The sequence below is a fragment of the Ambystoma mexicanum genome, chromosome 7p (genome assembly GCF_040938575.1).
Source record: "Ambystoma mexicanum isolate Mex_15411 chromosome 7p, UKY_AmexF1_1, whole genome shotgun sequence".
NCBI classification, from domain to species: Eukaryota; Metazoa; Chordata; class Amphibia; order Caudata; family Ambystomatidae; genus Ambystoma; species Ambystoma mexicanum.
The window spans coordinates 956,783,252-956,855,340 of record NC_090939.1 but is presented as its reverse complement, the minus strand read 5'-3'; positions in this window follow the sequence as shown (position 1 = coordinate 956,855,340).

The window sequence follows — 72,089 nt, the reverse complement described above, 5'->3', positions numbered from 1 at the left end:
ATAGATTTTGGACAAGTTAGGCTCAAAATGAAGCATGAGCAAAATGGCACTCCAGCAATTTAAAAGGGAGGGAAAGACAAAGTTAGACAAAAATTGAGCAGCACCAACAGATAAGTAAGCAGGGCAATCTAGAAAGAGGAACTACAGTGATGGAATCAAATCAAAAAGTCTTAGGCCCAAAGTCAATAGGACAAAAGTCTTTTTCTCAAGATCACACAGTTCAGGGTGGTTCACAGTTAAGTCTTTGCCAAGAGTTCTGGACGGGGTTGGTTGGCAGAAAAGTTAGTTTAAAGAGTAGAGAAGGACAAGCCCTTGGATTGGCGAAAGGTTTTACACACCTTCACCGCGGCTGGACGAAACGAACAACCGGATTCGAACAGTATTTTAAAATCGAGAAGCAGCTGTAGCTGAGGGTGACGTTCCTGGCAGGTCCTGCAGGCTCACGGTTCCTTAAGTGACTGTCGGACTGACACGAAGCAGGAAGACTGGAGGGTCCTGCACTGCCCAGGGAAGAAACCAGCAGCAGAGCAAAGCAACAAAGAAATAGGTGCGCTCCTTAAAACCCAGGCAGGGTCCGACCTTCCTGGCTATCTGGTTCACTGTAGCTCTGTACACCAAATTCGACCAGAGGAGGGAAGCCTGGCTTGAAGTTTGGGTGAACTGGTTGGTCCCACCAGCTCAGGGGAAGAAGATTCCTGGTAGATCTTCTCTGTCATTGGAGTCTGAAGATTCAGACCTGCAGCAGAGCTTCACCGGGCGGTTCAATCGTTGTAGGGTTCCTCTTCTGTCAGCCCCTCTTCGGTCCTTTCGTTCCAGTGGCGACTCTACCTTTCCAGCCGCAGAGACCTGCTATTTATACAGTTTTCCCCCATTCACACAGCCTGGCTGTCAATCACACAGCAGGGTTGTTGTCCCCCCGGACAGTCACCACAACCAATCAGATCAGAGTGCGACATGGGTCTCCAAGGAGACCCTGTTCAGGGAGTCCTAAACCCCTCCCTCACATCCTTTCCCACCAGACAGACAGGCGCCTAAGGAAGGCTTCTGTGTAGAAGCCAGCAAAAGGACGTTGAGCAAAGGAACCAAACCTGGTTTGGTGCGCAGAGTAAAACACAAGAAAGACATTTTTAAAAAGAAATGGTGAATAAACCCAGCCGGAACCGTATAAAAACTTATATTGTCTAGCGGGTTTAAGTTTGAAGTTACCAAGATAGCCTAAAACAATACCAAGGGTTTTTTTTTAAAACATTTTTTATTAGTTTATTCAAACAAACAATACAAACCAAACTTGCAGTATATTTAATAACATGTCCATAATATTTCGCTTAATTATGTTCACTGCTCCCCTTATCCCTCCCCCCGTTCCGAGCCTACTACTTCTCACATTCTGTTCCTGCATCTTATGGTAGGGTCTCCCCTTCTACGGGTTCCGTTGGGTCTTGTATTGACCCAAACAACTCTGCTATTAATAATTTCCAGGCATCAGGGTCTCTGTCTCCTTCTCCCCCCCAGCACTGCTCCCTTTTAGCCATACCATGGTTTCCGCCTCTGCCCATTTCTGCAAATCTTTCCACCACACCTCTAATCGTGGCCTGTGGCATGTCTTCCACCCCATAGCAATTCTCCTCTTTGCGAGCGCATATGCCAGGTCCTTTAGTTTGCTCAGATGCTTAAATTCCTGTGGTCTAGGGAACCCCCCAACAAACAGGCCCACACTGTATCCACCACAATCTTGACCCCTCTTTCCGCTAGCTTTTGTGCCACTTCGCTCCAGAAGCGCTCAATAACCGGGCATGACTAAAACATATGCACCATGCCCGCATTCTCTTCATCACACTTAGGGCATGCTTGCCATCCTGCATTTTTAAACCTCGATATCCTCTGGGATGTCATATACGCCCTATGAGTGATATACAATTGTATCTGCTTTAATCTCGCATACCTCAACACCATCTTGTGATACCCTTGGGCTCGTTCCCACAATCCATCATCTATCGGGGCTCCCACTTCCGCTTCTCAGTCTAGTCTCAATTGTACTACTTCCTTACCAACTTTAGACATCATCATCTCGTATATTCTGGATATCTCATGTCCCCCCTCCGCTATATCATATATCATGTCTATGGTAGCATCTGGTTCTTCCTCCAGTACCACTTCAGGCCATGTTCTCTTAATTCTCTGCACCATTCTGTGATATGTGATATACTGGCCCAGGTGTGACCCGTTTTCCTCACTCAGCACCTCAAAATCTATGGTAGTCCCTCTTGCCAAATATCTCCCATTGTTGCTAACCCAACCGGTTCCCAGTGGTTTCTGATTATCATCCTTAGTTGCTTTTCTCCCTCTGCCAGTGCAACTGGTGGTACTTGCGGGGAACATGGGGATGGGTTCTCCATCATCTGGCATGCCCTACGCCACATCTTCCAACCACCTTTCATCAACTTGGGACGCCCTTCCATTTCTGTCTTGGGCAACCACATCATCTCTTTCAAGTAAAATGGGGCACAATCCTGTCCAAACAACCTGGATTCAGAGGTCACTTCATCTGAGAGCCATTTAGCAACATATTGCAGTTGGCTTGCTACATAATAGACTTCATAATTGGGCAGTTTTATACCCCCTTTCTCATGGAAATTCTGTAGCTTCCAGAGGGCCACTCTGTTCTGCGTGCCATTCCACGGGAAATCCCTGCACATACTGTCCAGTCTAGTGAAGAATTTCTTTGGTATCCAGTGAGGGATGTTCCCAAAGTAATGCAGGAGCCTAGGCAGAACCACCAGCTTCAGCATCGCCCCACGCCCCATCATTGCTAAAGGCAGCTTTACCCAGAATCTCATGGAGTTTTCGATTTTCTTGATAGCTACCTCTGTGTTGAACCTATGTTCCTCTTCCACCGTGTGGTATATGTCTATCCCTAGATAGCAAAACATGCCTACCACCCAGGGTATCTGTATATCCACCTAATGGAAACATGCTGGACTTCTGAGGGTTCACCGCTATCCTAGACATCTCTGCATATCTTTCCATTACTTCCAGAATATATTGGAGGGTTTTCCTCCGGGTGTCGTAGATACAACAGCACATCATCTGCATATAAGGATATCAGATGTCGTTCGCCCCCCTACAGCGATGCCTATCGTATCGTATTATTGCCTCAAGTAGATCGCTAAGGGTTCTAGAGCCAATATATCAAGCATAGGGGACCATGGGCAACCTTGTCTGGTGCCCCTACGGAGTTGCCACCTTTCCGATATCACTGCTCCAGTTTTAACTCTAGCCAGCGGTTCGCTATATAACATCTTGGCCCACTGCAAATATCCGGGACCCATCCCATAGCTGGCCAGGGCCGCCAGCAGCCATGGCCCTTTCACCGAATCAAAGGCCTTTATTGCGTCCAATGATACAATTGCTAGTTCACCTTCATTCTCGTTTCCATATTCAATGACTCTGTGGAGCCTTCTAAGGTTATTGGTTATATTTCTATTGGGGACATAGCCTGTCTGACCAGGATGTATTAATTTACCAATGACCCTCCTCAATTTGTTTGCCAAGACCGCCGTCAGTATTTTACTGTCTTGGTTCAACATTGATAGGGGTCTGTATGAACCGTAGCTATGCCCAGGCTTATTTGTTTGGGTAGCAGTATTATAACTGCTTCTCTAAGTGACTCAGGCAGTCTGCCCCGCTCATATGCCTCATTCAGCATATCCAGCAGCGTGGGAAGCACCTCTCCCTTGAATGTTTTGTAGAATTCACTTGGGAGTCCATCAGCCCCCAGAGTCCTACTAGTGGGCAACTGTCTCACCACCTCCTCTAGCTCCTCCAAAGTGATCGGTTCATCTAGCTCCTCTCTCTCCTCGGCACTAATCTGTGGCAATCCTATGTCCTCCAATGTTTCTACTATCGTCGCGCGATTATCCTCCCAATCGTCTCCATATAGCTGCCCGTAATAATCTACGAACTCCTAGTTGACTCCCTCCTGGGTATCAACCACCCTCCCGTCTTTTCTTATTATCGTCCTGATCATGGGTCTAGGGGTTTCACTCTTATATAGCCATGCCAAGATTCTCCCAGGTTTGTCCCCTCCCGCATGCTGTCTCTCTATATATTTTTTGTAGTTGAGTTTACACAGTCTCTCCCAGTGCCCAGCACACTTCTGCTGCAGCCTGAGTATCACTTCGGCATCTTCTTTGATATTATTTCCTCCCTTCAGTGCCCTTTCCAATTCACTCTCCGCTACCCGCAGGTCACCCAGGATCCCTCCTTGCAGTCCTTTGGATTTTGATATTGCTACTCCCCTCATCACTACCATGAAGGCCTCCCACAGTGTGCCCGCTGAGTCCACACTGCCAGTATTTTTCTCAAAATAATTAACAATCTCCTCCCTCATAACCTCCCTAAAAAGGGGGTCCCTCAGCGCCTCCGCTCTGAGACGCCATGTCGGTATCCTCGCCCTCAGGGGACGATATTGCCATCCGAGGATCAAAGGCGAGTGGTCCGAGGGGACCCTCGCTATGTATTCAACGTACGTGGTCTCTGCCAATATATCTGGTGTGACAAAGACATAATCTAGCCTCGTATGTAATTGCTGTGGGGCAGAATAATGCAAATAATGCCTCTCTAGGGGGTGTCGCGCCCTCCATGCATCTTCAAACCCAAAGTCATTTAGCAGTGTCTGCAGCGCTTTAGCAGGTGGGGCAGGTCTATCTATTTTCCCGACTCATCAATCCACTTTAGGGTTTAGTACACAGTTGAAGTCCCCCCCCCAAGATCACTGCACTCCCCGCACATATGCTGAGGTTATTACACAATGTTTTAAAGTATGCCGCTGTATTCTGGGGCGTACGTATTCACAACACTTATCTCCCTATTGTCCACCAACCCCCTCATTATAACCATCCTCCCATCCGTCTCAACCAGCGTCTGTAGCAGCTGAAATGGGACGTGTGGCGCCACCCAGATAATCACTCCCCTGGCATACGCTGAATATGACGAACCCACCACAGTCCCCTTGCATTTCTTCCCAACCATCTCCAACTTGTCTCGCGTCAGATGCGTCTCTTGCAGTAGAGCAATATCTATCTTCTGCCTACGTAGGTATAGCATGACCTTATTCCTCTTCAAGTAACTATTGAGCACCCTGACGTTCCAGGTAACTACTTCAAGATCCCCGAGGGCATGGCAGAATCCCTCTCCTCCCTTCCCCTGTCTGGTCCAAATCCATTTGCTTGACTTGTCTGTATAGGCTCGTATCCCAACTTAAACTCCCCACCAAAAACACAACAAACCCCTCAACCTCCCAACCCCCACGTCCCTGTCCCATCCCAACAACACCCTCCCCAACTGTTGCCCAGCTCCATCCCTGGTTTTCAGGCACCCCCGCATCTAGCCCTTTCTGGCAATAGCCCGTACTTGCAGCTCAGCAGGGTCAAGCTGCCCTAGTGGCTGTCTTACTACTAACTCCTGGGGGATAGGTTGCCTCCATTCGGCTGCTCCTGTTTACTACATCTAGTACTTCCCGGTCAATTTATGCTTTTTGTTATCTATATTCCAGTCCAACAGGATGGATAAGTCTGAAAGTGACATAATACAATTCAAATGTTCCAACATTTCTCAATGGGGCTCCCCCCCCACTGAATACCCCAGTGACCCTACTGCATGTCGTTTTCTCATCAGGGCCTGATGTGCTCATTTGACAGTAAACCCTTATGAGAGCTTGTCTGCCCTTATCTCTTGCAGGATCATATTCTCCACATAGTCCGTGGTGTCCTGGCTCTGCTCCCCCTTCGGCAAGCCAACCACACAGATGTTATTCCGTCTCGCCCTCCCTTCTGCTTCCTCTGCTCGGTTCTCAAGGTTAGCCACCTGCTGCTTTAATATGTGGACCTCCTTTGCATTATTTGTACTGGTTTCTGTATTGGTTTTCACTGCACTCTCCAGTCCACTTGTTCTTTCTGCCAGCGCTCTGACGTCTTGTCGCAGCAGGGTAACTTCTATTCCCACTGCATCAATTTTGTTCTCTAGGGCCGTTCGTAGGTCCGCCAATCCTGTCCCCCATGTGTTCCTCAGCTCCGTTATTGCTGCAAGGACCTGGTGATTTTCTCCCCCTGGAGTACCGTCCACGGAGACTGTCGCTGAGCCTAGACCGGGGCAGTGGGAGTTCGTGGGGTCTTGGCAAAGGCCTCCATTGTGGGTTGTTTACTTTTAGCCCTAAGTCCTTTAACCAACATGATGCAACCCTGTCTACGTGTCCAGTTCTGGTCCCCTTGTGTCGTACAAGTTCTGTACCCCTGCAGCTCTGCGGCGACACCAGAAAAATCCAGGCCCGGGAGTGTCCCCCTCAGAGAGCCGCAGTATATGGCAGCATGCACTGCACTCCGATTTCAGGTGGGTTGTGTTCTCCCATGTATCTTCCCTATCTGTCGCAGACTATACTCTTTCAGGTCTCCTGCTATGTCGCCACCTGCATCTCAGCTTACCCGGACATACAGTTCACTCTGATGCATATTTATTACATCCTCACACGCTCTGATGTCCGCAGCACCGCTGCAGGGATGTCGGATTCCGCCTCTTCGCTGTGTGTCACTTCCCAGGGGGGCTATTTGTGATCTTGTCCCCCTCTTCGGGAGAGCCTGATTCTGCCCAATTCCAGAGGAGGAGTGGGGGCTTGTGACCCTCTGCTCACTCCCCCTATCATTGGTGTTCAGCCACTTCCTCAACTGGCTTATCTTAGGTCTCTGCAGGAGTGCAGGCCACCCTCCGCAGTAATAGCAGTGCAGAGTCTCCCTAAGCACAGTACTGGGGTCTGGTTGCCTTCACTTAATGGCCTGTGATGAGCAGGGTCCCCCCATCTTACATCACTAATGTTGCGCAACCAGCTCGCAACGAAGCGGAACAGGAAGAACCAGTAAAGGAAAACGCAACACGGCTCTCTGCGTTTACCGTGTTGCACTTAAGGGCATATCCCTCGGGTTACATATCCTCCGTCCTGTGTTTACCAGTGAGGCGCATGCCTCAATAGGCAGCTTGCTTTTGGTGCCCAGCACTCAGCCTGCGGTCGCAGACCGGAAGCCCTCTCCACACCACTAGCCCTGCAGGCGTTTCTGCCGTCAGCCGCAAGCGCTGCATGCGTGTGCGCGCTGCCAGTTCTGCTCCTGGGGTGCACCCGGCAGCTCCTTACAATCACAGGGGGCGGGGTCCACGGTTTTATTTCCTTAAGCAGCAGCTGGCCATAATGCGCTCCTCTTGCAGCGCTGCCTCGTCTCACACGCCCTGCACTCTCTCCTGGGTGCCGCTCACTTCATCTTTCTGTGCCTGCGGTCAGCTTGGTTATAACCTAACCTCCGCACGTCCTCTTGCTGCAATGATCGTATCGTACCTCCAGCAGCCCATTCCTCATACACGCCTGCTGCTTTCACGGGTCCCTTTGTTCTATTGCGGCCACCATCTTGTTATTATACAGCCGCACTCGGTCCGTGATACAAAGTATCAGATCTAACGTTCTCTTGGGCCAATTCTTTAGCGGGTGGGTGTTTCCTTTTCCTGTCACCTTTGTGCATCCATAATGTCGTTTTCATGCAGCAGTCTGTTGTCTGGCAGCACACGCTGCTGAGGATCAATCGCCGGATCACAGAGCCCGATGGAGTTACAGCCTACTCCATGGCTGCCAAGCCACGGCCAACAATACCAAGGTATTTAAGATAACCGCGGTAGGAAAAATAGGGTGGTTACCACTGCCACCAGCCAAGTCTTAATGAAAAGGGAGTGAAACAATGCTCCAAGAGAAACAGACAAAAAGGGATAAGTATTAACCCTTTCCAGTACTCTATGTAAGATCGTTTGTACTGGGTCTGTGGATTTAAAGAGACTAATAAAGTCAATGGCAACTTTACATGTTCTGGGAGACAGTAGTCAGTCCCAGAAAATGGAGTCTGAGTTGGGAAGTCTAAAAGACAACCCTGTGTCACTGCACTGAAGTTGCTGTGTAACACATAGTGAAAAGATGATACCTGTGGAGTAGGTGAGGCTCCACAGTCTATGAACACAAGAAAATGTTAAACACACACAGCAAAACACATTTAAGAGTGGGAAAAAAAGGCTCACACTCTTGGCAGGTGAGAAAAATGAATCCTAGAAATCCAGCAAAGCTTCTGAGGGACTCAGTAGGTAAGGGAAATTAGCAATTCTGGAGAATTCTCCCTAACACATGTCTTAAAATCGTGGCATAAATGACTAATGGGGTACATCTTTACCGGGTCAAACTACAGCATTTTTGCCGTGATTTTTTTAACTGGCAACATTTTTGCTGCAATTTTATTACCTGATACCTACATTATTAATGAAACACTTGCACACAATAAGGAATGTCCTAACATTGCTTTAAGTGAATAATTATTTAATGTGTAAATGCAAAAACCCTCCCCAAAACCCCTTCCTAAACACCATCCCCAAAACACCCTTGCAATGTCTGACAGTTAGTTCCAGTACCTCTTGGGCAAAGAAGCCTGCCCCAACAGCTTGGGATCCAGGTGGTGCTGTGAGCATTGCCTTGGTGTGCTGGGTTGTGAGCCCTCTGTGGTGGTAATAGAGGTAGAGGGCTCTGACCCGTGGGCCTGGATATACTGCAGGGTGAGCTGCATGCACTGATTGATGGTCTCAGCAGAGGCTGACTTCGCCTCTGTGTGCTCCTGCATTCTCTGAAAAACTGTGATCATGGCAGTGGTGGCCTGGCCGAAGGAACTGAACATCTGGTGGCTACAAACCTGCAGACAGGGCTGCATGGCCTCCAAAGGTGTTTGGCTGTGTGACGGGTGTGGTCTGAAGCATACGGAGTAGAAGCCCATGTCCTGCTCCTCCTCACCCCCTGCTCCTCCTCAGTGGCATGGACGATGCTTGTACCATGATGGTATGGTGGCTGCACTGCCCGTGATGGAGAGGTGGCTGTGCTGGCACCCTGATGTGTTGCAGCCAGATTAGGGTCAGCACCAGTGAGTTCTGCCACAGGTGCTGGCTGTGGAGTGGCAGCTTCAGTTGCAGCCGCGCCATCTGCTGGCTGGTGGAGGGCCACAGTGCGCCACTTTGGGGATGGTGATATCCACCAGTCCTGCTGGGGTTTACTGTGGTGGTATGTGGTGCTGGTGGTGGCCTTGGTGACTTGCTCTGCCACTTGCTCCCACTGCCAATAAGTCTGGCCTGTGCAGAGGTGGAGGCGGATGCTGTGGCGGCAGTGGAGGGTCCGTCCTCCTCACTGTCCATGGACTGTGTACCTGTTGGGAGTACAATGACATGCTGTCAGTCATCTTGCATACATGTCAGCTGGCTTGCAAGACACACATGCAACATTTTGTGTCTTCTAAATATGCACATTAGTCTGATTGGCATGGGTGGTATTGGGCCAATGAGTGCTGCTACAACTGGGTGGAAGTAGTGCCTACTGAGGGTGAACACAGTGCATGCATGTGCCCGTTGCCTGTGCAATGACAAGGTGGCTTGTTGTTATGGATGCGGTGGGGCTTCACTTGCCAGCGGGGTCAATCATGGCACACATAGGGGATCACATTTCACCAACTGTGCATGTGCATTTCTACATGTCCCCGCCTCTGCTGACACATGTATGTACTCACTGTGCATTTGATGTGTTTGCCCATTCCCTTTCCCATTGTGCTCATATATGCTGGGGCACGCATGCTGTTGGCCACTGCATTCACATGTACGTGGGGTCTGATAGACTTACCACCATCACCCTGGTTTCCTGTTCAGGCCTCTGCACTCCCAATACCCTTTATGCCCTCCATGTGGAGGATGGAGCTGGCCTTCTCCTCCACGGCATGAGGGTGAGGGTTTGCACAGTGCTACATCCTGTGGCAGCACTCTCCCTCCGGTGGCACACGATGAGGCTCCGGACCTTAACCTTTAAATAATTCCACTGCTTGCGGCAGTCCTGCGCAATGCATGGAACAGTGCCCACCGCTGTCACCTTATCCTTGATGGTCTCCCATATCGCTGCCTTCCTCTGTGCAGAAGTCTTCATCTGCCTACTTCTAAATGGCTCCTCAGCATGCTGCACCACCTCATCTGTCAGTGCATTTATCTCTGATTCTGTGAATTTGGGCTTCTTTAGCCTCAGGTCTGGGAGGCATGCCTTTCTTTTTGACATGTTTGATCTGGATTTTTGCTGTCCAGATAGCAACTGGAAATGGGAGATTCTGAGTGAATCGAGTTGTTAAACATGGCCACCACTGTGCTTCCCATTCAGGCAGTGATGTTATTTCTGCTGGCGGTATGCATGAATATGGCAGCAGTAATGGCAATAGCATTGTATTTGGGTGGTATTAATGCCCTGTGACCATTGTCGGTGGTAAAACTGCTGGACAATATTACTATAACCCCCGGAGGCATGTGCAGGCCTGTTAGTTCATGATGAGGCTTTAGTGCCACTGGTCATCTCGGCAGTAAGGGTAATACCACTGGGTGGAATTACTGACATATTACCGCAAAACTCGTGATGAGCCTTTTAGAGTGCAAAGTTTGATGGTAAAGCTTTTTTAATGCTAGCTCAAAGAGTTCCCATGAGGGTGGGGGGGGGTCAGGAACTGGGTGGGTATTGCCATAGGGATTAGGATGGCCATGGGCAGTCAATGAATGGGAAAATAACCAAACAACACCTACAAGCTTTGCGTCCTTCCTCATATGCCATGTCACCCTATCTGTACTCAGTGCCGTCACTGGGTGTTAGGTACAATTTCACTTACTGTTATTTTACCTCTATATTTGTGAACCCCACAACATTTTGCTTTTGTTTCAGCCTCGTGTCCTAATTTTCTGCCAGTAAAGCACAGCCTCCAACTGCACTCCACTGGGCTTTCGCTCATCGTTATGGGGATACTGACTTGTCCTTCAGGCAGTCAGTAGTGATAAACTGTGTTTCTCTTAGTCTTATGACTTTGTTGCCACTTTTGGCAACTGTATTTCAGTGCGCAAAGTACATTCACGTACCAGGCACTGTGGTGCTTGCATTTTTGAACCCCTATATGTCCCTTAAGGATTTTAAGAATGTTTTGGTAACGGCACAAGGTGCCTAGGAGTAGACTGGTGGCAGCAGAAGCTTTTTCATGTATTTTTACATTTCTTGACTGAGCCATACCAGGTTAAACCAAGGTCTGGTAGGTGTCTCAGGCTAGTACGACTGGAGCTGGACCATGCAGTCCGGAGCCCCAGGTCTCCACAGAGAGCATAGCTCATAGTTGTCTCAAACAGAGCAGCAGGCGTCCATGGGTGCTAACCCAGTCGTTGTGCACCAACCTCTGAGGCAGGTCGCCAGCCACCTAACTCAGTGGCAATCCTCGTAGGAGCCCCAGACTGGTCTGGAGGGCAAAGCTCTAAGGCATTGAGGGCAGGGACCTGGACGGGCGGGGTGCCACCCTGCCATTGGGTGCTGCTGGGTAGACCATGGAAATGAAGTTTCCATGTACCATGCCAGACACCTCAAGGTAGTCTGTTTTTTTTTTGTTTTTATTTCACGTACTGCATGTTTATGCGAGCAGACAAGGTGATTTTCCAAGTACTAAAGAAGATGGCAGTCAGGTGAGACCTTTGTTGAAGTTGCGCATGTTGTGGTGACATTGTGCCTGGGGATGTCTTCACTGTGTATTGAGATGTGCACGGTGTTGGGTGGAGGTGAGCACGTCCAGCGGTAATAGTGCGGTGGGAGATGTCATGAAGACGGCAGTTAGATGAGGCCTTTGTTGAAGTTGGTGCATGCCACTCAGAGGAGCACATGGTGTGGTGGCATTGTGCCTTCCAATGTCTTCCCAGTGTTTATAACTTTGTGCTTGTAAGAAGGATAATGTTATTTCCACGTGCTATGTCTGTGTAGGTGGTTTGTGCACTTGATGTGATGAATGTGTATGGGTTGGCGTTTTAGTTTTTGTATTATGGGGCACACAAAGTTTGCCCCTCACAGACGCACATTCTCATGGTGTTGTTATGGGCAGGCTGAATTAGCCCTATTTCATCATTGAAGGGGATCAGGGATGTGGCTTAACTGTGTGTGCTCCACAGGGCATGCAATTCATGTGAAGTATGTGTGTGCCCTGTCCCTGTGCCCTTTGGCCTACTAAGGGAATGGGTGGTGCCTGTGGATACATACGGTATCCCAGCTGCAGTTTACTTCTATGCCACGACGTGTGACGATATTGCGCAGGACACAACATGCCACGATGATCTTGCATACTACAAGTGGGGCAAATAGCAACACAGCACTTGATTGGTCAAGGCAGCGGACGCGTGACTTGAGCACCCCAAATGTGCATGCCCCTAGTGTCTAGGTGTGCTGTGTTGTAGCTTACCTCACCTGGGGTGACTGGATTCCTGAAGGGTGTTAGCAGGAATGGTGAGAGTGGGTAGGCACTGTCCCCTGCAATGGTGGAAATGGTTGTTGTTAGCATTGTCATTGCTTGTTTTCGTGTGTATCATCGTATTGCTTATATGCACAAGATAGATGATGCTCACCCAGCAGCAAGAGATTCCAAAGGTTCCCCATTCAAGGGCCTGGTATATGGGGGAATGAAATAAGATCTAGCTCTCATGCGTGCATCATGGGAAATTTGCATTGACATGCAGTATGTGTCCTATGGCCTCACTGATCACTTGTGCATTAATGGAATGCCAATGTTTCCTGTTGCGAAAGATGTGATTAGTCACTTGGGGCAGGGGGCTGGAGCGCTACAGGGTGCTGTCGATGGCTTACTGGACCTTTGGAAAGTGTGCGATTGCATAGAATTCGAGACATACTCTCTGCCTTGCCTGCTGTGTGTGTGGCATGTATATCTGCCTATGCACACGTGCCAGGATGCAGCACAAAACTGTTGGCGGCACCTGCAATGTTTGGGCTGTCATGTGCCGTGACAATGGCTGTGGTGTGCTGGAATGATCCAGTTTCCAGGAAGTGTAGGGCTGATAGCACTTTCTCCAGGGGTGCCAGTACGTGCTAGAGCATGGTGGGTGATGCCAGGTCATCCTCCCACTCCCGGTTTAGGTCTAGGATGACATGTGGAGGCAATCAGTATCATGCATGCACCTCCTAATCTTACATCCCAGATAGTGTGCTTCTCCTCAACCTCCTCTTCCTTCTTCCATGAAGTAGGATTGGTGCTAGTAAAGCAGGCTCCGCCATTGTGGAAGTCCAATGTTCAATAGGGTTAAATTGCGCTTTTATACCTGTTGTTTAATTGCACTTTGTACTTTGTGGCGTGTATTAGGTGGTGGTAAGATTTCGAGATGTGTGTTCTCCATTGGATTCCAGGCAATTGCGTGATGGATTCTATGGCTAGGGTTTCCTTGGTGCTTTACAGGGCGTGTTTGTTATTTACAAGGTGCATCCCTCCCAGACACGCCCATGTTATTCCTTGTTCTTCCTCATTTTGTGCGTGGAATGGGGATTTTGCATGTTACGCCGCCAAATTATTACTTTGTGCTGGCCCTTCCCACTCTTTGCGCTTTGTGTCATGCAAAGTCGGAAGGACCAGCGCAAAGTCCAATCCATGAATCGGAAAGTAGTTTGTAGCGCAGTGCAAAGTGTACCCTTTCCAGGAAAAGTGACTTTACCCTGTGCTAATTATTTTGTCAATTAGGCCCTATGTGTTTTCGAATGTGTATATTAATTGATTAAATTCATCAGTCTTAAAGAAGGATACCTATTAATAATGTTCAAACAGCGTGCATAAATAGCATCCACACGCTGTAGGAGTGTTGCCTGCTGCAAGGTGAGATGCTTGAGTGCCTATGCAAATTCTGTTACCCTTCAGTAAATGTACTACATAATGTATTACCTATAAGCCATCCTGACACCTTTGCCACTCTTCGTGGACATAACGCCACGATTGATTTGTTTCTATTGACTTAGAGAAGACCTTTTTATTCATTCAATACTCGTTATTTGTCGTTTTACCTATGTCTTGTTCCTCTTTTGGATGCATTATTCTGGTTAATTATTGTGTAGCCCTTATTTCCGATTTTTGTATGCCTAATGTTTCTTTCTACCTTACGTATTTTTTCTTGTATTATTTTTCCTTGATTTTCACAGATGTGGGAGGGTAACTTATTTGCTCTCTTACTTTCCACTTCCTTTTCCAACCCTTCTTTTTTTCTTGCGCACCCTTTCCTGGCTAAATGATAAATCAAGGAAAACGTTTCTCCTATTTTGTTACCATTTCTCCTTTTCTCGTTGCCTACGTTTTCCTTGATTTCCCATTTAGTCAGGTAAAATACATTTCCCAGAGTCTAGTTTCCTCAAATCACCAAGCAATGGAGTATGGATTTTCGACTAATTATTTCCTAAAGTCCTTCATACATTGAAGAAAACGCATTAATTCAACCGTGAAGCAGCGTTTGTCCGCAAATGTGTAAATGTATACCATCAATTAAACAAAATGGTTACAATAAGAAAGAAGCATGCTTGTATGCTACAAAACGAAGTAAAACACATTTTTTTAATGTAAAACAGGCCTACAAACGTTCTTTTAATTAATAAATGGGATGTATGCTACCCTTAAACATGAATCATAAATAAATACATCCATCCATGTTTATTTCTGAGAGAAGAACATTTCCATAAAAACAATGATATAAAAACAATACAGTACTGTAAAGCAATCTCTGGTGGGGGGCGTCTGTACTCCTGCTCTCTATACGGCAGAGGAGAGGCACAGAGGACCCCAGCCAAAATTCTCTATTGGTGGTAGCAATGGACGAGCAATCAAGGCCTAGCTTCTCAGGAGGTGATGCAGGCCCGGTTATTAAGTACAGTATAGCCCCCAAGCATCCACAAAGGAATGTCCACACACTATGTTAGTTAAAACACAGTCTTTATATAAATAAGGTTCAAGGTTATATGCACAATCACGATAATACACTTCGTGCTCCAACAATTCTAAAATGGTAAATATATACAGTTCTAGGTGGTACCACGATTACTCTGATTCCATTAAAATGCATCAACTGTACTTAGTTAAAATAACATCCAAATCAACACAGCAAAACCATATCAACCATAGACTTAGGAGGAAGACAAGTGGGTTAGACAATTGGCAGAATACTGGGCCAGTACCCCTAGGCACAGTTCTGTATGAGGATCCCCCCACCTGGGCAACCTGTAAATGAACATGCACTACAAGCCCAGTCCATATATTGTCCATGAGAGCCTTATCTTCTCATATAGCTCTGCAACCCAAATGTATCTTGTGTTGTAGAGTTCTTTGTCTGGAAATCGACAGGCCCTTCTTGTGGGCACCCCCTTTCAAGCAGGAGTCACAGGTCGTCGAACTTCTGAGATGAAGAAAGGGTGAACGTTGTCGTTGAGGCAGCAGCTTTGGTTCTTGCGTAGCTCGTAGATGAGTGATCGAAAACGTCCAGCGACAGGTGAGGCGTGCGGTGCACCTCAATGACGATGGTTCATTGCCGCAAAGAGTTAGTGAAGAACTTTGGCCCAGCAAGGGCGTCGGGTCGTCGGCGTCTGGCGTGGCAAGCGGGATGTGACCACAGCTGGCTTCAGTAGCTTCGTCGGCGTCTCTGAGGTATTCAGGTGGCGGGAAACCCGCAAGCGGATTATCCTAGGCCGTCGGTGGCTTTGACTTTCTCCGGCAGGACGAAAGCGGTCGACGATAATGAACAAGGGAATCCTTGGGTCAAATGTTCTTAGGCAAAGGGAGCACGGCGGCTCCAGTCAGCGGTGGCTCCAGTCGGCAACGGCAGTCAGCGATGGTGGATGGCTGTCCAATGCTTCTCTTTGATCTCCTCAGCGGTTCCCTTCTCCGGTCGGCAGCCTTTCGTAGGTCTGTCTACTGGAGAGCTTTGGCAAAGATCAGCTGGTGCACGATGGTCCCTCGTAGCTCGGGGAGAGGTCTCCTTACCAGGTCCTCTCTAGGATCAGTTCTTGAAAGCACAGCAGCTTTCAGATTGCATAGAAGGGAACAGCGGTTCACCTTCTTCCGACTCGGCTTCGAGAGTAAGCATCAAGTAACAACTTCAGCTTCTGAATGATTTCTAGCAGTGAGAGGTCTCCAGATATACTGTTCATCTCCTATTCACTCTGCTGGGTCACACTCAGGCAACCAATCACTCAGAAGGGCATTCAGGCAGTCAGACAGCCAATCAGGTACACAGTGCATTCAGGCCATTCTTCTCCATCCAGACAATCACAACACAGAATGTGGATTCAGACAAGCACTCTGCCATTCAGCACTACACACTGCATTCATAACAGTTTCGGGCAGGGCTGCCTCAGTCATTGCGTCAACCACTAGACGCCCATAACACAGAATGCGTAGTCGTCACACACTCCATTCACTCAGGTCCCACCCCATGGGCGTACCCACAACATACAGTCATTGGGAAGGCTCCAGCCAGTCAGGCCTGGACTTCCCCACACTACCATATATGGAACTTCCACCCAACAGCCAGTCAGGGGGAAGGGACAGAGTCAGGGCTTCCCGGGACTTCGGGAAACAAGGCAACAGGTGATGGAAAGCAAGAGGCCATGGGGGCCATCTTGTCTCCATCAGGAATCCACTGATTCCAATGACAGGGCCTCGGCATCCCAAAAACATACACTAGGAGTACAGGGTTGTACTCCCACCCATGGGTGCCATAAGGGCATCCCAAGGGTCTGTTCACCAAATCAAATACAGGAAGAGCCGCACCGCCAGGAGTCCCACATGAACTCCTGTGTGTAAAACAAGTCAGAACACATGATAAAAAGCAATAAAGGACAAGGATTCAGAGGCCCTGTCCCTCTGATGCATTTCCAGCATCACAAGTGCAAAGATTTCATAGCAAACACACCAGCAGATCATTACATTACAATATTCATAATTATAAAAACCTCATCATAAAACAAATAAAAGAAGACCATGTAAAAACACTAAGCATCCTCAATTTGATCCAGGAAATGTTTTCGTTTGTGCAAAATTAGTACACAGATGAAAAACATTTCTTTCAATATTGAGTCCCTAAAAGATCTATCCAACTCGAAAGGCTAAACTAGCCCTGTGAGTAAATGTATATCGCTAGTGAAGAGGTAGTTCTAAAAAAAGTGGATAGAATTTTCCCTGAGTTTATAACAATCTGCTAGTCCAACAAGAAACCTAACTATATTCTTCCTTCCTATTTATCTGTGACCCAGGAATGTTTAAAATGTAATAGAATGTAACATTCATTCCTTTGTATTCTATTCAAAAGAGTACATTTAAATTAGGTGTCTCTTAACCTAATGGGATGTCCCTTCCAAACAATGTTGACCAGTTTCAGCGATGTATGTTAGTTGAATCGGCTTCCTCAATGTTAGGAAAGATTTCCCTTGGGTGCAATTTTTCCTCCATTTATAGACCCCCCAAACCTCTTGAGTTTGTTTGGCTTACCTAACCTGACTTTTGCCAGTGTATCACAACCTTCAGCGGCACTCCTCTGGGCTTTTGCTCATCTGTTATGTGGAAACTAACACGTCCGACCTTCAGGCTGTCCTTACTGGACAACTAAGTTTCCCTTAGTCTTTGACTATGTTACCATTTCTTGGTAACTTATCCATGTGCCAACTACCTTACTGTACCGCGCATAGTAGTTCTTCTGTTTTATGGCCCTATCCACCCTCTAAGGATTCGTGAGTGATTGTACAAGTGTGCCTAGGACGAACTGGTGGCAGCAGTTTACTTTTAAAGTATTTATACTTCTTTTTAGTGAACCAAAACGTGTTTACTGCGTTTGACTCTAGACTGTGGCCATTGCTGAAAATGGCCATGCCACAAAGTCTTTTGTTCTGTCCTTTGGCAATCTTGGCCCTTTTCCTTCCCCCAGGTCGAGTGACCCGGTTATTCCTTATTTTGGCATGCAACCTTCCAGAAAACCGCATCTTTCGTAGGCTCCTGCATGTCACCTGTGCTAGTGCCCAGGAAGAGAGTTGGCACTGTCTGGTCCCAATCCACACTACTGGGCTCAGTATGTCTGGTGTGCCTGAATGACTGGAACCATGTGGGCCATGATTGGCCCACGCCTTGCGTGAATGCAAGAGAGCAGATCTTCTTTTGGCTATCCCAGAATTGAGCATGAAACAAATTTTGGATAAGAGAAGGTGATCTGCATCCATTCCAGGTCAATCGACTGAAGTTCAAACCGAACTACATACGGAGCCAAGTATCCCGAAATGAAAGAGCAGACCTGTGGAACTGCCGTAGATGTGCTGGAAGGTTTGGCACCCTGGCCCGCTGTTGCCCCATCAGGCCCCTGCTTTTGTATCAATCACAGAAGGCCTGCAAGGGCGCTTCGACCCTTTGGAGTATTCCGATTAACTACTGTCGGCACCTCCTGCTGACCCTCGAAAAGAGCCTCTTTGAAAGTGTTCATGGCCCAACCAGTGAACTGACAAGCTCGAACATGGGGTATCATGTAGGAGCCCTGCTGTCCCGAGTTGACACTCAAGACTTTGGGAATCGATAACTTGTGGTCATGGGCTCTATCCCACCAAGCTGTCCTAGCACAACTGGGATGCGATTTATGAGAGTGCACCAGGCCGAAAGCATTTGCGGTCCCTGTGTCACCCTGCAGTCTTTGGAAGACTCCCAAACATCAAGACCAGAGTTTGCTTCAATTTCGCAAAGTCTTTTCTGTCAGCCTTTGACATTTCCATAATGGCACTGCAGCCAGAATAGGTTAGTCAACTGAGCAACCATGCAATCTTGTCAGCATCCACAACTGCTTGCACTTCACATGCATACTCAAATGCAGTTAACCAATCCGTGATGCCATTCTTGTCACCACACATGCTAAGCAGTTCTTTTGGAAACCTTGGATGAGAGGAGGAGCCGGCCATTACCAGACCCTCTAGAGGAGGCATTGGCAGCTTGTAACTTGGCAAGCTCCAACTGATGATCCCTGTCCTTCTGTTTCTCTGCTTTCTCCAGTTTTAGCTTAGCCATGTGGAATTCAAGCTCCTTCTGTTTACACAGAAGCTCTTATCTTTTTCATTCCAGCATGTCTCACCCTCAGAGCCAGCAAACTGAAAATGGCACTCTGCTTCATCCCTATCATCCTCATTCTCCTCTATGATGGCAGCAACGGTCCTTTCAGCACTGTTACTGGAAGCAGCCCCATCACGTCTGCACTGTCATAAGAGGGAAAAGGTGATTTGGCTATCCTGCCATTCCATGATCTTCTGCATCATTTCAGCTTTTATGCCAGAAGCTGACGAGCCTCTTTCTGCACAGATCTTCCTTAGCATTTCAGATTTGGAAGCACTTAAAGTAATATTTGCAATTGCTTCGATGCTATAAGTGAGGCAGGTAGTTTACAGTTAAATTTAAACTAAGGTCACTGTGTTTCTTGTTTAGGCGTAATGTGGGTATTTCACCAGTGCGCAACACTGGGTACCTCCAATCATATCCCACCACTATACACCAATGTATTAAGTTGGATTTCTAAACTCTGACCTGTGATCAAGTCTAAGTCTCAGCTGGGCGAAGAGTGATCGGAAGCCCAAGGTAAGCACACAGAGTAAAACTCCACAGAATACTCTTAGACAAGAGTATATCAAAAATACATGTATTATAGACCTTATAAATAAACACAAATAAACCACACTAATATTAAACAGTTATCACACTCACCTTACACTGTTTACCAAATATATAAATGCGTTTCACCAATGCAGATAAGGGGGAGAACACAAGCACAACCTGCAAAAAAAGAGGTAAGTCAACACAAATATCTCACAAGGCAGTTCTTCAGAGCAAGAAAGCAAACGTTAAGGACAGTGTGCTAATCAATGGAGTTAACACCCCTGTCCTTAGGGATAGTGGGGCCGGCAGAACTGTGGTCGATTCCACTTTGGTAAAGCAAGAAGAGCTTACCAGAGCTCCCTTGATGCCCACCAAGTTAGCTGATGCCCCCCCCCCCCTCTGAAGTTCCCAGTAATGCCTGTAAGTCTAACCAATAATGATACAGTAGTAAGAATACCTTTGAGTGTACAAGGCAAGTTCCTGGAAAGGTTCTGATGGGAGATAATCCCAGTGACTTAGGTCTTGTGGGGTACACAGCAGAAAGACCATGCACAAGATCACAAAGGCTGCCTGGCCAGGTCCATGATGGAGCCAAAGCCAAAGGGTAAACCCAAGACTAAGGGAGTCGAAAAACGGAGAAAATGGAAAGATAATATTCCCCCTAACTCACCTACCATTGAGGTGGAGGTAGTTGGCCAAGCACCTGAACCTGACAAGGAAGAGGTACTGTCTGAAATTATCAACCCACATGATCATCCTGAACGCCAAAGTTAATTGGTTGAAGGTGGTCCTGATAGGGAAAAGTTTAGTAAGGGCCAACATGAGTGCCCATCTTTGGAAGTCCTAAGGAGACAGGCCTGTCCGCAGCTTGAGGGTGAATCTCCTGGGAAACATAGGATTTATTGGGAAAGTGGGCTCCTGTACATTGAGCCTATAGAGTCTACTGAAGGTGACCATAGGGTGTTGGTGGTCCCCCTTCAAGTAAGACCCATCCTCCTACCACTGGCACATGAAGTTCCTATAGATGGTCACCTTGGGATCAAAGAACCAAGCAGAGGCTATCCATGCATCTCTACTGGCCCAAGATGGAGGTCCAGATAGAAGGCCATTGTAGGGATTGTGCCACTTGTCAGATGTCTGGTAAGAGTGGCTCAAAAATCCAGGCTCCATTGGTGCCACTTCCAATGGTGGGGGTGTCTTTGAAAGTATAGGGATTAACATTGTTGGTACCCTTGACCATCAGACATCCTCTGGCAATAGGTTTATCTTGATGCTGGTTGACCATGCCACCAGCTATCCGGAGGCCATTCCATTGACGACTGTCACTTCCAAGTCAGTTGCAAAAGCATTACTTGGAATTTTTACTAGAGTTGGCTTCCCTAAAGGAGTGTCTGACATAGGCAGCAACTTCATGTCTAAGTACATGCAAGCCATGTGGAAGGAGTGTGTGGTCACTTCTAAGTTTTCATGGGCTAAGTTGAGAGGTTTAATAGAACTCTCAAAAGCATGATTTGGGCTCTGGAAGAACCCCAAAGGAGAAAGAGGGAGCTCTTGTTACCATGCTTACTCTTTGCCTACAGAGAGGTACCCCAAGAGGGTGTTGGTTTCAGCCCCTTTGAGCTTCTTGTTGGTCACCCTGTAAGGGGACCATTGGCCATAGTAAATGAAGGGGGGAGCTAATCCTTCTATCACTACCAATGTTGTAGACTATGTGCTAGGATTAAGGAAGAGAATGGTCCTCCTGATGGCTCAGGCCAGCAATACGTTGAAGGCTTGTCAAGCCCTGGTAAAACATTGGTATGACCAGAAGGCTTCACATATTCACCTCTTCACTTCAACCCAGGCCAGGAAGTCCTGATTATGAACCCCATAAGGCCTAGAGCCCTACTGGATACATGGTCAGGCCCTTACGCAGTTGTGGAGCAGCTGGGTGAGGTAAAATATTCAATGGACCTTAGGAGACCGGGTCAGCCCCCAAAGTGTTCCACATAAATAGGCTGAAGGCTTTCATCCATAGGGTTGAAATAGCTGCACTGTTTTTGGCATCTGACATAGAAGAAGAGGAATTAGAACCTCCTAACTTATTCCAAAGTAGCCCTTCAGATGGCTCCATTGAGGGTGTCAAAGTGGCCACTCACCTGACTCCTACCCAACAAATGGGAGTAAGAACTTTGCTGAGGCAGTTCTCCCCCTTGTTCTCACTGACTCCTGGTTTGAAACCGTGGTGCAAAGATTACATTGATACAGAGGACAGTGTACCTACCAGAAGTAGGGCGTATAGGATGTTAATGTTAATGTTCAGAAAAGGTGAGATCCTACATCAAAACAGAGGTCAACAAGATGTTGGATCTTGGGTTGATTGAACCCTCTAGTAGTCCATAGTCCAGTCCTGTGGTTCTGGTGCCAAAGGCAGGTAACTCTGAACTGAGGTTTTGTGTGGACTACGGAGCTCTAAGTGCTGTCACCAGGACAGATGCTCACCCTTAACCTAGAACTGATGAGCTGGTGGATACCGTGGGTGCTTCCAAGTACTTCAGCACATTTAACCTCACTACAGAGCATTGACAAATAACCCTAGCAGAGCATAACAAGGAGACAACGGCATGTTCAACCCCAGAGGACCCTTACCAGTTCAGGGTAATGCCCTTTGGATTAAAAAACGCACCTGTCACTTTTCAAAGGCTTGTGAATCATGTCCTAAATGGGTTGGATGAATTCTGTTTAGCATATCTGGGTGAAATAGCGGTTGTCAGGGCCACTTCGGAAGAACATGTGAAAAGATCACCTGGGCATAGGGTTGAAGGCTCTTCAGATGGCCCACGTGACCATAAAGGCTAGTAAATGCCAGATTGGACAAGGATAAGTGGTCTACCTTGGACATGATGTAGGTGGAGGGAAGATTCAGCCTCTACCCAGTAAAATACAGGCATTACAAGACTGGCCTACCCCCACCACACAAACCCAAGTGAGAGCCTTCATAGGTCTCACTGGGTATTACCGAAATTCCATGGCAGACTATGGTACCATAGCTGCCCCTCTGACTTCTCTCACTAGTCTGAAGAAACCCAAGAAGGTCTCTTGGCCTGAGGAGTGTGAGAAGGCCTTCAATGGCTAAAAAGACTCCCTGTTCCAGGCCCCTGTTCCCAGTGCCCTTGACTACAAATGTGCTTTTATTGTGTAGACAGATGCCTCTTACACTGGGATAGGTGCTATACTATCACAGGTAGATGAGAAAGGCAAGCAACACTCGATTGGATTCATTGGTCGCCAGTTTAAGGACAGAGAGCTCAGGTGGTCCACTGTATAGAAAGAATGTCTCTCTGTCATGTTGTCATGTGCCTTGCGCGCTCTCCATCCTGGCGCTTATGGCAGAGATGGCGACTGCTCCGCCATTAAGTGGTGCCATCCAACCTTTCTCTTTCCCATGTTATCGGTCTAGCTTTTTTCCCTTTCATTGTTTTGCTTCCGTTCTTAAGCCCCGCCTCTGGTTCCACTCAGCGCGTTGCAACCCATCGCATATTGCTCCGGGTGCCTGCGCTCTACCTGTTTAGGATCCGTTCCTGAATCTTCTCTCCTCTGGGTCTCGTCCCACCCTCCTTATCCTTTAGCCAGCCTCCTCTTTCTCCCACCACCTGCTTCTGCGGGCTTCGGCATTCCTTCTTTTCTCCCGCTCCTTACCTCTTTTTCTCATTCCTTCTCCTCCTTGGTTACTTTCGTTTTGGTGTTGTAACCATCTTTTCTGCCTTTTTGGGTTTTTCTCTTTTTATCTCCTGGTTTCCGCATACGCCCCTGTGTGCGTGCTCTTCTGTCACTCTTACCTGCTGCTTCTTCTGTTTCTTAGCTCTCCGTCTTTCTTTTCTTCTTTCCTGTGAATGGTTGGGTTCCTCCATGGAGTCGCCATCCCTCCAGACTTCCATCTGCCACGGAAGTCACTGTTGTACCTGCAAAGATTAATGTTAAGAGAGACTTACCATCTGGCTCTCCTGATACCGCATCCTTTGTTCAACGAACCATACTACAGTCACCCGCTCAACAGATTGCCATTCTGGAACATCCCTACACCCAGCTTAAGACTGCTGACAAGAGAGGTTTTTTTAATCACTCACTTTTTTCCTCTCACTGGTCCTCTCGGAGGACGGTCCCCTGCATCCCTGTCTCTCTAGGGAGGCAGGGTGGCTTCTGTCCGAGGTCAGCCATATCTCTTCTCAAGAAAAAAACTACAGAAGAAGAAGGGGTGCAAGAAGAAGTCATCTTCCAAAGATTCAGGTGAGGAGGAGTGGGGTTTGGAAGAGTGTGGGTCGTCTGGAATTGACACATGTGGGCCCTAAGGAAGCTTAGACCCTACCTCTATGGGACCCACTTCACTATGCAAACTGACCATAAGCCCTTAAAGTGACTAATGAACATGAAGGTAGAGAATCCGAAGTTGCTCAAGTGGTCCATAAGCCTGCAAGGGTTTGACTTTACCATTGAGCACAGGCCAAGTGTCCAACATAGCAATGCTGATGGGTTCTTTAGAATGTTTAGTTGACCTGAACATGAGACTCTTCCAGGGATGGATTAATTCCCCCTGTCCTTGGTCTGTGAGGGTGTGTGTAAGGAAAGATTTCCCTTAGGTGCAATTTTCCCTCCATTTATGGACCCTCAAACATTTTGCTTTTGTTTGGCGTACCTAACCTGACTTTTTCCAGTGGAGCACAGCCTTCAGATGCACTCCTCTGGGCTTATGCTCATCTGTTATGGGGAACTGACACATCCTTCAGGCTATCAGTACTGGGAAACTATGTTTCCCTTAGTCTTTGACTATGTTGCCATGTTTTGGTAATTTTTGTATCTATGTGTCAAGTACCTTACCGTATCGCGCATAGGGGTTTTATGGCCCTAGCCACCCTTTAAGTATTTTTTGGTGATTGTGCAAGTGTGCCTAGGATGAACTGGTGGCAGCAGTTTACTTTTGAAGTATTTGTACTACTTTTAAATGAACCAACACATTTACCGTGTTTTGCTCACGACTGTGGCAAGTGCTGAAAATGGCCGTGCCAAAAAGTCTTTTGTTCTCTCCTTTGGTCATTTTGTCCCTTTGCCTTCCCCCAGGTCGAGTGGCCTAGGTATTCCTTATTTGGGCATGCAGCCTCCTGCAAAACCCGCATCTTTAGCGGGTCCATCATGTCACGTGTGCTAGTGCCCAGGAAGAAGAGGGTTGGGACTGTCTGGTCCCAATCCACGCCACTGGTGCCAGTATGTCTGGTATGCATGAATGACTGGAACCACCATAGACCATGTTTGGCCCACACGTGGCGTGAATGCAAGAGAGCACATCTTCCAGATTTGAGTGTTGTACAGAAGGTCCCAACATCTTCTGTGGGTCCTGGCATCCGGGGGTCAGGAAAGGGGGGCTGAAGCACATCAAGACACTCAGACTGGAGTTTCAGAGTTATCTGTTTATTCTTTGCAGCAGAGCAGGACACAGGATACAGCATACTGAAAAACAATCTGGAACTCCCAACCTTCTCTGGGCTCTCAGCCCCTTTTATACAATCTAGAAAGGTGAGGTAATGCAATGATCAATATACAACCCCCTTTCCTGCCTGTGATTAGTTGGCCTACCTGCCACTCAGACCCAGCCTGAACAGGTTTCACCTAACTCATTCTACACAAGTGGCCTCTTCATGAACTTCAATAAAAAAAGTTATCCACTTACCTCATCATGACTAACAGAAATCGACCATTTTGTATGTTCAAGCATCCATCTTAGAGTTGCCCGACTTGTCTTATCAACAATGGCTGACCAAATTATGAATGCCTGACCAACTTATTTTTACTCAAAACTTGGTACCTGCTCAATTTCAAATCCGGATTGTTTGATAATTTATAAGCATGTACTACTTCACATATTCTCTACGGTGCAAGACATTCTGACCCCACAAAATAGATTACCTTTAAAGCTCTTTTCTGAAAGGCACCTCATTGCAGATTTTCGCAGTGTTAGAGTCATTGATCAACCCAGTAAGTTATCTACATTTGGTTTGAGGGATGTGGGGTCTATTTCCTATATAGTCAGTTTGAAGGGGGTAGGACTACCTCCGGTACACTCCCCCCTCTGGATTGTATTTAGTCATCTACTCAGTACATACCACTACACCCATGTACACATTCCTAATTTTTCAGTGTACCTATACATCTATGTCCTAATCATTCTTTCTTGTGCAACAATGTATTTCAATCTGAGAGCTATCCTAAAACATTCCATCAATATCAGTACTAACACATTATACTCTCCTAGTCTAAACATGCATGTGTCCCTAGAGACTACCTTTGTTTACTTTTATTTGAATTCCATCTCCATTACCCAATCAACTTTACACTAACTATATGCCGCAGATAATTTTACAGCCACTATGAGGATTTGAGAGATGGTCACACTTAGAGGTAACCCACTAGCCCATTTTCTGTACACATTGTTCACATTGTGGCTCATACTCCACATTCTTTCCTCCACTCCCATTTGACAACATTTCCTTGTTCCCCATTGCCTTCCCCAATTGCATTTTTTACAAGTGTCTTTTTTCTTTTTCTTTGGACTGGACTGCCCCTTTTGGGGTGGGAACGCACCTGATTTGCATAGGGTCTTTCCCCTTTTGTAATGGCTTGGCAGATGAAAACGATAGTCTGGAGATTTGCCCAGAGCAATGCCAGAGGTCAAGATTAATTTTAAACCTTCTAGCCATCACCTCTTTTGTTTTGCTTAGTCACCCCAGTTGAGAGGGGTATGCCCAGACGTGGGTCCCGTGCCTGCTGGGCCTAGAGACCCAAGCTCCTCGTCACTGATAAGGTCCAACGAGGCCGAAACATTTTTGGGGATGCTTGTGGTCTCGTACAGAAGGGAAGTGACCAAGCAATTTGGGCTGGACTGCCCCTTTTGGGGTGGGACCAAGCCTGATTTGCATATTTCCCCTTTTGTAATGGCTTGGCAGGCGAAAAACGATGGTCTGGAGGGTTGCCCAGAGCAATGCTAGAGGTTAAGATTAATTCTAAACCTTCCAGCCATCACCTCTTTTGTTTTGCTAAATAACATTAAGGACAGGTCCTCCTATTCCACGAAGTAGGTAAGGCTGTTCAAATATGGCTCTATTCTCTTTACTAAATGTTATGTAAAGACTGGACGCACTAAGCAGAGGTTAGTTACACAATGAGTCAGAGTGTTTAGCCCTTCCACTTTGTTAAACGCACAAAAGGTATCTTTTAAAGGTTGTGCAAATAGGGTGACCATTGTTGGAACGGAGGGCAAGTGGATTCTGTGTTTAAGGCCTCAAACATAATTCCCCATCCGTGAACTAGCGGAAAGAGCTTGTAATTAAAGCATAGGCAAATTGAAGGCATTTCACATAACAATAACATCTGCTGAATGCAATTTGTTCTGCCTTCTAGGGATTAGGGCATTATCGTGTATGTAGTCTGAACATATTTGTGTTGATATGTCTTGCAAATGAAAAACAAATGTCCTATGTTCATGCAGGCTTAATTATTTGTATAAAAGGGGATGCTATGTACTATTAAGGAACTTCACTTCAACACTCTCCATGAACTACTGGTCATGGTTGAACCTGAAGTCTGATCAAGTGTATGATATGCACAAAAATAAATCTTACCTTTCAATTTTGAAACTCTGTCTCAGATACCCTTCTTTGTTTGAATTATAAAGCTTAGAAGTCTCAAAAAGGCACCCATCGGTTAGGGGCGATTGTATTTAACAGTTTATGGCACAGACAGACTAAAGATATGCCTAGTTTATGATGTCCATAAAATGGCTATTTTGTTGTATCCATAATTCAGTATTTAGAATCTGTATTATTAAAGACTAAGGCTAGACCATCCGCCTTTGATGCATTTGAGGTTATCCACAATTGTCGGCAGGAAGCCACGCAGAAGATCAAATGCGAACAGACATTTTCTCAAAGACATATGTCACAGGCTGATAAAGCTTTAGTTCATGATCAGCAGAAATACCAACAAAATCATTGAGAAATAGACAGAGATTATCAGCTACAGAGAAGAGGAATTTACCCCATTATACCTACTACTACCCAAAATCCCGTAATACAACAGATAATTAATAACCCTCTCCAACATCTCATTCCTTCTGCTGCTCATCCTCCGTAAGGTCAACCACAGATCTCATTAGTAGTGGGGCACCCGGGCCCTAAACTTCTTCCCACTTTCCCCAATCCCCAAGATTTGCCCCCTCAATAGAAGATGATGTATCAGATGCCAGCCTAGATCCTCTCAGTGAATATATACATGGCCCATTGACTAAAGAAAAGGCACTGAAATTAGAACCTTTTATTAGGAATACACGATCCGCTTTAATGCCGTCCCAACGCAGGACATTAAGGGAGCAGGCTGTTTGCTTAGTATTGAGGGGCGTCAGACAGAATGTGGTTGGATAAGTACTTGAAACCCAGGGTCCTGAGCGACTAATTTTGTTAGAATGTTTGGGTGATGATATTTGAATCCAGTGGTAAAAAAAATTGCCTTTGGCAGTTCCTAGGGAATTACAATATTTGAATTTAGCTGCCTTCTCTCGTCATACGGAGAAGGATGCCTTTTCACATGTTAAAGAACTTTGGGAGATATTTGATGAAATGAAGGGACTAGAGAAAGCCTGATTAGAATTAGAAACTGAAACTAATACTTCTGGATATGTCCAACAACCTGTTATCGTCACAGCATGTAAAGAATCTTGTGTGTCAGCAGAAGAATTACAGTTAATAACACGTACCACTCTTAGATGGGCCACCACTTTGACCTCTCTTTCAGTCATTTGCTGTACTTTTTGTCAGTATGTCCCTCAGATGCAGATGCATGCTATGAAAGTAATCTTGGATGCAATTATGCAACAGAATGAGGAAGGCAAGTTAGAGAATTCTGCAGAGTTGCAACACTTGAAACTTATAATAGATAAAGCATCCATAATGAGTATCCAAGAGCAACTCATCCATTTAACAGCACTTTTAAAATTACGAAAACTGGGGGGCGTGGCCTGGAGCGCCGTCAATGAAGACACTCCTTTGATGGCCTCTGTGGGACGCCCGCTGCTACCAGCTTAAAATGTGGTGATAATGCTCCGCCGCACCACAAGGACCCTTGAGGTGATCCATGAGGGCTTGGATCACCGGTCACCCGCTCCAAACACACCTTTGGGGCAGCGGCCTACTGTGTGAGAGGAGTTTGTCCCCACGGTGCAGGCGATCCAAGATGCGGACGGACCCGCTACGCATGAAGACGGCTGGGGGAGGGTCGGAGTGGAGAGCGAGGTCCGCCTGCCGTGAGATCTTTGGCGGCACCTGAGCACTGGGCAGCGCTCGCCTGAGAGCCCCGGCACCTCTGCAGAGCTGCTCCTCGGCCCCCCTTCCCCTCTCCTGACAGCGGCTGAGCCGCGGAGCCTCGTTGCCGCCCAGCCAGCCTCAACCCTCCCCTTAAATCCCCCACTTCCCGGACTGTTGCTGCGGCTGCCTCCCTCCGCCGCCTGTTTCTTGATCGGGGGCACCCTCGCGAGCTCCACCTGGCCTATGCTCTGTCCCCCCCTGGAGGTGTTGGAGTGGCCCGCAGAGCCCGGCCTAGTCCCAGCTGTTCAGCAGGAACACCCGCTCGACCAGCTGAGGTGCTCCCCGCTCTGGCAGATGGGACGTGCTGGAGCTGGGGCCTGCCCTCTCTCTCTCCTCACGCGGACCCGGGAGGCACAAGAGCTGCTCCTCACACTCCCCAGCCCACACAGCTCCTCTCTCCTTCCCTCCTCCTGGGACGTCCCGGTCCACACCATCCGGCAGCTGCACTCCTCCGGATTAAAGGGTAACCCCTTCCAACAGATAAAGACCAAAGGCCATGTTGGTAGCTCTCCCCTGGCTTCCTGGAGGGACCAACTCACCAATCTAAAGGCTACACAGGCAGCCCCCTGAGGTGACTCGACCCCTGATAACACGGGTACCCCTCTCCCAGTGAAAGGTCCCAGGGAAGTGCCTGAAGGCCGCACTTAGAGTGGGGGCAGGAGACCTCCCACGCAATGGTTGGCGGTGGAAACCACCTTTGGGGAGTCCCTGGAGAACACCACGCTTCGCCGCCTCATTTAATGAACAATCAGCACTCGCCTGGGGACCCTGTGCCTTCTTAAAGGGACCCGGACTTGAGACAGAGGTAAGCCCCAGCCTGCATGTCAGACTCTTGACCCCTCTCCTCCCTTCCTCTCCCCGGACTCTACTTGGGGCGCCCCGGCCCACGGCCCTGCTTCCTGCAAATAAATCACATAACCCGCACCGGGGGCACACCCTAATTCACTCTGGGGGGCCCCAGTCAGCCTCCGAAGCAATTTGCCACTACAGCTACAGTACTCCCTGTGACCCCTAACCCGCCGACAACAAATAACGCAATGACGTAGCAACTGAAATCCACCAAGACCTCGGACATAGGGCCTCATCACGACCCTGGCGGTAAGGGGTTAACGCCAGCGTTAGCTGCGCCGACCCCTTACCGCCAATTACGAGGTCCCTTAGCGCCATGGCGCTTTTAACACCTGCTTTTAGCAGGTGTTAAAATCCATGGCGCTAAGGGACCATGGAGTTAATTACGCCACCGTAATTTACGGTGGCGTAATTAACGCCTTCCCCACTCCCATTATGCCCTAAGGGGGAAAAATGGGAATGGGGAAGGGTAAATGGGGATTGGGGACTTACCGCCCCGCCAAGGTCGGAATGGGGCGGTAAGTCCGCCAACCACCATGGCGTAAACGTAGTTTACGCCATGGTGGTAAAGTCACGGCCCAGGCGGTAACTTACCGCCTGGGTCGTGATGAGGCCCATAGTGACAATGCTAATGTCATCCGCCAAGGCGAAGAAAAAAGACCCCTACCCCTCTGCCTCACGGGAATCCCTAGACAACAAGGGACCTCTGGCGACCAAAGAGGAGATTCGTGAATTTATGGCCGACATTAAATCGGAATTCCGGTCCTGTATGACAGAGCTTACCACTAAGCTAGAGAACACTGACAAAAGGGTCTTGGAGGTCGAACAGAGACTGGGAGAAGTTGAAGATCGCACTCAAGACCATACTTCCGCCCTAACGGAGTTCCAACTCTCTATTAGACTCCTTCAGGACAAGTGTGAAATCCTAGAATACAAGCAGGAGGACCTGGAAAATAAGACCCGGCGCAACAACCTCCGGATTCGGGGAATCCCAGCCTCAGTCCCAGACAAGGATTTGGCAGAATATGTGGGCCAATTTTTTCAGGCTCTCCTCCCACAACTGGAGAACTCACAACTTCTTCTAGACCACACCCACAGGATGCGTCCGCGCCGCGGAATGGAGTCAGATACCGCACCAGATGTTATCACCAGGGTACATTTCTTTACCACAAAGGAAGCCATCTCGGCAATAAGCCGCTCCAAGGACGAAATCATCTTCCAAGGCACCTCCCTCCATATTTATCAAGACCTATCTCCTCTTACCCTCCAGAAGAGGCGAGTCCTCCTCCCACTAACCACTTTTCTCCAAGACCAAAAAAATTCCCTATAGGTGGCTTTTTCCTACGGCCTAACAATTCTCCTACAAGGGTACGCTGAGAAGAATCAGCCACCTAGAAGATGCTGAAAAATTATGCATCCAGACTCCCCCGGAACCTCGCCCCCACCAATCACTGAGTCGGCAGCTAACTCAGACCCTATGGCCTCCCCTAAATCCAAACAAAACCCATGGTCAAAGGTCCCAAGATTCAGGAAAAGGAAATAGTCATGTACAGTCTCGTAATGGAGCCGTCAACACTCCGAGACCCAGCATCCCAAGTCCGGCGCCCCGGAGCCATCCATCACCTACAGAAACACAGATGATCCCTAATCACTGATGCAGCGGGCCCCACCCCACGGCCCATGCCCAGTCCCAAGGCACAATCCATCTATTAGTCCTTGGAACGATCCACTAAGACTACTTATGGTTTTAGCCATGTTGGTTACACACTGTTCTGTGGCCCTGTTGGCCAGGGGGGGTCCTGGGCCCACAAATGCCCCCCCCCCAGTTAAATCTTGGGCCTCCCGTTGGAGGTCCGAGCAAAAATCCCAAAGGCAGGTTAATGAACGGCCACACATCCTACGACATGCCGACTGACCCCCCCCAAATCCCCACCCCCCTCAGAACTCACTAGCGAGGCCAGATCCCGCCCTAGAACATCAGACCCTGAGGTTTGTCTCCCTAAATGTTAAAGGACTGAATTCGCCAGCCAAATGCAAGTAAATCCTGCAAAAACTCCAAGATGACAACGCTGCAGTAGCCATGTTACAGGAAACACGCCTCCTGCCGGCAGACCTTGGGCGCCTTCGCTGCCAACACTTCCCGAAACAACTCTTTTCATCAGGGAACTCCAAGAGAGGTGGCACGGCGATCCTCTTCAGAAAAGAGCTAAACCCTCAAATATTGGACTCCATACGCTGCCCGGAGGGGCATTTCATTGCTGTGAAGTGCCTACTGTTGGGACAATTATGGTCCATAGTCTCAGTATATGTGCCAAACTCAGGTCAGGCGCCCTTCTATGAGTCGTAAGTGCAACTCTCTCCCCTTTCTTAGAGGGCCAGATAGTAATCAGTGGCGATTTTAATGGAGTCCTGGACCCCGTGAAAGACAAATCGCACCCACTCTCCGCTGGAGACCTCACCATAGCACTGGCTCTCTTACAATTATTCAGAACTCTAGAAGTGGTGGACTCATGTAGGGTACTCCACCCCTCCGAAAGGACTTCTCCTTTTATTCCTATGTTCATAGAACATTCTCCAGAATATACCTTCTCCTAGTATCCCTGCAAATTTTCACATTCACCAACGATGTGACTATAGGCTCTGGAATCCTGTCACCCACGCCCCGGTGATCCTAGAAATCCAAGCACAGGGACCATCCACTCCCCAACAACGCAGATGGTTGGGGAGTGGATGGTCCCTGTGCTTATGACCCGATCCTCAACGAGATGCCTCTTAGAGACGCTATCGCAACTTCGATCAACAACTTCTTTAAGGAAAACTCTAGCGAAGAAACCTCTCCCGCCAACAACTGGACGCAATGAAGGCAGTGCTACGGGGGGAGATGATTGCACTAGGGGTGGCCTACCAGAGACATAGACGACAAACCCGCCTGAGCCTTGAAGAGGAACTCGAAAAAGCAGAGAAGGTCCACAAGGAGAAAGGCTGGACCCCAAAAACACAACAAGCTATCCGTGTAGCACAAAAGAAGACCGAGGCCCACTACACCGAACACACTGCCCATCAAATGGCAAAGGCTAAACAGTTTTATTACGCTAAAAATAACAAGGCGAACAAACTGCTGGTGGCCAAACTTGCTAAGGCCAAAAGGAACAACACGATCGTGGGCCTGCGGGACCAACATGGTAAAACCCCAATGCGCTGACCAAGACAAACTACGTCTCGCAACAGCTCACCTGACCCAGGTGATGACCGCCCCAATGCGGGACATAAAGGAACAGAAGGAATACATGCAGAAGGCAGCGCTTCCCCGACTGAAAAATGCAGCCCGTGACTCTCTGGAAGCACCAATCACCGACGAGGAAGTGGACGAGGCTATAAAGGCACTTAAATCCTGGGCCCCTGGCCCAGACGGCTACTCAACTAGGTTCTACAAAATTTTGAAATCTCAACTACTAGCACCCCTAGTACAGTTGTTCAATTCATTTAGAAACACAGGCACCATAACTCCGTCCATGCAAGAGTCAATTACGGTCCTGCTGCCTAAACCCAGAAGCGACCTGAAAAACCCTGCATCATATAGACCCATTGCCCTACTCAATACAGATGCCAACATCTACTCTAAAATTCTAACAACACGCCTACCCCTGATCTTCCTGGAGATAATCTGCGCAGACCAGAGTGGTTTTCTCAAACACCGGTCCACAGCCGATAACATTCGTAGAGCTCTAGACTTAGTAGAACGTGACTCCCAAGATTTCCAAGAATTGGTACTCTTGGCCCTGGATGCACTCAAAACATTCGACAAAGTAGACTGGACCTTTATGAGGCTCACCCTCAAAGCCTTTGGATTTGGCCCAGAATTTTGCACTATGACTCTGGCTAATTACAAAGCGCCCAAACCCTTCTCCGAATTAACAGCGCTCTCTCCTCCCCCATCAGCTTAACCTGTGGAACCAGGCAAGGGTGCCCACTGTCACCGCTCCTCTTCGCGTTGATCATGGAACCATTCGCCCAACGGATCAGGCTGAACCCCGTGATCAAAGGCCTTCAGAAGGGCTCCTCGCACCACAAACTGGCCCTCTATGCGGACAATGTCCTCCTGACCATCACGGAGCCTGCGCCTCTCTCCCTCAGGCCTTGGCTGAGATAGAGAGCTATGGAAAGGTCACAGGTTTTGCCATCAACTTCCGGAAGTCAGCTGCTATGGGAGTGGGATTGACCCCAGAAAAGCGGGAAGCCCTAACCCCACTATGCCCAATCCAATGGAAGACTAAAGGAATTAACTACGTAGGGGTCCAGATCCCAGCTAACCCGAAAGAGGTCTACAGCGCAAACTTTCCCCCACTATTCACGGACCTGGAAGCCGACTTAAAGCGCTGGGTGACACAAGAAATATCATTAATGGGCCGAATCACAGCCTGTAAAATTAACCTGCTACCGAGATTCCTGTACGCTTGCTCATCACTCCCAGTACCAATCCCAGCACCAGTCCTTCGAAACCTACAGAGGAAAATTCTCCAGTTCATTTGGAGGGGGAAAAAAGCCAGAATCCCTAAGACCACGATGCTAGGTAACGCAAAGCTTGGCTGCCTCGGGGTCCCAGACCTACAGAAGTACCAGATGGCGGCCCAGCTCACTTGCATCCAGTCATGGCAAACGCTCACTAACCGCCCCAGGTGGGTGGACCTTGAACAGGCGCAACTACCCCTTCCACTGCGCTTCCTCCCACACGTCCCACCTCCAGAATGGCGACGGTGGCGGGAAATGCTGGCAACCACCAAATACACTATCTCTGTCTGGGACAAAGCGCTGAAGCAAAAGGAGATCCCGGTGGGACTCTGCCCCTCCTTCCCGGTGTTCTGGAACCCAACCTTCTCACCCGGGCTACCCACCCAGAACTTCAAAACCTGGATCGCGGGAGGCCTGGAGACCCTAGGGCAACTCTTTGAAGGAGGATAACCCTGCAACTTTGAGCGATGTAAAGAAATCTTCCAGCTTCAGGAAAAGGACAGATTCACATACATACAGCTGCGCCACTGGTGCTCTCACCCACAGACCCACCAAGCATCCACCCGCCCCCCCACAGCTATTGAACTAATCCTTAATGATCTCCCAGCCCGGGGGAAAATCTCTACCCTATATAAACACCTCCAAAAGGACTCTTCTTAACCTCCAAAACCTGGTATATGGCCCAATGGGAGGCGGATCTGGGTCACCCCATAGAGGACCAATTATAGGTGGACATTTGGTCCCGGGCCCACTCTTCCTCAGCATGCATCACAAATAGAGAATGCGCCTATAAGATCCTCCTCCATTCGTACTACCCTCCCCTAAGACTCCACCACATGAATCCTACGCTCGACCCAAAATCCTGGAGACAATGTGGCCAAACAGGATCCTTCTTTCACATTTGGTGGTCCTGTCCTAAAGCCCAAACCTTCTGGAAACAATGCTTGTTGACTATTGCAGACATTACTCTGACAAGGCTACCTCTAGTCCCTGAACCCATTCTCCTTGAAGCTCTGATTCCCAGAATTTACCCAAGATCTGGACCTAAAGCCAAACTGCTGTCTCAATGCTTACTGGTGGGCAGAAATGTGGTAGCCCGCACATGGAAAACTACTGAAGGCCCTCACATGCCCTTCTGGTGGGTGAAAATCTGGGATATTCTAATCGCAGAAAAGGTGATAGCAGCCGGGCCAGGTCTCCTTTACCGCTTGCAATACATTTGGGGCCCGGTTTTAGACTTTGACCGAGACTTTCCAGCCCTGACATACAAGCCCCAATTGGCTAGGAGAACCTTAAGCGATGGGGACCACCAGCAGGGGCAGGAAGAAGGGAATTACATCCAGAGGGAGGGAGGGGAGGGCAACAAAATGTACTGCTCCCATGATGCATGTCATGTATGATCAAACTGTGTATTGTTATACCCTGCCTGTTTAAAATAAACACATTTAAAAAAAAAAATACGAAAACTACCTAGTTGCCAGCTCCCTATGCGAGAGGTGCCGCCTGTTTATATGCCACAGCAGGCTATGCTTGATGCTTAGGGAAGCCCTGTCCTTGATAATCAAGGGAAGCCAATCATGCAGCCCTCTAAATATGATACACAATTTGTTCACATACCATGTTCTAGGCACAAATGTAATGCATTAAAACAGACAATCCCTGACATTAACAAAAATCATACAGGGTTTTATAAAGAATTAGAGGCCGTTTTGAATACCTCTGTCTTCACCTGTAGGGCTTTGTAAAATTTGTTCTTAGTCATTTTGCCATCAGATATTTGGACATCAATTAGGAATGTCACTGACCCTGTGACTTTGGGGAAGACATGGGATGAACTTTTTCAGCTTGATGCTAACAGGACAGCCGGCACAACGCCTGCACCCGCAATACTTAGCCTTCCCAATATGATAGCTGTACAGCTCAAAAGGGTGGTGCCTGAGAAAAAGGTTAATTAGGATAAGCTGGTCGTATGTGTACAGAATAAAACTGAAGGGGTAACTGAATATTTTAATAAGTTTGAGCAAGTATTTATTGATTTTTCAGGACCAGAAATGACTACACCGGCAGGGAAACAATTATTTGTAGATACATTTGTCTGACAATTGTTACCTGAAATTAGTGTTCTTATAATGCACTCACTGAGAGTGCTTGGCAGACTAAAACCCTCTCAGACATTTTGTATATGGATCAATATTATGAAAACAGAGTAAATGTGGAGAAAGAGAAAGCAGAAAAGAAGAGAGTGGATCTTCAAACAAGAGTGTTAATACAGCAAGTTCAACAGGGAATGAGGGGAGGGCCTCTTATTGGCTCAGGAGGAAGAGGTGTTGGTCCATTTGTACCATTTTCACCGCCAGGGCCTAAACAGTGTGCATATTGCAGACAGGAGGGCATCTAGAGCGCACAGTGTCCAGCTTTGTTGAATTGGGGAGGCGGAATGTATAAAGAAGGGGAAGAGGACATCAGTGTAAGGGAAAATTCTCAGCAGAAATGTGCTAATTTCCCTTACTTTTTGAGACCCCAGCAACTTTGCTGGATTTCTAGGACTTACATTTTTACCTGGAAAGAGTGTGTACCTTTTTTCCCACTATTTCATGTATTTTGATAGGTGTTTTACTTTTGTGTTCTTTGGATATGGAGTTTTAGACAAACTCCATAGGCATCATCTTTTTCTTGTGTGTCACACAGCACCTTCAGTGCAGTGGCACAGGGATGTCTTTCAGACTTCCCAAGGTTTAAATACCTTCTCTGGGACTGACTACTGCCTCCCAGAGCATCAAAAGTTAAATTGACTTTGTTAGTCTTTTTAAATTCATAGACCCAGCACAACCTATATTCCTATAGAATGCTGGAGGGATTGCCTAGCATCCCCTATGTCTAAACACTCATGTAACAGTCATATATTACCCTTTCCTCTTGAAATGGCTGGTGGCAGTGGTTTTAGAATTAACTACCATGATTTTACCCGACAGCGAACACCGGTAGCTAAAAATCGAGTCAGCCATGTTTTTCAATAAGGCACCTAAGACCCCTCTGTAAAAACAGACTCTGGTCATCTTTTTTTGCCGTTTCCTTTTGGAAAGGTCCTTCTAGTGTTTGTCTCTGTTCGCCAAACCAGGTTTGGTCCCTTTGTTCATTGGCCTTTGGCGGGCTTCAGTGCTGAAGCCCTCCTCTGGTGCCTGAGTGTCAGGGGTGGACAGGATGTGAGGGAGGTGCCCGAAACTCCCTGTTCTTACTGTCCGGCAAAGACAGCCACCCTGCTGGGTGAGTGACTGCTAGGCTGGAATGAATGGGAGAAACTGTTTAAAAGCAGGTCTCTGGGACTTGGAAGGCAGAGTCAACCACTGGAATGAAAGAACCAAAGAGGAGCTGAAGGAAGACGACTGCTGCAACTCCTGGACCATTGGTTTGCCCGGTGAAGCCCTGCTGCAGGTCCGAATTGCCTGAAACTCCCTCGACAGAGAAGCCCCTTCAAGGACGACTATTTCTCTTGAGCTGGTGGGAACAACCAACTCGCAAGCCACCTGGAAACCGTCTCCATACTGGTCGAATTTTCTTCAGAGTGCTATTGAAAACCAGATAGCCAGTGAGAAGGATACCAGTTTGTGGACTTTAAGGCACTCACACCTTAAAACCAATGTTTAGCCAAGCTTGTGGAACAGTGAGATCTGAAGGAACTGCCAGGAACAACTGACTCAGCTACAGCTTTTCTTCATCCATAAGGTACTGTGCAAATGCGGCTTGGAAATCATTTCTGCCAAACTTTCCCAACTTTGGAGTCTTGTTCGCTCCTAATCCGACATATAACTCTTTTTCTGGCAAACTACTTCTAAGAACATTGGCAAAGACTTAACCGTTTACTACCAGAACTGTGCTTTGGCCCAGGCCTATTGAATTGAACTGCCTCTTGTTGTGAACTGAAACTATTTGCCCTGCCACTGAAAGTAATTGTGTTTTGATTCTTATAACCTTTGTCTTTCTACCCCTTTTGAAAGTTACTGAAGTGCCATTTTTCTCCTACTTCAGGGGTGCCTAACTTGTTCAGAAACTTATTGGTTGAGTACTGTAGTGTATTTTAGTGTGATATTGAGCTGCTTCTTGCTAGTGCAATGTGTAAATAAATGTTTGTTATTTTACCAAGAAACCTTGAGTAAGTGTTTGGCTGAACTACTGTGATTGCAAGTCCTTTGTGGGACATCTTGTACTGCTCACATCCCTCTTGTGATAAGTCTGGCTGCTCAGCCACTGCTACCACATAACTGTGTAGTACAGGCTTGTACCAAAGGTGATATTGTGCTTACACCTGTGGTGTTATTTATGATTAGTGTTCCCAAAGGGTACTGCATGTAATTCTGCCTAACAATCAGCAAGGACAGGTAGGAAGTAGGGGTGGCTGGGTACCACATGAGCCAGCGATTGGGCCTGCAGAAACTACTACAGTTCCTATTAACTCCAATGTTTTCGATAATCGAAGTGAGTCTTTTGTCACTAATCAATACAATATTGAGGATTGCTCTTGGAATTTCTCAGAATAGGACAGCCCTCAAATGAAAATGGACCCACTCCCCATCCCCGTGGATCAGTCAAGGCCCATATGCTCACATGAGTGTTGGGTGACAGGAGCATTGATTTTTAGTAGACACAGGGGCACAAAAGAGCTCCATAGATCATGCTAAGGTTCCAGATATTCCTTTGAGTGGGCATACCAATATTTCAGTAGGGTTTGCTGGAACACCTGTAGTTAGTAATGTATCGGCTGCAGTGCCTATCCTTTTAGGACCAGCAGCCAGTAAGATAGTGTTCTTATTAATTGTACAGTGTGGAGAACATTTGTTGGGGTTAAATTTGTTGAAAAAGCTGTGTGCTAATATGTATTGTACACCAGACCGAGTACACATTACAGTATGTCTGTCGAAAATGAATCAGTTCTTAGCAGAACCTTTGCCACCCGAGTTTGATAACATCCCTGATATCTTATGGGCCCTATCGGATAATGATGTTGGTCTTATGAACATTGCCCCAGTAAAAATACAAATACGACAGGGAGCAATTTATCTGCATTTTCCTCAGTATAAAGTATACCATGAAGGTTATTTAGCCCTTAAAACAATTGTCTCAAACTTCGTAAATCAACAGATCATAGAAGAAATAACGGGGAGTGTGTGTAATAGTCCAATTTTACCTGATTTAAAAAAAGGACACACAGGTCTACCATATCGTCTTGTTATTGATTTAAGAGTGATTAATGAAATTGTAGTACCTCAGTTTCCAAAAGTTCCATACATTACTACCATTCTCCATTCTTATCATGATACTGCCATTAACAGAATATTTTTCAGTAATTGACTTAAAAAATTGATTTTTTAGTATACCATTACATCCAGAGAGCAGATTTGTATTTGCTTTCTTCCTTGGTGGGAGAGCGTATAATTTCACTAGAATACCACAAGGTTATACCGAAAGTCCAAGCATACATAATTGGGCACTTAAGGAGCAGTTGGATTCCTTGAAATTGCCTGAATCTGTTACATTGATTCAATATATTGATGATCTTTGAAGACATTTCAGTATGGTATACAGGAGGTAGCATATCTTGGGTACCAAGCTTTTGGAGTAGCACATCATTTCAGAAAACTATGGGTGGAAAGGGCATTTTTGACATCACATGGAACTAAGATACAGCATGATTCCTTAATATTACGATTTCTGTCATCTCTAACGCTACCAAAGAAACTAGCAATAGTTAAATGTGCTGCCCATCAGAAAATAGTCACTGAAATTCATAAAGGTAATGATTCTGCTGACTCTCGAGCTAAGCAAACAGCGTTAGATTGTACCTCGGGATGTATAATGCTGAGACTATTAGAAGGATTTAGGATGTATGGAGGAAACCTCTGTTATCATTAAAGAGATATAAGCAATGGCCACAGAAGAGGAAATAAGGGCGAGGAAAGACAGCTTTGCTATACAGGATGAAGAGGGGTGTTGGGTCACAGGGTCTAAAAAACAATGTTTGTTACCTAATGCCTATGTACCTCTGGTTCTGCGTATGACCCACGGATCCGCCCACATACATGCTAAAGCTATTTATAAACAATTGGAAAATGTTTGGTGTAATTCATTGATTACCGCAACAGCTGAGAATGTGGTTAGGGACTGTGTAATATGCCTAACCCATAATGTAGCTTGAGGGCATGCGGTCTCTGCAGGACATTTTTACCCTCCTACTTTCCCATTTGAAGTGTTGCATTTTGACTTATTAAATTAGAAAGATGTAATAATTTGAAATATGTATTAGTTGTAATTTGTGCATTTAGCAAATGGGTAGAGGCTTTTCCCTTGAAAGATAATACCACCATCGCCACTGCAAAAGTTGAAAGAGTATTTTCTCAGATTTGGAATACCCAAGGGTAATTTGGTCTGATAATGGACCCCACTTTATTGCAGAAGTAATACAAAATGTGTGTAATGGATTGCATTTTAAAGATCAAATTAGCTAAAATATGTGCTCACACAGGACTTAAATGGCCAGATGATTTACCTTTTGCATTACCTTTAGCATTACTCTCTATGAGGGCTACAGCTGCGTCCAAATCAGGGTTTATACCCGTATGAAATTGTTATGAGCAAACCAGCTAATGTTTGGGGTGCTCCTAGACCATGATCATTGAAGGACATTGAGCACACACTGCTTGTTGATTATTGTACTTAACTGACTGAACAATTGCATTCTATCCACCAGCAGGTGAAGGATCGCTTGCAGGACAATTTGCGAGAAGGAATCGGGTGAAGCCTGGCAACCTGGTAATGGTCAAGAACTTTCAGTGAAGCACTGCACTGGAACCACATTGGTTAGGACCATACCAGGTGTTGATGGCCAACCAAACTTCAGTTCGAGTAGAGGGGAAGAGGCATTGGATCCACACTGCTCAGATAAAATTGGTTTCTTTGTCCTCACCCTCTGATGAACATCATCCTCCTTCATCTGAAATAAAGGATACTTGCACCCCTGTGAGTCTGTCAAAATCTGAGATAAAGTCTTCAATACAGACACCCATCTGGTTCGAGGATTATACTATCCCAGGATCAATCAGATATGATCTAAGAACTAGGAAAGAATAGGAGTGCCCACTGGAAACCTACAAAGTGCGGATCTGGTACTGAGGTCAATCTGTGCCCACTGGAAACCTGCAAAGTGCAGATCTGGTACTGACGTCAATATGTGCCCACTGGAAAACTACAAGTGCAGGTTTGATATTGGGGCAGCCTTGAACCTACACAATATCAGTGTACCCTGATCCCTGTGCACACCAGGAGGTAACGGGGTATCAAAGGGATGAAGAAAACCTGCATTAAGGAGTTGCATCCACTTGGTGCTCAAATTTGAAGGAAAAATAATGAAGTGACTTTACCTTCTTGCTCACAAAACCCATGGACAAAGGAAGAGCAAATAGTAATATTGACATTTTGTACAATGTTAGTGGTAGAACTTTCTGCCTTTTTCTTGTTCCTGCCCTTTTCTTGTTCCTTGAACATGATTCTGTGCATCTTTTAAAGAGACTTCTTCCCAATGACACTGAAGTTACTACCAAGCTCCCTTTTACCCCTCATGTCTTAACCCATACTCATCACCCTTTGGATGTAATTCAAAGATATGGTTTTCATAAGAATTCATATGTTCAGGTTTTGGATAAAGTTCAAAAAGCTATTAATAGAACAAATAGTTGGCTTTGTTCTCATGTTCCGCAGAGTGGAGATGGCGCAGGGATACCCTATTATGCAGTCCCAGTTAATAGATCAATATTGTGTGCTGTACTTTCTTTGTCTCATAGTAGGTTGATAAATGATTGGGACAGAGCACGAGATAGAATTATTATTATGATGATGGAAGAAATGCAAATTCCGGATTTAATGGACATAGATATTGAAAGTTCAACCGATTTGGGCAAAAAAGACTTAGCTTAGGTCAAAAGGAGGGTTTGTTAGAATATAATAATAATATGCATCTTTCTTAGCCCTAAGCTAATCCCTTTTTGTGATCAAAATCCTGTTCTTTTAGAAATATTCAAAATGGCGTTGCATTCGTCAGTCATTAAGTAGAAACAATATAGAAATGTGTTCATGGCTTCCTCTGTCAGTCATTACAAGAAAAGGCGGGGCCGCACAGAGGGCATGTGTCAGTTGCCTGGCCTTCACCGATAAACCCAAGTTAAATAACATTAAGGACAGGTCCTCCTATTCTGTGAAGTAGGCAAGGGTGTTCCAATATGGATCCATTCTCTTTACTAAATGTTATGTAAAGACTAAGCAGAGTCATAGTGCCCAATTCATAGAATCCTGCACAGTAAATGCGCAAGTGCCGCTGCAAGAAGGAGCGTGCGCCAGCCGTGGTGCAGAGAATCAATTGAGCCCCACGCGTATTCATGGATTTCCCAAGGCATCAGTAACTGTGGCGCAAACAACACCAAGCTGCGCCAGTAACACGCCCCCACATGCAGTAAATAGCAAGTGAAATGCCTAACATGGCGCAAGCCCCTGCACCATCCCTGGACCAGCATACAGTCCCCCCAAGCCAAATCGTGTGAAAACTCAGCGCGTTCCCCGTCCGCACCACAGAGAAATCATGTAAAAACTCAGTGAGTACCCCGTCTGCACCCCAGCCAAATCGCGTGAAAATGCAGTGCATACCCCATCCGTACCCCAGCCAAATCACATTAAGACTCAGCGCGTACCCCGTCCGCATCCCAGCCAAATCACATGAAAACTCTGCATGTACCCCGTCCGCACCCCAGCCAAATCGCATTCAAACTCAGCGCGTACCCCGTCCGCAACCTATTCGCTCCAAAACAACCTGTGATACCCGCACAAATCCACAGGAAGCAGACCCCTCCTGACGGAACACCCACACCCCATCCCCCATCGCCCTGGCCTGCAGGAAGCCCAAACCCCATGGGACACCCCAGCCCCATTTACCTCAGCCTGTAGGCAGCCCCCACTACATGGGACACCCCTGCTCCTTTCCCCCAACATGCAGGCAGCCCCCTGCACATGGCACCCCCGACCCATCATCTGTGACGATACCCTACAGGCAGCCCCCACTACATGGGACACCCCAGCCCCCATCACCCCAGTCTGCAGGCAGCCCCCACTACATCGGACACCACAGCCCACATTACCCCAGCCTGCAGGAAGCTCCCACTACATGGGACACCCCAGCCCCTTTCACCCCAGCCTGCAGGCAGCCCCTACTACATGGGACACCCCAGCCCCCATCACCTGTGACACAACCCTGCAGACTTCCCCCTCCAGACCGGACATGCTGGATGCAGACATCATGACACATGTACACTCCATCGATGGTGTGTCGAGCACCTTGACTGCCGTTTAGTGAAACCACCCAGTACCTCCTGTCAAAAAATATCCTGCAAACATAAACAAATGCATACACCTGGGACACATCCTTGAGTGTGGCAGCTGCTCAAACACAATTGCTGTCTGCAACCATATCCCAACATACACATCACACAAGTGAATGGTAAAGTGAGGCCCTGCAGTCCATGTGACAAAGTCATGTCAATAATTGCTATATAGAAATAGTCACACAGTGACAGATTCCAAAGCACCCTCAATGTGGGCCACATGAACAGAGGCGTGTCACAGCCTGAGCCTCAATGAGCTGACATTACCAGAGCACAGACCCAATAAACACATTACTGTTCCTCCCATGTGTGAAGGACATGACATGACATCCTATCAAATGACATGTCATTAATAATTCACATATACACAAGTGTAAGAAGCCGCTAAGAGTCCGGGGAGGCAGAAGACAGTGACGACAGAGACACCCAACTTGGTAGGGCAGGTGACATAGAGAGGGCGCCAGTGCATGGTAAGTGGGGAGGGAGAAAAGGGGGTTTGAGGAGGGTGCAGCGCAGTACATGTGAAGGACATTATAACAAAAAATTAAAATTAAAGATAATATCGAAATTGTGCCCAGCTGGTGTCAAGTCCAAGCCTAAGTGCAGACATCAGGTATGAAGTGCAGGTAGGATTGCTGTTGGCATACATAAAAACAGTAAAATGTTGGGGCAGCCAGGGAGACAGTGCGGGTGTGAAAGTGGCATGCAAGGGGACTTTTCCCCAAGTCCACAGTGTAGCCAGGTGACCAATGCATATTCAGACAGTTTATCAGGGCAGAGTAGTACCAAAAGCACAAGTAAAAAGGAATGACTCAAGTTCTGAATGAGCACATGACAATTAGACAGTGCGCTAGCCACCAAGACTGCCACATTGGTCTGCCAATGTGTACAAACAGATACATTGCAATATAGACTGCCAGTGCAAGATGCCCAACAACACCAGAAACAATGAAAACAGCACAAACACATGCTGGCGAAGGGCAAAGCACGACATGTGCGTTACACTGCATCAAGCAAATCCTGCAGAAAAAACGTGACCATTTTATACTCCCATCAGTCACCCCACCCACCACCCTCCCAAACACAGTGAGGACCAATACACACTGATGCTGCACATCTGAAAGCCAATGACACCGGACGTGCACACCCAAACTTCCCCTTCACACACATCCACTGGTCAAACACATGTGCATATGTCCCACGCAAATGAATAGCAAACATGACACATGCAGGCAAGTAAGCACACACATGAACAACAATGGTCATTACCACAGACAGCAAACCGAGTAACAAAGCCGCAAACTGGATAAAAAAAGTCAGAAAAACAATTACTGTGAGTAAACAAAATAAAATATATTCTCCAGTTGTATTATGTTCATACACACGGCAAATAATAAAGCAAAATATGTACAATAAGAAACAAAAATAATGTTAACATGTCCAAAATAAACTTCAAATATGTACATGGAAACCTAAAAAGAAAGAAAAAAATTCCATGTCCATAAAAGTCTTCTACAACTATAATGAAAAAGAGAAAAAAAACATTCCCGCATGGTGAGCACAAAGTTTTAAAAAACAAGTAAACTATGTACAAATAAACATGGAGCAAAGTCCAAAATGAACTCCAAATCAAGAACACAAATGAAAACTAATTCAAACTATAACAGCTATGTACAAAAAATTGAGTAAAGTCTGAAAACTCCAAATAATAAAATAAAAAAGGAATCTTATGACTAAAGAACTATTCACAAAAGCAGCAGACTAGTCCTTCTCCTCACCATTCTCCCTCAATGTCTCAGCCAGGGCATCATCGAACACTGTGTCCACTACCCCTAGGCCGGCCTCCGCTCTCACCTCAAGGGCTTACAGGGACTCCAACGTGGTCCTCTCCATCTGCTCCCACTCCCTGCAAGTCTCATTGAGGACCTCAGTCCGCCTCTCTGCCCGACGCAGTGAAACCTCCGCCCTGGCCATGGTGAGTCTGGTGTCCCGTGCCCGATGCCGCTCTGCCCCGATTTGCTGCCCCAACCACTCCGACACGGAAGACATCCTTTGGCAAAGGTCCATGTTTGCATCCTGCCTGATGCCCGATACCTGCCTCCCTGAGATGGTATGCGCCAAGTGCTGTAACCTCCTACTCCGAGGCTGCTGCTTCCAAATTGTTCAGTGCCTGCTCCTTAAGGACAGCCTCTGGGCTGATGGCATCACCTGGGGCTGTCGTGAACGTGCCCTGCTCCTTGGTGCCTGCTCTCCCTCCATTGCCACACCTCCTGTCGTTGGCTGGATCAGCATGGTGACCACCTCAGATGATCCAACATCGACTCCCAACTCGGGCTGGGTTGTGATCTCCACCAGACGGCCTGCCGTAGGTGGAACAGGTACACAGGGGGCCCTAGTGGTATCTGGGCTGGAAGGCGGCAGGGAGGATGACTGGCACATAGAGGAGGAAGATGAGGATAGGTGTCACATAAGTATGCAGCCCACGCACCCAATTCGAGACAAGGAAGTGAGCTAGCCAGTTCAGGAGACGCCAGACATCATTGCGACGATGTGCAAGCACATGATTGGAAGCTTGCACATCATCACGAATGGTGCCTGTATGACCCGTGATACAGGCTAGCACCGGTTCCAGCCTTTCTCGAATGACGAGATCCACAGGCATTGGTGTTTCGGTTTGAGTGGAAACATCCGCCACCTGCGGATGGGTCTGGCCTGGGACATGCCCACAGGTGCATACTGGTGCAATCGCTGGCCCGGGGGCAGGATTAGGCCTGGGCACAGGCACCTCCACAGCAACCTGCACTGCTTCCTGCCCCTGAGTCTGGACTGCACCAGTCACACCCACCTCATCACCCCCGCCGGTCCCCATGGACTGAGCTGATGTGTCCTCCTCCTCCTCCCCCACCAACCTGGATGCCACCCCAGTGTCTTCCACAGTGGATTGCCCCTGTGTGAGCTCACCTGTACCTCCTGCTGCCAAGGAGTCCACGACCACCTTCGCCCTCTTGGACCTCCCCTCAGCAGCTGCGGCCGATGTCTCTGATGCGGCACCAGTCTCCTCGCTCCCCAAAGATGAAATTACCTGGGGGCATGACTGGGCCTTGCGTCTGTGCCTGGTGGATGCATCCCTGCTGCCTTGCGCCACAGCACCTTCTATGCCCTCTTCTTCCAATTTCGCTGTGGATAGGGAGACATAGAACACAAACATCAGAGTACTGTACCTATGTGTGTTTGGCACAAAACCGATGCACACGAAGTGCACTGGCAAAGGTCACAACCATCATCACCCTTCACAACACACAGGTACGTGCAATTTACACACATGCACATACATGTCTGTCCTTCACAACAGACAATAACATCCTTAGACACGGCACTGTCAGCACCTACAAATTGTGCATGCTCCTCACATGCATCATGGGACATACAAATATCATTCACACACATCACCTGCCAGTCCTGAAGCAGGGTGTCAATTGTGCAGCAAGAGTCAAGTACACATTCAAATGCTCCTGTAACATCCATCAAGGAGCTCTCACACGGCCATGTCTCAGCCACATGTAAGCAACCACGTGCACATCGTAACATGCTGCATCACATCATGCATTGCAACAGTAACACTGTTGGTATCACACATGCCTCAATGGACAAACATGCAGCACTGTCTGGGACATGCACACATAATTCCGTACAAGAGGCATACCTGCCATAAGGTCAAGGTGCACACTTCAACCGCACATCAACATACACATGAACTGTTGAAGGCACCAACACATGGACACTTACCAGTCGACTCCAGATGGAGCTGCAAATCCATGACCCGGGCGTGCAGCGCTGGGTAGAACTGCTCCAGGACCCACATGTTTGTGCTTTTCAACCGGCCCCGGTGCCCCCCTTGGTTGACACCAGCCTGGAGGAAGCGCTTGGCCTTGTTCTGGGTCCTGGCTTTGAAGTCCTCCCAGCACTTGTGCACATGGATGTAGTCCCGGGGTCCCACTCCCTCTGCGTTGATGGCACCCATGATCTCGGCCCAGATCATCTTCCGCCCTTCCTTGCCGACTTGCACTGGTGGGTTGACAAGGGTATCATAATGCCGCAGGTCTTGCTCCACCAGGATGCCAACGTCTCAGGCACTGAAGCTGACAGCCCTCGTCCTCACTGCCGGGGGATTGTCACTTGCCTCAGATGATGTTTGTCCAGACATGGCAACCCCGAGGTGGTGTGGGTGGGCAAGGTGGTCCTGTGGAGCGGTGGTCTGGCACATTGGGAGTCTTCTGGATCAGCAGAGGTGGTCACAGGTCTGACGACAGGAGCACTTGCAATGGCTGTACAGCAGGCACTAAAATTGCAGGGCACATGGGCAGCAGGCACACACAGTGGGTGGGCAGTAGCAGATGGCTCGTAGGAGGCAGCTCAGGGTATTTGGAGGCAGGTAAATTGGCAGGTAGGCAGGAGCGTGGATCTTCCATGTTACTCACATGGGCAGCCGGAAACAGAGTGACTCTGCACGTGCGGAAACAGCATGTTAGTGCGAACTTAGAGGAAAGGGCCTAAACGCATAAATTACATGACACGCACTGAACGTTGGGTGCTCACATACAGTATCTGGATAAAGTAGTGCGTAGGAGACATCACACGCTTGTGCGAGTTATAGCAGACAGACACGTGAACTTCGGAGATAATAGCGTTTCCACGTGATCTAGATACTGCGACAGTGCAAGCTTTTTGTTTTAGTGTAGGATTTGCCTCCGTGCACACACGCATGTACTTTTCCTTTTTTTGTGAGGCTAACAGTGAGTCGTGTATGCATTTTGCATACTGTGGGTGCCCCTGCGTGTCACGTACCCCCATTCTTAACGTCACAGTACCTTATGTGTCCTTCGCATATGCATTTTTTGTGTTGCTGGGTACCACAGCGTACTGCAAACCGTTTATTCCTTACACGTGAGCTACCAAGGGGTTGCGTACACCTATCTTTCATTTTTGGGTTGCCTGTGCATTACGCGTCCCATTTTCTTTCTCCCCAGGGGTTACATTGAGCCTTACTGGAGCACACTAGTACGTTTGACATCACGTACACTTCAACCTCACTGAAATTGGCCAGGACAATTGATAGATGTGCCTCACATTGCACTAATCCATCATTGCCATGAGGGCAACAAGTGGGAAGGGTGGCAGAGGGGGCCGAGGTGGTGGAGTTGGCCGAGGTGTCCGAGGTACCCGGGGCAGTGCAGGTAGAGGTACGCCCCCCACCCAACAGGATCAGGGAGATGCAGCTGATGCTGACATCCCCAGCACCCAGGGTCCAGGAGCAGCAGGGTCATCTGCTGTCCACACCAGCCAGGGTCAGGAAGCTGCAGGGGCAGCTGCAGCCCCCACCACCAAGGCTAAGGGTCCCCCAGCCAGGCCTGTAGTGGTCACAGTCCTGGTCCAACGAGATGCAGGGGCAGATGTTGTTGTGTCCAAGGAGAAGGGACGTGCAGTGAACAACCTGGCATCAGCACCCAGATACGGCTACCTGTAATGCAACCTACTGTCCCAGCATCAGTGGGTGGTGCCATAGCCCCGTCCGCCAGCCCCTACTGACAAAAGTGTTACCAGCCTTACACAGGCTCTGCTTGACCTTGCAAGAAGGCGAAGCGTGCATTAGCAGAACAGGCTCAAACCCAACGCATGGCACAGGAGACCCACACGTCGAGGAAGAGGAGCTTCAATGATGAACTCCAAATCCTCTTGGACTATGTGCAGGAACACAAACGTGACATGCTCGTGCAGGCAGGGAGCACACATATGCCTGCTCAGCATATGGCCCACTGGCAGCGTGTCATGGATAGAATCAACGCCTTGGGCAATGAGAGGCGTACCGCTCCTGAGGTAGTGAAGCATTGGAATGACCTTCGGCGCCGAGCCAAAGAGAAGCTGGCTGCCAACTTCGCCTCTACTCTGGTGACTGGAAGTGGGTCACCATGAGAGGACGATGAACTCACTCCACATAAAGAGCTCATTAGTGATATGATTGATTTGGAGCAGATCCAAGGCGCGAGAGACATGCCAAATTATGAGGAAATGTCCGGTGAGTGGTGAAGCATGTGCATCCAGTACATGTGTATGTTGATTGAATGAAGTGTTAAGATTGTCTGGCAGTTCTGCCTGCATTTCCGTGACTGCCATGGGTACACCATGTCATGGTGGACTGACACGGGCTTGTAGTACTGCAGACTGCATACAAACAATGTGCTACACACCGTGACAATCCTCATAACCACACCTGATCCCTCCTTTCATGTCACTCTCTGCCCAGCCTCTCTTGGCCCTCTTCCTGCTCCAACCTGTGATGGCGGATAGCCTGGGATCATCTTCCACTCCACAATAGCCTTCTCTCCTCACATCTCTGATGTCTCTCAGAAGTCACCCTAGCAGCTGCACCACATCAGGGGTATTCTTCCTTTCCTCTCCTTCCCCAAGCAGCTCCCTGTCTCCAGAGGACTGGTCATTCATATGCTGGCCTACTGCAACGGCCTCTACCAAGATTTCGGTGCTTCTACTCTCTTCCCTCTGCAACTGATCCAGTACAGGCCTGTGAGAATTGTCCTTTTGTCTTGGGGTCAGGTATTGTTTCTCCCCAGGACTGTGATGATGGTACTGGCTCCCAGTGGCTACGACTGTTCAGTTCCAAACCCTGTGCATTGTCCACAAGGCCTTATTGGTCCTGGGGCTGCAATTCTTTCAACTTTATCTTCCAAATTCACTTCCTTTTCATGGTCTTAAATCATCCCTCTCCTAGTCCCTTCCAGACAGTAGCTTCTCCTAGCAATGAGTTGGTGGTTAATGTCTATCTTTGGCTGAGGCCTCCCTCTGGTACAGCCTACCTGCCTCAATGGAACTGGAGGTGAAACTTCTCTGGGTCTGGAGGCACATCGGATGCTTCCTCGTGTGTTGTGCTTTCTCTCTTCCCCTCCCCTGATGCAGTCCTGGATGGCTGAGAGAATGCACTAGTCACCTGGCCACACTCTGATCTCTGACACCGGCCTCTGAGCCACCAGTTGAACCCATGCACTGCCTCACTGGTCTCCCCCACACTTGGGGGCTGTCTACTGTATCCCTACAACACATTACCAGCAATTGACACCTGATGTCTGCACTTACCCTTCCAAAGCCACCAGCCCACCTCATTTCTGTTACTGATTATGTGGTTATATTTTATTTTGTTGCCTTTCCCATGTACTTCACTGCCCCCTCCCACTTCCAACCCCAGGTCTCCCCTTTCACCGTGCCTATTCACTTGCATGATGTCAATGTGACCTGGCATCATGGGATGGGTGTCTCTGGCTTCACTCTGTTCCACCACCCTTGCTTCGTTGCACCTTGTGACACGTGTGTGTTTTCCATTTTTGATTTCCATGTAATGTCATGTCACATCCATTGAACATGGCTCGGGGAAAGTAGTCAGGAAGTTCCATCTCATGCTGTTTGCCAGTCCAGGCATGGCTATGCTACGTGGCATCTGTGTATTTGCATCAGTGATGTTGTTGACTGAACTATGCTAGTCAGGTGCTTGTGTGTGAAGCAGATGCTACGTACCATGCACTACATGTGGTGTTGAGCCCTTCCACACGCATCCATGGCTGCTTTCATGCTACCCATCCCTTCCATTAGCACTGCATGCATGCGGGAGTGTGTGACATGAGTGACATGGCATGTTAATGTGTTGCAGGACAACATTGTGATAGCTATGTGTGTGGGCTATGCTATTTACATGGGTCTTCATTCTTTTATGTCTGTGTGCAGGTGATGTGGCGCTGGATGTAGAGGAGGAGGTGGAGGTAGAGGAGGAACAGGATACTGAGCTGGTTACTTTGACAATGACATGTTAATGTACATGACTTTTTAACAACTATGCTTTTACATTATTCTTTATACACCATATATAGTAACCTTAGCTCCCCTTTATTTTCCACAGGGGACTCCTTTCCATGGCTCCATGAAGAAGGCTGTGACCCACTGAAAGCCGAAACGTCCTGGGACACCTTCACCCTCTTGTGGTGTTGTTAGGTCCCCTAAAAACCTTAGTTTAGATTCACTTCAGTGACGTCGATCCATTATTTTGGTCACCCTTTAGCCTGGCTATGTTAGACCCCTCCAAGGTCTTCATTTTAGAGGAACAATAAGTTATGTAGTTCGAATTTGGTTAGATGAACTTGTTTAAAACCTGCTATTAAAAACATGGTCTACAATGAGAAGAACAGAATGTATTAGAAGCAATAAGATGTCTTTGTATTTGTGTCTCTCTATCACTGTATCCATGCAGCATGTTTATGCATCAATTTGTTTTGGGCTTTGATCTATGCTTACCGCTTACATTTGTTTGAATTGTGGTCTGTTAAATGGGCGGAATAACAGTTACCTAATAAAAGCTGCTCTTCCCCTCGTAAACAAACTAGCACATGTGGATTATTATTCTCCTTCATGTACACCTACCCTAGGATATGCATAAATAGTGCCACCGAAGGGTAGTGGATACTCTACAACGTTGACTTGCAATAAATAAGTTGCGATTAGCTCTGACTCCTACAGCCAGGACAATACCCCTTTTCTGTACACATTTATTTATAGCCCTTAGTACTGGGTCTGTGTTGGGCTCTCCCTCCTGTGTATAGCCCTCACAGGGCCAGTCAGTGTTGGTACACCCATCTGTAGTGGTTACGGCTGCAGGGTCATGCTGCACAGTATTGGCTCCTGGTCCTAAGACAGCTGATCAAGGGAGGGATGCAGTCCTGCAGCCACAGACAGTGGCATCACATCAAGGGCCAGGTTCCCTTGGGCCAGGCAGGCATGGGGTCCGCCAACGCGGTGGCCGTGTAGCAGCTGGCGATACTATGTGGGAGCAGTCCATGTATACTGTTACACAACAACAGGGTGCTTTATATGAGATGTTGGCTCAGGGCGTGGATAGGGTGGCCAATTCCATGATCCCCCCAGAAAGACAGGTGGAGCACCAGCTGCAGGCATTGCGGTCCACATGCCGCTCACACAGGCTGCATATGGAGGCCAGCAACAGGATCCGATGGGTGGATCTGAGGGCTCTGCAGGCATTTCTGGTTGCAGAGGGTAGGGCCCACTGGGACGCCCTGAGGCAAGAGTTTAGCTGGCACACTGGCAGCGCTCGAGGCAGCCCGCAGTAGACGGGCTGAACAGCAGATGCAACTGTTGACTCGTACCATCTCTGAGGAACTCTGTGCATCCTGTGAGGTGTCCCATGCGGACCTCCGAGCCATCATGTTGCAGATGCATTCATCTCAGTCCTGCATGGCCGCTGCCATGGAGGACCAGGACAGGGCTATGTGTGGTGAACCTCCCTTACCACTACCACCTTCTACTGCTAGACCAGAAGGTGGTAACAGCAGCGACAGCTCTCCCGATCCATCATAGCCGTGCGGCCCATGAACCCATGGAGATTTTTTTTCTTCTCAACATCCACATATGTGGGCGTTGACATGCATCCTGCCCCTCTACCCTCCTGGGTGGCCCCCCTACCTTTAGTCCACCATAGGCATTTTTGATTTTTGTTTACTTGTTTTTCCCCTTCTGAACCTTGGTTACTTTACTTTCTATTTTACCCTGTTTATTTTATTTGCCATTCTTGTGTCCTCACTTGTGTATATATTGGTCCTTAGTTGCGAGATAGACTGCTGGTGTTCCCAGCAGGCAATGTCTGCACCTAACCTTACCTTGTCTTGCCTGTGGTCAATTGTGAATTTATGTGAAAGTGTGTTTCTTTGTGTGTCATCCGAGGGCATCCACTGTAGGTTACAGCTGGACCTATACTGGCTTGTCTCGTGTTGGTACACTCCTTGTTTGTGCTTTAGGGTCCAGACACATATGCCACTCCTGCTTCCCCTTTCCATGGGCTCGCAAGGAGAGCGTGTAAAAGTGACTTACACAGAGGAATTGGGCTTCCATTATATCTGTGAGCAGTCTGAAGTCCAACCTGTGTATACACCCCTGGTGGGATTCATCTTTGTTTGTCCAGTGCATGGTTATCATCCCTTTTTTGTTGGACATTGAGATACATCCTTTGTTCATGTTCCATCTTCATGAATTACCTTGCCTATCTCCAATATTGTTTGCCTTCCTGCTGTAAGTGCTCGCCTGCCACCTTTAGTTAGCAGAGCCACACAAAAACTACAAGGGTGCCCTGTGCAAGTTAGACACATTGAGGAACTTGTGCAAATATGATGAGTCACTGTCAGACAGATTCACACTTGGGTCATGTTTTTCTGGTTTCTTGTATTGGGCAATTGAAGTTCCTGTGTACATTTTGGGATGTTTTTACCCATGCATCCAAGCCCTACAATAAAACTGTGCAGTACTGGCATGGAAAACATCATGATGGCCAGAACTCCCCAGAGAGTGCACAGGGAAAACATGAAGAATAGGCTGCCACCCATTTTTGCCTATGTTGTGAGCACAGGAGGGCACTGCCTAAAACCACCATTGGGCTACGCACACAGTAGCCTGAAACCATTGGGAATGGCAATGCTGATTGCCAAAAGCAACCCAGAACTGTGGGGAATTCATTTTCTTAATCCCAAAAATGGTTGCATTACCAGTACTCACCACTTTCAGAAAGCAGGCGTTTTAAAACCACCAGACTTTTGTGTAAAACTGAACAAATGAAACAAAACCAGACCAAGGAAAGACTTGCTAAGAGGTGGATACAATGTAAAACTATATTCTGAAATGACTTGAAGGGAGTAATTATTTAATGTATAGGTACAAATTGTCAGTTTGATTTGAATGTAGAAAACTGGGAACAAAAAGTGACATTTAGCTGAAACCTGTCTTAATGAAACTGGATTCTGCCTGACAACTACCCCTGACAGGAGAAACCTGTTCAGCCACTCTTCCCAGGCCTAGCTGCATCCTGCTGCCCCTTGCCAAAAGGAGTTGTCACCTCTCTGATTAGATTAGGGGTGGAGCACCTGGGAACTGGAAGGAACAGAACAATGCAACTCCCTTGACTCAGGCAAATGTTATATTGGGGGCGTCGTAAAGTGGCTTCCTCTTAGGGGAAACTGGGAGGGGCAGTGCCTCTGCTAGCAGATGAGCTTGGGGGAAGTGGATAAACCTGTTATTCCACCATGTGATGTGGGAAGCCACACCCCTTTTTGACCAGGGCATCATTTTAAAAAGATAGATAACTCATAGTGCGGACTTGTCAGAATTATATAAGTAATATCATTATTTTTGTGATTTTTCTGTGAACATTTTGAGAAGCGTTTGGACCCTGTGGTGTATTCTGGGGGTTTGCTAGCGGAAAATAGGGTCTCACTCCAAATGTCTGCATGTTAAAATTCTGACTCTTCATCAATTAATGTCCATACTCCTTGCGCACATGTGTGTAATTTTGGGTAAATGTCTGATATTGTAAAACCAGTTAAAAGGCGCAAAATGTTGTCATTTTTGAATGCAAGCCCCCAGGAAGATCAGAGGCGGACAAGCATGGACCGTAAGGAATATATAATGTGCACATGTAATTTCAACAAATTGTATATCTGGGAAAGATGTATTTGAATCAAATATAGATTTGTGGGCAAACTGACCAGGGGACGATCCTCTGACCCATAAACAGACCTCATCATGATGACAATCCATTTCCTTCCCCCAATCATGGGAGAGGGGAGAATTGGGCCAATGAAAAGTAGCTAGGCCCAGGCACACACCCATTTTCAAAACATATAAAAAGAGACTGCTGGGACAGGTAGAGACATTCAATTCCATTTGCTGTGGAGCATGCTGACTGACGACTTCACATCCAGAGATCCAGACTTCAAAGCCATCAATCTCCAAAGACCAGAACTTTACTTCAGAACATAAAGCAAGGGCCTAAACCCACAAACTGAGAACTCTTCTCAGCAGGCCTCAGCATCCTTAAAATCATTTGCAAACTATTCCACGTCATTTTGAGTTTACTTTAAATCCGAAAAACTACCTTTGTTTAATCGTCCGTATCTCTGGAACCGTTTGGGCTGAAAGCTTGGGATCTAAGCTTTCCAACAAGCCTAGAACCAACTTGCTACTCCTTTTTATATACTGTTGACGCAATCACGATTCACGCACTCGCGAAATTTACCGCGATTTGCGATTTTGGCTCAATTTCTCCACTTGTCAAAATAGCAGCTCCATTCTTTCTTTTGTTAAAATCCGTTGCAACTTGGTAATAACTCATAGAGCATTGCTAAAGTGAGCCTGAACTAATACCAACACGCATCTCCCACTCACCCTGAATCTCTAGAGGGAATTAAAATCAGTTGGCACATTTTCCCATCCATTGCCATCACATTTAAAAGCATTTTGGGCCTGTGTTTCAAACTCCTACCTGTTTCCTCTAAGCTTGCTGGGGGGGAACTGAATTTCGTATTGTATTTGATTGCATTCCTGAGAACTGTGTGCTCCTCTTTCCATCTCCTTCCATTTCTTACATTGCATAGGGGAGGGGGGTGAATTGCCAGAGAAAAAGTGATTATCTTATCTTTTGCTAAAATCATATCAAGTATTTCTGTACTGCATTTTATTCCTCATTGCTTTTCCCTTGAAATCATAAAAGTATTTTTGCTACTTTATCCATCCTATATTAACTCCTCATTGATTGTAAAGAATTGTGCTAGTGCCAGATTACCCATTGTTGATCAACATCATATGTCTAAGTGTACTATCAGATATTAATTTATTATAAAGTGTGATATATATATATTGTTTAAATTCTCAAATAAACCTTTTAATTTGCAAAACAAACCTACTTCTTGGCTCAGTGGGTTTAGGGGGATTCTAAGAGGGGGGTGTTATACAAGGGTGGTCATCCAGAGTACTGAACTAGACATAAAAATACATTAATAAGGGTTTTCCTCAGCATCCCAGACTAGGCATTGACTTGGCTGTAGTGTTGATTGAATATCGCTTACAAAAGTGGGGGCTCGAGCCGGGATATTCTGGGCTAGATTTACCATTTGTGCAGATTAATACAGTGTGCCAACTGACCAGATACACATATCCGGTTATATCACCATGCTGTTTTACACTGTGAAAGCACCCCTCAAAGGAACGCTCTAAACGGTCTGTTTTGCAAAATAAAATACAAACTTCTGTAAGTCAGGAAGGAACTCAAATTCCAGAATGACGACCTTGGTAGATATGAAAATAGCCAGAGAGCACTTCTTACATAAGCTATTTGTGAGAGGTGAGTGGACTCATCAGGACCAAACGGTCTGGCTGCAGGCAATCGCGCAACAGGTCACTGAAACAGGGTCAGATACATGGAGAGATCAGGGTCCATTACATGTGGCCCTGAGTGAATTATACATGGCTCCTAAAGTTAAAGATGAACACGACAAGATGGTTAGGATAGTGGCATATTTGTATCTATATATGGGAGCCATGCAGGACAAATGTGCTGAAGGCCAAGATCTGGCAAGTAGGCAACAGTTGGCGTTAGAAAAGGCCCAATCTGACCTGGTCAGGAAAGGGATACCTTAGGCCAGGAAGTCTGCCACTTGAAAAGGAAACTGGAAGAAAATCACCTGGCCCTCCAGGGACTGGGTGACCTCCAAAAAGAACACCAGAACTTGTTAGAGCACACCAGGAGGGTGGAGGATGCTCTGGCAAGAAAGGAGCAGGCCAATAGGGACACAGCTCAGGAGGTAACCCTCCTGCAGCAGAGACTGGCCCAGTACTCCAGGACCAATCAGGAGGCACAGAGAGAAAATGAGGCTCTCTGTCAGCACAATGATAGGCTCCAGCAACAGGTAGCGATGCAGGAGAGACTGATAGAGTCTAGTAAGGCCTTAACTGAGGAACTGAAAGCGCAGGCTCTTGCATTTCAACAGGAAGCAGGGGCGGATAGAGATGAGGTTCGCTGGGAAAGAGAAACTCCTGAGCATAACCTCAGGAGCCCTAGTACTAGAGGCCTTCATCTCTCCCAGTCCCTGGACTCTGCCACCCCCATGTCCCCTCGCGCACATGAGCCCAGGGCCACGGGGATGGCAGATTACTATCCAGCTAGAAGTATGGGGCTCATAGGCCAGTACCTCCCAGGAATGGATGGGCGGGTATCCGGGTATGGGCACCCAAGCACAGTGCAATTTAGTGGGGAACCCCAGGAGAGTAGGCCCATTAAGGGCATCCTGAAAAACCTCTGCCCAGTTAGGTCAGTGGGGGGGATACCCAGCAAATCCTGGTAGCAAGGAGGGATCTGAAGACTCCTCTGAGTGTCACAGGACACAGGAGACCAGGTCCCCACATTCTGCCAGCCATTCCCAGGCTCGCAGAATCCGGGAAAACCTGGAAGATCAGACGGGCACCTCTGGGAGCAGTGCTTCTGAGTCAGAGGATGAATGGACCAGGGTTACCCGAACCAAAAAAGCCAATAAGGCAAAAAGGGCCTTGCTTAAGGACCCATTGAAACAAATAAAGGCAAAAAGGAGTGTCATCACGCCTTATCATAAGAACGCCAAGTATTCTGTTTGGGAACACTTGGAGCTCTATGAGCAAATGATTGAGACTTTCCATTTCAAGGACAGCCAAAGCTGTATTCAATATGTAAAGTGGACCTTCTCACCAGAATACTCCAGTTTCTTTGCGGGGCTGGAGGATCAAAACCATTCAAGGTGGTCCACATACAGGGCGGCCATCTTGAAACATTTTTCTGTGCACAGAAATCCTCAAGAGGCTCACAAGGCAGCCTACAATTTGCAATGTGGGAAGGATCAGGCCCCACAAGAGTTTGTGCAAGAATTAAAGCGTGCTTTTGCGCAGACCACCAGAAGGGTGCGCATGGATAGCAGAGAATTTATGAATACGTTTTTCCATGCCTTACCCAAATACATAATGACCCAGCTCGTGAGAGATTTTCATGAGAAAAGATCTTTAGACTGGGTCATTGAACAGGCTACCCGGATCTATGAGGTGCAGAAGCCCATCGAAAATAAAAATAATGCGCCGAAAAACCCCAAAACCAATAGCACCCCTGCTGCTGCCAAGGTGGCAGAGGTAAAGGTTGCCCCGTTTTTGATTTGGAGATGGGGGGGCCTAAAAACCTGCCTGCACCAAAGAATTCACAGCCCAGAAGGCCCTCGGGCCAGTCACAGACAGGGAGTCTAGGAGGTAGTCCCACAAATGGGGTCCCCCGCTCCCCTGATTATGTAAGTCCCCGCTACAAGGGAAACCGACCCATCCTGGGTTATGTGTGGACTCCTCCAGCTCAAGGGGGGGGATCCAGCCAAGCGCCTAACCCGGGGAACTTCCCTCCTAACTTCTCCCAGGAGGGCAGAAATTCACCAAATCCTGGGCAGAACTTTTTTCCCAGGTATCCACCCAATTTCCAACCCCAAAACCATCCTTCCTTCTTTCTCCAATTCCCTGAGCCCAGACAACCTAATCCGGGAGAGGGGAGGCCAAGGGTGGAGGGGTACCCAAATCTTCCCAATCCGGGGTATTACCAGAGAAGGGATAGCTACCCTTCCCGGGATCAGCCCAGGGGAGAAAATAGAGCCCCGTATCAGCCTGAGCGGGTTTCACAACTTGAGCGGCAGGTCCAAAATATGGCACGGGATCTGGGTCACATACTGAGGGCTCAACAGAACCCTCAGATGAGCATGCCACCGCAGAATGCCCCAAACTCTGGACCTGGTGCTCCAGAAGAATGACGGGGGCAGCACCCCGATAACCCACCGGTTCCCATGGAGGAGGCACAAGGGGAAGGGGTGTGTAAAGCCTTGGAGGAAGCTTCCTTCCCAACTTGTAAACAGCTCCTGGAAAACCAGGAACCGGAAACAAAATCTCCTGCCCCTGAAAGTCTGCCACCCAAGGAGCAGAGAGGAGGTAGGAGAAACAAAGGACCCAAACAGACCCACTTTGTGGAGGAGGTACAGGTCTTCCAATTTGAGGGAGGGGGATCCTCAGAAGATCCTGGGAAAAGGATCTTCTCCTTCAGAGATGGGGGAACTCCTCCCAAGGAAAAATGGGTCCCAAGGGATTCCAATCCAGACTGGGGAGATGTGGAGACTGAGCTACCGCCGCCCATCATCTCATCCCAGAACCGACAATACCAAAATCCCCTGGTTCAAACCCATCCTGGTGACTGCCTCCAAAAAGGGGGGGGGGCTTCCCAGAACCGGAACCAGGGGAACCCACAATGGCTCTGATCTCCAGTTGCCAACTTTTTCTTTCAGATTCCCAAGGCTCTCCACAGAATTCTGCCCAAATCTCTTCGCTAGCAATGTCCAAGACCAGAAAGTTCGCCCACCAGTTGTCCAAAAATGTGCATTATCTGTGTCCCCTTGAGGAGAAGGAGGGAAGATAATATGCCCCGGTACAAGTACAGGGGCAGGTCTGTCAGAGCACTCTGGTCCTAGGCGCAGGAGCGACGCAGTACCAACCACCCCCACTATGGTCGTGGAGCCTGCAAGTCGAAGCTTACGCAGGCTACCCGGACCAGAGCAGGGAAGGAGGGTTAGGGTCTTGTTGATTGGATAGGTTGGGGGGATATTAGGAAAACCGGATTGAGGATTGGGTAGTGGTTGTGGATAGGACGGGGAATTTAGGGGAAAGGGTTGATTGTTGCACGCCTTCAATTGTACTTGGTACCAAGTAGCTATTTACACTCCACTTCCACATAGTCAGACTGAGGCCCACTGATTAATTCTACATACTAGTCAAAACCATGCACCTAGTTTTGTGCACAACTAATTAGCATTTTCAGCATGCACACTTAGCTCTGGTTTTCAGTGTCCTGTCCGTGATGAAGCCGTCAAGTCTTGTGGCAGGTCCGTAGTGTTCAGTGCTGGTCCAAGAAGCTAAAAGAAATAACACGAGTTAGGGTTTTGCCTCTGCATTCCCATAACCTTCTCATTCATTCCTCACACACATACAAACACACAACATTCTTGTTGCCACCCGAGCTCAAATCACGGGCTTTTCAGTGTGCCCAAGTTCGCCACTTTTCTGAGGCTTCTCCACTAGTTCCTGATGTGGAAAAAATGCCGTTATTTAACTTCCACAGGGGTCTTCCTTCTGACCGCCGCGGAAACTTTTGCCACGTGTGTTTTCGCCTCCCGTGCGCCCTGTTCTCCCTGGTCCCAGGAGGCGGGAACACACGTTCAAGCCTTTCGTACGCTCCGCTCCCCACAACAGATTGGCGGGGCGTCTAAGATACACGCCCACTTATCTTTTCGGTAGGCACAGGGGCTAGGAATGGGCGGGCTAAAGCCCCCTGCGCTTCTCCCCGATCCCTCTGATTCCCAAGATGGATTTAAGAACTTATCTTGCAGGAGCGAGGGGCCGAACTGCTTCTCCGGCGGGGCGGGGCCCCTCGCGAGTGCTTCTGGAGGAGCTGGGCTCTGCACGTCCTCCCCTTCCGAAGTCTCAAGCGCAAGCCCCGTGCCTCGGGGCTTGCGCATGCGCGTTGACGAGCCACACCCTGCTGGACTCCTGATTGGCCCGCGGCGCCCCCGAGCATGCTGGGAATTGTAGGCAGGAGACTGCTTCTGCTGGGAACTGTAGTCTTTGAAGGCTGCTTTTCTGCAGAAGGGGCACAGCAGCCTTTTAAATGGATACACTTTTTTGGGAATACCTCATACACTCATCACAGCCCCCACCATGCCCCTCTGCACCCCCTGCCTAGGTCTGGTCTTGGCTTTGGCCCTGACAGCACTCCCCCTCCCACGGAAGGTAAACCCTCCGGGTTTATCTGGATAATTCTTATGGAAAGTGCGCAACAATCTTGGAGCATGAACGTGATGTGAGGGCTCCCACGAGCGCTCTTCAGGTCCATACCCCACCCAGTCCACTAAATAATACAATTGGCCATTGGCGCCTATTTTGGAGTTTAAAATTGCACGTACTTCATATTCAGGTTCTCCGTGAACCATTATCGGGGGGTTTTTCTTGATGGGAGCTCCATACGGGGCAGGTTTTAGCAGGGACGTGTGGAACGTGGGATGAATTTTCATTTGGGATGGTAATTCCAATCGAACTGCAACTGGATTCACAATTCTTACAATTGGGAAAGGGCCTAAGTAACGGGGCTGTAATTTTTTGGGACCATCCAATCGAATATTGCGGGTGGAAAGCCACACTTTGTCACCCACACGATAAGAAGGACCGGTACGGCGCTTTTTGTCTGCATAATACTTATAAGAGTGTTTTGCTCTAACGAGATTACCCTGTACCTCCTTCCATACTTGCTCAATTTCAATTCGCTGTCCCGCTAGTGTGGGCAATTCCACTTCTAAGGACGGGACAGCTACAGGAAGAATATGTGGATGTCGTCCATAAAGACAGTAAAAGGGAGTTTTCTTTGTGGACATGTGTACGGCATTATTGTAGGCTAGTTCAGCTAACCAAGTATGCTGGACCCAAGTGGTTTCTCTGCTTGCAGCGAAGCAACGCAAGTATTGCTCGAGCCCCTGATTCACACGCTCAGTTTGGCCGTCGGTCTCGGGATGGTACCCGGATGACAAATGGATTTCCATCCCAATAATCTTACAAAATTCACGCCAAAATCGTGAGGTAAATTGTGGGCCTCTGTCGGTAATAACATGGTGTGGAAGCCCGTGTAGGCGAATGACGTGTTGCAGGAAGAGTTCCGCAATTGCACTAGCGGTTGGGACCCCCTTACAAGGAATAAAATGGGCCATTTTAGAAAAGGTATCTACTATAACCAATATCGAAGTGTGACCTTGTATAGGCGGGAGATCCACAATGAGGTCCATGGTTACAGTGTGCCATGGTACGTCCGGAGTTGGTAAGGGACGCAGAAGACCCGCAGGTTTTTGGTGACTGGCCTTATTACGGGCACAGATGTCACACTTCAATATGTGTTGTTGAACATCCTGTCGCCACTTTGGCCACCAAAAATATCTAGCCACCAGTTCTTGTGTTTTTGATCTTCCCGGATGACCTACAAGGGATGAATCATGACACCACGACATGGCCTTTTCTCGGAGTGCCGTAGTAGGCAGATACAGTGCATGAGCGTGGTAGGGAAGCCCTGCAAGAATTAAGTTCCGAGGGTCCTGTTTGCACCAATGGTGCAGTTCTTGCATAGAGATTTCTTTCTGAATGGCTTCAAAGAAGTCAGAGGTCGCTCCAATAATGTGAGCTGGAGGGATTATGGACTGGGGCATGGGATTCGCCTCTCGAATTGTCGGCTCAGGATAGCGTGATAAGATGTCAGCTTTCTGGTTGCTGTTTCCGGGCCTATATGTGATGATAAAATCAAACTCCGCGAAATACATGGCCCAACGCAACTGACGCGGGCTCAGGGTCTTGGCGGTTTTGATAAATTGTAGGTTTCGATGGTCTGTGATTACTGTTATCGTATGACGTGCTCCCATCAGATAGTGCCGCCATTCACTAAATGCTGATTTTATTGCCAAAAGTTCTCGATCTGCGATGATATAATTCACCTCAGCTGGCAGCAGCTTCCTTGAATAATAGGCCACCGGATGTAATAAACCTGTCGTGAGATCCCTTTGAGACAGAACGGCCCCCAGAGCATAACTGGAGACGTCCGTTTCAACCACAAACGGTCTGGACAAGTCTGGGTGTTTTAGTACCGGAACGTCGGTGAAGGCTTTTTTGAGCCGATTGAAACCCTGTTCGGCTGAGGCATCCCAAACAAACGGGCAACCCTTACGAAGAAGCTTCGTGATTGGAGTAACCAATGCTGAAAAATTCTGAACAAAGCGTCTGTAGAAGTTTGCAAACCCTAGAAAGGATTGTATATCCTTTACATTAGCCGGAGGTGCCCAATCCAAAATTGCCTGCACCTTTTTGGTATCCATTTGTACGCCGGTTGGGGTTAGGAAATAACCTAAGAACTCTACAGTGGTACGATGAAATTCGCACTTTTCCAGTTTTGCGTAGAGGTGATGTTCTCGCAATTTCTGCAATACCGCACGTACATGTTGGACATGTTCCTGGAGGCTACTGGAATAGATGAGGATATCATCGATGTACACCACGGCACATATGTCTAAATATTCTCGGAGTACCTCATCCAGGAAGTGTTGGAAGGCGGCGGGGGCGTTACAGAGGCCGAATGGCATGACCTGATATTCATACAATCCGAACTTGGTTCGGAAGGCGGTCTTCCACTCGTCTCCATCTCGCACCCGTACCAGGTGGTATGCGCCTCGAAGGTCCAACTTGGTATAGATGACCGCATCCCGAACTTGGTCAAGAAGTACAGGGATTAAAGGGAGCGGATAACGGTTTTTAATGGTTATCCGGTTCACTCCGCGGTAATCAATACAAGTCCGGAGCTCCCCGGACTTCTTCGGTACGAAGAACAGAGGTGACGAAACCGGAGAATTAGAGTGCCGAAGGAAACCACTCTTGAGGTTGGATGCTATATATTCCCGGAGGTGGTCATTTTCAGCCTCGGTCAAAGCGTAGATGCGGCTGCATGGCAATACCGCTCCTGGCTCCAGGTCTATCCGGCAATCAAAGGGCCGGTGTGGAGGTAAAGACTCGGCAGCCTGTTTATTAAACACGTCCACAAAATCGGCATATTCTTGGGGCAGATCTTCAGGACGTACCTCTGGTTGACAATTAGCAATGCTGATGGAGTGTAAGCCCGGCAAAGCCTTTTTAAAACAATGTTCTCTGCAAAATGGAGAATTCAGGTCAATCGACCCTGAGGTCCATTGAATGTGAGGGTCATGCTTTTTTAACCATGGCAATCCCAGGATAAGCCCGAATTGCGGGGCGGCAATAATGTCAAAGGCAATCTTTTCTGTATGCCCATCTCACCAGTGAAGGATCATAACACAGGTACTATGGGTAACGGGACCTGAACTAAGGGGAGTACCATCTACTGCATGTACCAGTTCAGACTTGGGTTTACATTGCACCGGAATTCCTAAAGTACCCACGAACTGGGCATCGATGAAATTGCCAGTCGCACCCGAGTCAATCAACAGTGTAACCCCTTTCTTCTTTGTCAGGAACTCTAGGTAACCCTTCTGGGTGATATATGGGCCATGATTCGAATAGCCTGCAATTGGGGCCCTGCTAACTAGGCTCAACCGGGTGACCCCCACTACCGGCGAGCCGAGGCGTTTCCCTGGGTTTTTGGTTTGGCAGGGCATTCGCGAACGAAATGCCCAGCCTTACCGCAATACATACAGACCCCGTCTTTTCTTCTCTGTTCTTTCTCTTCTTTTGTTAGGGGGCCCCGGATCGAGCCGATTTGCATCGGCTCATCCCCCTCAGATTTGTCCACCGTCCCTCGAGATCCTTTATGTTGGTCTAACCGTGGTACAGGGCGGAATTCTCCTCTTCTCTTATCGCCTCGCCTTTCCGCCAAGCGGTGGTCGAGACGCAAGGCTAGATTAATCATATCCGAACACTCTCTTGGCTGTGGGTCAACCTGAGCTATAAGATCCTTTAACTCATCTTTCAGTCCCTGATAAAATAGGGACATCCTTTTTTCTCTGGGCCACTCGGCTTCTGCCACTAGCCGGTTGAACTGCGTGACATAAGTCACCAGTTCCCTATTGCCTTGTCTTAAACTCAGCAATTCCCGATCTTTACAGAGGGTGGCTGCCTGTCGATTAAAGATTTTCTCAAATTCCCCAAGGAACTCATCCCAGTCATACAAGACAGCATCGTCTTTTTGAACTAAAGGATTCGCCCAAGAGGCGGCGTCCCCTGTAAGGTACGATATCACAAAGGCAGTACGTGCTTGAGCAGACCGAAAGGCTGACGCCTTGGTGAGGAAGTGGAGACGACACTGGGTCAAAAACGTAGAGAATTTCTGCGGATCCCCTGCATATCGCTCTGGAGGTGCAAGAGGGACTATGGCTTCCGGGGTTACATGTACCTGTAACGGGGTAGACGGTTGACCCGGCAAGGGCGATGCTTGGGCTGCTAGACTCCGTACTTGCGCAGACAAGATAGCGTATTCTTGCCTGGATGCGGCTAACTCCCCTTGCAAATCCTGCAAGGCTTTAGCAATCTCTTCCATGACTGTTATGAGGGTTGGCTGTGCCGCTCAGGCGCCTGGAAAATACGTGGGCTTGCGCTTCTGTCAGAGCACTCTGGTCCTAGGCGCAGGAGCGACGCAGTACCAACCACCCCCACTATGGTCGTGGAGCCTGCAAGTCGAAGCTTACGCAGGCTACCCGGACCAGAGCAGGGAAGGAGGGTTAGGGTCTCGTTGATTGGATAGGTTGGGGGGATATTAGGAAAACCGGATTGAGGATTGGGTAGTGGTTGTGGATAGGACGGGGAATTTAGGGGAAAGGGTTGATTGTTGCACGCCTTCAATTGTACTTGCTACCAAGTAGCTATTTACACTCCACTTCCACATAGTCAGACTGAGGCCCACTGATTAATTCTACATACTAGTCAAAACCATGCACCTAGTTTTGTGCACAACTAATTAGCATTTTCAGCATGCACACTTAGCTCTGGTTTTCAGTGTCCTGTCCGTGATGAAGCCGTCAAGTCTTGTGGCAGGTCCGTAGTGTTCAGTGCTGGTCCAAGAAGCTAAAAGAAATAACATGAGTTAGGGTTTTGCCTCTGCATTCCCATAACCTTCTCATTCATTCCTCACACACATACAAACACACAACATTCTTGTTGCCACCCGAGCTCAAATCACGGGCTTTTCAGTGTGCCCAAGTTCGCCACTTTTCTGAGGCTTCTCCACTAGTTCCTGATGTGGAAAAAATGCCGTTATTTAACTTCCACAGGGGTCTTCCTTCAGACCGCCGCGGAAACTTTTGCCACGTGTGTTTTCGCCTCCCGTGCGCCCTGTTCTCCCTGGTCCCAGGAGGCGGGAACACACGTTCAAGCCTTTCGTACGCTCCGCTCCCCACAACAGATTGGCGGGGCGTCTAAGATACACGCCCACTTATCTTTTCGGTAGGCGCAGGGGCTAGGAATGGGCGGGCTAAAGCCCCCTGCGCTTCTCCCCCGATCCCTCTGATTCCCAAGATGGATTTAAGAACTTATCTTGCAGGAGCGAGGGGCCGAACTGCTTCTCCGGCGGGGCCCCTCGCGAGTGCTTCTGGAGGAGCTGGGCTCTGCACGTCCTCTCCTTCCGAAGTCTCAAGCGCAAGCCCCGTGCCTCGGGGCTTGCGCATGCGCGTTGACGAGCCACACCCTGCTGGACTCCTGATTGGCCCGCGGCACCCCCGAGCATGCTGGGAATTGTAGGCAGGAGACTGCTTCTGCTGGGAACTGTAGTCTTTGAAGGCTGCTTTTCTGCAGAAGGGGCACAGCAGCCTTTTAAATGGATACACTTTTTTGGGAATACCTCCTACACTCATCACAGCCCCCACCATGCCCCTCTGCACCCCCTGCCTAGGTCTGGTCTTGGCTTTGGCCCTGACAGGCAGGGTACAATTTTGGCACTGGTGGACACTGGATCCCAAGCTACCCTTCTGTCCAAAAGAGCCTTTGATGAACTAAATGCAGGAAGGGGGGAGAATTACCGTATTCCTCTCACCTCTCTTCCTGGACAACTGCAGAACTTTGACGGGAAGGAAATTCCTGTTGAGGGGACTGCAGACTTGGACATTAAAATTGGGCGACACAAGGTGAAACACCCGGTCATAGTAGTGACTCCAGAGGGCACCCCTTGTTTACTAGGGAATGACCTCCTGAGAAGGTTGTCACCCCTAATAGATTGTGTAAACAAGGTCCTCTGGACCCAGACTAGCCGACCAATAAAATTAAAACAGAGTGTCAACCATGTTAGTTTAAACGGCACCTGCCACATGGTTGAACAAAAATCTGACCAAGTAGAATTTCACTTCCAGAACAATCAGATTCCAGATGTGACAGTAATAGCAGTAGGACAACAGACTGTTGATGGGGGGTCCTCTCTATTTCTGAAAATCAACCTTCCTTCCAGTTTAAGGTGGTATTCCACACTGGAAGGAAACACCCTGAAATTCTTTACTAATCCACAATCAGAAGCTCCCACCCCTATAGTCCAGAAAGATGTGAAGTCAGCTCAGAGCCTGGCTGATATTCAGCAAATTGGAGAGCAGTTGTTCATCCCTGTTCAGTTAAATGATGGGAAGGACTCTGTTCTCGCTCGAGTGTGTGTGAACAACGGTAAGAGCTTCATCAGCGAAGCCATGTTCCGCCAACTCCCAAAAGATCCAGCCATTCCCACAGTCAAACTGATAGACAAATGGGAAATGGACCTGGAAGCACCTAATTCCACACATCTCCTGCCAAGCAGGTGTATGCTCAAAATCTCCATTGGCAACAAGAGCATAGTCCATAACTGTTGGGTCGTGCGAGACGTCACTGCCGCCTTTTACTTAGGCAGTGACATTCTCAATCGCTTTGCCATTAGTTTGGACCTAATAAACTTCAAAGCTTGGTCCCGATTAGCAGATAATCCCATGGACTTTGATGATTCAGAAAAAGCATTTAGGTCAGCTCAATTGCTACCTTATGCAGTTGAAATTCAGATTAAGGAGGAAGTCACCATCACAGAAAGGACCTGACTATTCTCCCTGGGAGTGAGAGCTAAAAGAGGACAAAAATTGAAAAACCCTGATGCTTATATTCATCTAAATGCTTCTCTCCAACATCAAGGGTTGGGGTTAAACCCAACACAATTAGTCAACATTGAACATGACACCATTCCAAGAGGTGGATAACAGCGACTTAAAGAGTATTACTCTAGCCGCAGGCACCATTATTGGAATGGCGATTGATGACCGACATTTCTCCATTGATTTAGGAAATGAACTGTTAGGACCAATCCCCAAGGACTGTTTTGACAGTGACAGTGAGGACAATACAACACCAGACAGGATTTTCACCCGGCATGGGAGGAACTTCCTGGTGTACACTTCTTGCCCTTATGGTAAGGAAGATGTGACTTGTGATTTCAGGAGGGATGAGGTGATTTTCCAGGTCCATGAGGGCTGCCTTTCCCACCTGAAGCCTCCAGTCCAAATCAGCACTCTGACCAGGGACTTCTCCACCCAGCTGGAGGAGGCCGCTGAGATAGCCAAACGAGAAGTCTTTCCAGGCTTCAGGTAGATGGTGGAAGAGAGAGTCAACCTAGCTGATGCCTGTGTGACTCTGGAACAGAAGCAAAAATTGAAACAAGTTTTCTTGGATTTCCAAGATCTCTTTGCAGTAGACTCATATGACTGTGGTCGCACCGACATCCACACCACAACAATTCCCACGAACCCTAGAATGACTCCAGTGTTTGTGAAGCAATATCGCTTGCCTCTCGGCCAGTGGAGACTCTGTGCCGACCTTAGGGAGCTCAACAAACGGGTCCATACTTCCCGATGGCCTTTGCCCTACATTGACCAAGGGCTGGCCCAGATTCAGGGGTCACAGGTATTCACAGCAATAGACCTGGCCAATGGATACTGGACCGTGCCTGTCAGTAGGGAGGACCAATACAAACTGGCTTTTACCTTTGGGGGCCAGCAGTACACCTGGACCCGTACTCCCTTCGGATACCTCAACTCCGGCAATTAATTCAACATTTTCCTACATAAGGCCATGCCCGACCTGGGTGCGAGGGGTAACCTGGCTTATGTAGATGATGTCCTCATCAAATGTTCATCTGTGGAGGAACACATAGCGGAGATCTGTTATGTTCTGACACAGTTGAGGGCCGCAGGAGCAAAACTTTCCTTTCAGAAAGCACAGTGGTGTAGAACCCGTGTTAATTTCTTGGGGCATGAGATTACTCCTCAGGGTCTCTGTCCCCAAGAAAAGAAAGTAGAAGCACTCCAGAAACTGAAAGACCCCACAACTCTGCGGGAACTAAGGAGCCTCCTTGGACTGACTAATTACAGCAGAAAGTTCATTGAAGTCTACGCAGAGATCACTAGACCCCTGATTCATCTCTTGAAGGGGGGGTCAAGTGGGAATGGGGTCCAGAACAATCCGAGGCAGTAAGACAACTCAAAAGAAGCCTCTCACAAGCGCCTTGCCTAGCTTACCCTGTCAGAAACAAGGAGTTCTTCCTGGCGACGGGGTTCTCTAATACGTGCTTGACGGCAGTATTATACCAAAAGCATGACAAGGTCAATAAAGTAATCTCCTATGCGAGCAAAACTTTATCCTCTGTGGAGGAAAAATTCAACGATTGTGAGAAGGCACTCCTGGCAACGGTGTGGGCATTGACGAATTACCGCCCGTTTATCCAGGGGGAACACATCATAGTGGAGACTCTACACCAGCCTCTGCAATATCTCCAAAGTGACAGAATCCGGGCCGGAAATGTGAGTAATTCCCGAATTACTTCCTGGATTCTGTCAATGCAAGGCTTTCCTGTGGAGGTCAGATATGGCCAAAACAAGAAGAGTCCCCTCGCGCAAGGTCTGGCTGACTTGCATGATTGTGCCAGAGAAAACTGTCTCGAGGACGAAAGTCTAAAAATCAAGGACAACATGGAGGCATACCTTAATTCCCCACAAAAAGTCTTTGAAGAAGACAAGTGTGAGGGAATGCCCACTGTCTATGTGGATGGATGCTCGTACCATGTTGACAACAACGGGGAGAAAGAACTGGTGGCTGGCGTAGGGAATGCATGGGTGAAGGAGTTCCCAGAACCCTCCGCTGGATACAAAATTGGTCCCCGAAGTAGTCAGGTGGCAGAATTGACGGCTGTGCATCCGGCCATCCTCACTGCTGTCCAGCATCAACTCCACAAACTGGTCATAATCACAGATTCGGATTATGTATGGAACGGGTTCGTGGAGCACCTGGTCAACTGGAAAACCAGAGGCATGTTATGCGCTAATAACAAACCCCTGAAACATGGGAAGTTAATCCAAAATATTGATGATCTGGTCACATCGAATGGGATGACCATCTACTGGAAAAAGATCAAGGGTCAATCCAAAGTAGAGGGACCAGACAAAACTGGAAATGATTTAGCTGATCAGCTGGCCAAAACCGGGGCCATCCAAGGGGATCTAATAGAAATAGAGTCCCTGTTGGGGGAAATCCAGGTCACTGCCATCACTAGGTCCCAGACCAATGCTCACAATGATCTTTCAACTGCACAATGGAGTAAGGAGACCCCTGATGCTGATTTGATTACAGCTCAGAAGGGGGATCCAATAATTGGTAAGTTTTACCAACACATTGAGGACCCTGAGAACTTTCCCCTGACGGATACCGTTTACATTGGGAAAGAGGACCTAAGAGTGTTGATGAAATGTCCAAAAATGTTCCGAATCCAAGACGGTTTGCTGGTAAGGAAATCCAAAGCTGGCCACGATCAGTGGGTGGTTCCTACCTCATTCCGAAGCCTAATGTTAAGTCACGCCCATGATGCGGCCACCGCCGGTCATAGGGGGTTTCACACAACACTGGAAATCTTAAGAGAGGTTGCATACTGGCCACACATGGGGCAGGACCTCGACCAATACTTGAAAGGGTGTCTTGTGTGGGCACAATTTCAGCCATCATCCCTCACACACCGTGCGCCTCTCCAAAAGAGGGGGATGACACTGCCATGGTCAGATTTGCAAATCGACTTTGTAGGCCCTGTAATTCGCTCGTCTAGAGGAAACAAGTACATGTTGACCGTTACATGCTTGTTTACCAAGTGGGTGGAATGTCTCCCAGCCCCAAACTGCAAGGCAGAAACAGCAGCTGCCCTGATGATTAACCACATCTTTTCCCGTTTTGGTCTACCTCAAAGGATTGAGTCAGACAGAGGTAGCCACTTCACCAGTGAAGTAATGACAAAGATGTGGGAGATACTGGGGGTCAAAAGAAAGCTACATATTGCTTACCGGCCAGCTTCTTCTGGAGCAGTAGAATGCTACAACCGGACAATTGTGAGCATATTAAAAAAGTTTGTGGCAGATTCTGGGCCAAGTTGGGATATCCGATTACCTCTGGTCCTAATGGCCATCAGATCTACCCCTTCATCTGCAACTAAAATGTCACCATTTGAGTTGATGACCGGACGCAAGATGGTGCTTCCCAGCATTTGCTCTACAGAACCCAAGAGCAGACACTGATAATTGCCTCCACAACTCATGAGTAAGTGGAGAATTTAAGGAAACACCTGCAGCATGCTTTTGCCTATGCTCAGCCGAATCTAGAAAGATCAGCCGAGAGCATGAAGACCCACTATGATTTAAAAATGACCCGAAAGGAATATAAGGTGGGTGATCGGGTCTATCTATACAATTTCCAAAGGAACCAGGCCAAACAGCAAAAATTCTTGCCTACATGGAAGGGACCGTTTGAAATTATAGACAAGATCTCCCCTGCTGCCTATAAGATCTGCATCCCCAAAGGCAGTCTGGCGGAAGGGGAAGACAAGTGGGTACATATAAATCAGCTAAAGTGTTGCCATCCCA